Below are 72,089 nucleotides of genomic sequence, written 5' to 3'. Positions count from 1 at the left end.
AGTGAGCAACCATGTTCCAGAGGTGATCCCATGATTCCTGCTGACCAACTTTGAGGGGGCGCACCCCAGCAAAGATTAGGACATATGGGGAAGCTGCAGGAGGAAGACTCAAAACCCCCTGGCAAGGACCAGGAGCGGAGCTGGTGGAATAGAAGATGTTAATGGAGTTGACAAATGGGGGCAGGCTGGGGTGAGTAAAGCACTGGTACTAGGAGCTGAAGACTTCTCACAGTTCAGACTCCCAGCGATGGAGATTTTTCCTGGGCCATGATTGCCCGGGGTTCTCACAAAAGCTATTTCCCATGTCCTTCGTAGGGATGCTTAGAATGTTTTGCGGGATTGCATGCCCGTGTGTGCATAAACCAATCTTTATGTTTCCCAAATAATCAGTGGTCATTTGTGTAAGAATGTTGGTCAAAACACCCTCTATCCGACCTAAACGCTCCATCTGTGGTTTGAGTTTCTCTGCCAGCATGCTACTCAGTTTCTCACAGAGAACATCCATTGGTGTGAGATCCTGAAACAAAGTATCACATGTCTGAATGGCAGAGGACTGCATTGAAGACTGCTTTGCAGGCTGAATCCAAAAAAGCAATTGACCCTTGTTATTTTGATGAGGGGGAGATTCTTTCTACTTCGCAGTCACATTCTTCCCTGGTTGTCGTTTTGCCTTAATTGCTAGTCTAGGGGCAGACTGCGAGGTTTGGGGATTGCCTGGCTCTAGTATAGCCACAGTGGTGTCATTAGTATAAACGGTGTCTGCTGTAGCAATATAATTGCTAGGCCAAACATGCCCCAGTGATAAATCAGTGCCTACGTTTGTGCCACCCTCTAAGGGCTGTGGGTCCTCTCCTTGGGTGGGAGAATGAGGCACTGGCAGCATCCCATGTTCCAAGGAAAGTCTGCGCTCAGCAAGTTCTATCTCGTTAGCAATAATCCTGACAACCCTCTCGACCATAATGTGAATAGAAAGAGAGGGGAGTGTGGTGGGAGTGCCCCCTGCAACTTTGCGAATCCCCTTAATTGCCAGAGTACAAACTTTTTCTAACCAGAGTTGATAGTTCAATCACAGGAGGCTAAATTTATTGCCTGCAAAGTTTCCAATGAAATGGACAAGCAGGGCAAGTAAGGTGAAAGACACCAAAACTTAAGAGCAGATTTTAAATGATGAAAGCAGAACTCTCACCAATATCCTGGTGTCGGTTTAAGCTAAAGCTGAGGCAAATAGCACACAGATTCAAACATACCCTACTGTCACTGCTTCGTCAAAAATAAAAACAAATAATAAAAATCCTCCATAAAATCGCATTTACTGAAAATTAATCCACCTGTGCTCCAAGTGCATTCCCAGTTGCAAAACATTCTTACATCCCCCTCGACTTGCTATTAGGAAGGGACACCCTTGTCACACCACTTCCTAATACCGACTTGCAAACATATTTTGAGGTTCAATAATAGATTACAGAACCACAAAATAGCATTTGTACATCCCAAAATGCTTTTTTCTGTTTTCAAATGGCCCATTTCTGCGAATTAGGCCATTTGCACACAGAAAAAACGTAGTACATCTGGCCCCAAATCACGCTCCAGCCAGGTCATCTCCAGGGGCCAGTCTCTTCAGAGTCCTTGGGTTCTTAAATCCATGAGTATATAATCTTGTTTCAGAAGGACTGAGGACTCAGGAGTCTTCTTGGAAGAGATCCTTCTTTTTCAGGTGGAGTCTTCTCAGCTCCAGAAATGTTCTGAGGAGGTGAGAGTGAGATAGAAGATTTATTGTGTAGCGTACTCAGTGAATGGAGAAATTCTCCCATCCAATTGTCTTGCACTCTCCCATCTACTTTTGCAGCACTTCATCGTTGATATACTGTACAGTTACCTAAGAGTCCCTCTTTCAGTATGGCAGAACTAATCAGCCTCCAGACAAGCCTATCTCCAACTATTTAGCCAATCTCCTATTTAGATGAGGTCTCCTCACACATGACAGTGTCCAAACTGAAATTCCTAAGGTATGGCGTAATAACCAGTAGGAAACAAAATCATTTAAAAAATAATAATTCCAGCTTACAATGGTTGTTAGGCCTTACAATCATGCTATATGAAGGAAAGGAGGGACCAGCGCAGCTTGAGAGAAAGAGCAGTTTTTGCCAAGAAAAATACTAGAACTGCACTGCTGCAGCAAAACTGAAGAACCATATAGCCTAGTGTCCTTAGAGAGCTGTATTCACCTCTGGGAGATTCCAGTAGGGGTGCTAATGGCAGTGTTAAATATTGCTTTGATAGTCAGACTCCATTGTGGACAACCAGATTAAAGTTCTGCTATGCAGTGGAGTGATGTCATAACAGTGCATAACCAGAGTGTTTATCAACTGTTGTGACATCGCAGAAGAAAGGGCTCACCTCTCCTTTGTTCTGCTTCCTTGCAGGAGTCTCCTGACACCTGAGCATAAAACCGTAAGGGCATTTGGTGGTCTCATCTACTTTTTTTCACTGTCCTGGCTCTCAACAGACCCAAGGGAGGCAGTAGAACCTGGACAGTTCTTTACTTACTCCAACTGCCTTCTCGCCTGTCTCTGCATACTTACGCTCACAGGACAAAATAACATGTGCTGACAAGCAGCTTTCATAGACCAGTTGTCAGTATAGTGGTGACTCCCCACACTTAATCTGAGAGCAGTGAGTGATTCTTTTGTGCAGGGATGGGGTGGGATGGCTCAGAGGGTGATGGGGCTGGATGGCAGCATGGCAAATATTTTGATTTCTGATTTCGATTGGAGGGGTTGCACAATTTTTCGAGAGTGGTGGGGCTGGGTGGCATGAGATGTATCTTTTGGTATGGGGAGGGGTCATTATTTGTGTTTTCAAGTTTATCGCTGCCAGGTTTTCCAAGAGAGCGGTGGACAGGAAAAATAGCCATCAATCGGTCAGCCCTAAAAAGGGTGGTTGGTGTGATGCCCTTAGTGAGACAGCCAGCACTTCATCAACCATCGAGTAAGCTTTGCAACGACAGAGCCAATGGGACACCATTGATGGAAAGGTGACCGTCCATTCAACCCTAAACAGGGCTGGCACACCAAGAGTTTGGCAGACAGGGTACTCTGTCACACTTGTGAGAGACTACCCTTTCAGCCAAACTCTAAATCAGGCCCTGAATTTGAAGTGTTACAAAGTCATCTCTCTCCAATATCAGTAATCATGTTTTCAACTTGGGGACTGGTGGAACACGTAAACATCTAGGATGGTGCAGGTGGGTGGAAGGATATATTAGTTGGCAGGTCATCTTAGGTATGGATCTCCTATTACTTCTCTGGCCCTGCATATATGCTGGAGGTAGGTGTAGACAATTTGATTGGCATATAATATAACATTAGAGATTGTTGCAAGGTGAATCATGGGGACGTTTTTCACCCGACGTCATAGACAATTCAAGCATCACGCTTGTTGTCTATCTGATATCACTTTGAGGAAATCCTTAGTGGAAAACATCCACATTATTTCAAGTTACTCTTTCATAATTCTATATTTTGGCCTTGTGCAATATCAGCTGTGTTATTACCCTCCCCTTATTTTGGACCCTCACCTGCAGGGCAGATTCATAATTTCAGGGTGTGTAATTAGCAGCTGTTATTGCCCGCAGGTGTTGGCAATACCGCTTAATTGTTGTTTTCTAACTGTACAGTCCAGTATTTATTTATTATTTTCTATAAGCATTTCCTTATTTCAAAATTGCATTCTCTCTAGTTAACTACCCCAAACCCTGGGTTTGTTTTATGGGCCACTAGCCTTTATTTAGGAAATGGATGTGTGATTCGGGAAGTAACATTTAGCAAGGGTAACAGGGCAAGATAAATACCGGGCTACTCAAAGTATAGCTGTGGTCACAGAACTGCAAAGGACAGGAAACAGACAAGAACAAGGTTTGATCAAAGTAAGGAATGTACTGGTATATAACATGAGGTGTCTTAGTAGTTTAGGGAACACCTTTTGGACTGACGCCAGGACTGACCCCAGAAGATTACTCTTTGCAAAAATTCTACAGAGAAGTCATAGTTTGGCCTGCTGTTCTATAGAGTGTTGTACTGAGTGCAAGGTGGACTGAGACTGACAACAACACTTAGATGAATAAGAATCCACAGGGCTTGGACATAACAAGAGAAGTATTTTCCTTACCTGATCCAACAGAGACCAACACAGAGGTCACATTGTAAATCAATATGGACTCCAACACAACAGACCGTGGACCAAATTTGGAATGGAACAGAAAACCAGAGTGGACAGAATAAGCTGAATACAGGCTGGACAAGACAACAAGGAGACAGAGATAAAACCAAGACAAGGAATTATGGACAGGGCTTCAGGAATCAAGAACAGATATACAGGGAACACAAGCAGGTTATACCCAAAGGCACTGGGCCAGGTAATGCCCTGCTGATACATGGAAACTGGAACTAGGATTCAGAACAAAGAGCTGGAGTATGTACCCGGCAGGCACTGGAAAAAGTAATGTCCTGCTCATTCACGGAAATTGGAACCAGGATTCAGAACAAGGAAATAGAGGATTACTCAACAGACACTGGAACAAGTAATGTCCTGCTGGCACATCGAATAACACAGAACAAGGATAGAACAGTAAATCAGAACAAGGAAGCAAAGGCAAACGCTGCCAACTCAGTCAATATGTGGTCAGCAGCCCAACAGGGAAAACATAGTTATCAGAGTATCAGGCTACAAAGAACAGGCAGAACGAAAGGCGAGACTGTAAAGCAAGGAAAACACATAACTCACAATGCTGCACAAAGCAACCACAGGAAAGCCGGACACTGCAAAGAGCAGTAGCAGGAATCATGACTTCCCTCAGGTTTCAAGGATTCAGCAGTGTAGTTCCTGGAGAAGAAAGCAGGCGCTCCAGGTATTGGTAGTTGAAGAACAAATGCTAAATGCAGTAGCCAAGCATTAGTCCCTCTTCCCAGCTCACAGCCAGACAGGGTGTTAGTAACGCAGAACAGGTGTGAGCAACCTGCATCACAGTGCAGGTGAGATCAGTTAAAGTCCATTCCCCAGCCATCTGTCTGAAGAAATGCACTGAAGTTCCAGGAAGCAACCAGTGGCAGAATGAAACTCCAGAGTGGAACAAAAATCAGATATTGTTCCTGAACATGGCAGGAATTCATATAAGGGATCCCATCGACATGCTAGAAGTGGAAATACAGAGCTCAAAGTATAACACAGTTCCCCAATTAAATCGTCTGCAGCTCCCAGCCTCAGATAAGGCATCAGGAGATGGCAAGTAAACCCTGGAATGGAATATGGAGTGGATCTAATTTCCAAAAAGATCTGTAAAGGCTTTGGATGAACACTCAGGTGCAGCACAGACTCTAGGGTAGTGCTTGCGATGGACGCAGGCTCACAGAAGGTCTTAAAGTCGTGCCACTGGATGGCAGGATCAAAAAATCATGACACAAATATTATTGAATTTTTTAAAAAAAGCCTTTTAAATTGAAAATGAGTGTATATAATAGTAATGTAATTTCAAAAACACTGAGCCCGATCTTCAGATGCTATCCATATTAACTGGACTTTAAACATATTTCACAGATTGAGCAATTATGGCAGATGTGTACAGGTCCCATGTATACTCCTGTATTTCTAGCAAATCACCCCCTTCTTGAACTTTTCTTTAAACATGTATTTTTCTGCCTCTAGGTAGTCGTTCTTCACATCAAGTCAGCCATTTGACTTACAAAAACACTGCATCACCTTTAGGAGTTTCTCCATCAATTTCTGAAGTGCAACTACACTATTTATTTTGCCCTTACCATAAATCAGTATTCAGTATCAGTATGGGTGCAGCAAGTGCAGTGACCAAACCCCTCACAGGCACATTGAAACCTGAAAATGCTTTATTATACTAGCCTCCTCCACAGTCAAATTGGTAATTTCTCCTGCTTACACCAGGACTCATGACATCCTTGCTATGCTACTGCACTTTGCATACTGTATGTAGAACTATTTGGTAATTTGCTTGTGATTTTGAGAGTCGTTTTTCTTGGATTCTTATAAACAATGGTCCTGGAACTAATTGAAACTGATTTTTTGTTTGACTTTACGATTTATCTACCTCCACTTCTGTAGCTAAAAATTCAGGGGCATATTTACTAACATTTCCTGCAATACAGAGCAGCAAGGAAAGTTGCTGTGCTGCGTGAAAAGGAGACAGCAGAACTACACCATATTTAAAAAAAGATGCTGTGCAGTTCTGTGCTGGCGAACTTGTGACTGCCTAGGGCCAGTACAGGCACCCTTGCGCCATGTTAGCCAGTCTTAGTTAGGTGTACCATTTTTGTGCAAACCCATTCTTTCACTTTTTTTAAATATGGTTTTATGGCAAAATACATGTGTGGATGTGCGGGAATGCCCATGCGCCACCCATGTAACGCATACCTGACATAAGGTAACACAAGACAGCTCTATGTGGTACATTATATTAATTTTTCTTTACAAAGGTATGCAAATCGTACAATGCATGGCTTTGTAAATCTCAAAATAGATTTTGTGTTCGGGCTACTCCAAAAATGTAGAACAACTCCGAACCAAAATCTTAGTACATCTGGACAACAGTATTCTGATGTTGATCTGCGTAGAAGAGTTGAATCCATCAGTTTCAAAGTTTGCTGTTTCCTTGCCTACACTGTCAGGAAGTTGATATTATCACAGTGATGCGTCCCTCCTGTGCAATGTTACCAAGTGCAGATTAGTTCTAGAGCAGTTAGAAGGAAGTAGTAGCTGTGAGGTTCAGGGCCGTAGTTCCGGGGGAGGTTTGGGTATTACACCTCCTAAAAAATGTATTCTGTAGTTAATAGTTGGGTACAAGTTGGGTAATGTGAAGTCTGTCATATTTCAGCTGGGATATTTACTTGCCCACACTGACAAAAACACACACACACTCTTTCATCTATGTTTTGATATCCTTGAAAAATGTTGAATAGGGGGCGTGGCCTGGTCTAGTGAATGTGGTGGCCACATTTTAAATGGAGTTCCTGACGGCCTTTAATCTGTCAACATCCTGCTCCCGACAACAATAAAACCAGCTTTCAGACCAGTGCTGGAGAAGGTGCTGAGGACTATAGAAGGTGGCTGGCCCCACAAGTATCCCTAGGTGACATACTAGGCTTGCCAGGAGCCCTCGACGAACCACGAGGTGGTTAAGTCTGTTGAGAGGAAGGAGGTCTGCTGCGCCGAGGTTAGCTGATAGCCTGTGTGTTCAGTTGCAACCCACAGCCATGGCTTGGGGTGCTCGGTCGGAGCTCCCAGACTGAACCCCTGGGCCATGTGCTGAAGAGTATGCTCTTGGGGCTGGGAACTACTGCCCTTGACTGGGCTGTGTAGAGGCAGCGGTGTTTGCTTCCAGCAAGGGCCGCAAAGTCCCTGAAGGTGGCAACCATGTTTTTCCTCTCCTGGGATGACGGGTATCTTGCAGATGGGCCAAGTACGCAGGCCATGGGCCTCCGTAGGGAGCAGAGATCGGGGACCAATGAAGGCATAGCGCGGCCTGCGATAGTTCAGTGTTTAGAGTCGAGCATTGCGGACTTACCAGCACAGGGAGCAACATCGCTCAGAGTAGCGAAGACCTAAAGGACACACCACCCTAACACAAACAGTGAGTGCCCTTGATTCTTGTTTGCTTAGGGAGTTGTGGGTGTGGCCTATACCCAGTCATGAGAGGAGCCACGGACCCTAACATGAGTTTCTGGCCTGAATTGGGAAGGTGTATGTGGACATCACCTTTCCCCCCACAGGGCTCCATACCTGATCACAAAGACTGAATACAGCATCTGGCCATTACTCTTTATGGGTTTGGGTTGGTGACATGTGGCCCCTGTGGACCACAGAATCATAGGATTGCGTCTGTTTCCCTGCTGACTGAGGATTGATAGACTTGTGCAACTTGAACCTGGTGGGGAACACTTCGGCCATGATGTTTTCTCCTGCAGCCGGCCTAGGTTTGGGATCTGACGTCTGGACCTCGCTGACGTGGGACCCTGTTGAAGAATCCTGTGTAAAGTGCGTGCTTGGCTGTGTGGTGGCTGCCTTGGATCCTGGTGTAACTTGCAGCTTGACGTCTACTAACCCTTTGAGATACTTACTCCGGTGCCTCGTTGGGACCCCACCTTCTATTCTGGGAGTGCACGCCGTGGCCCCCTCAGCAGCTGACTGCTTGTGATGCCCCATATACTCATTTCTAGGGGACTGGATGGTTGTACATGCTGGTGGGGACAGACAAGAGACTTGGGGGCTTGCCAGAGACACTTGCCATCATGACAAAAGATAAAGTGCCCCATCACCAAGCAAAGTACCTTAGAAAAAACATGCCCAGCCTGAGGGCTCAGTGCCGGTGTCCATGGCTGGTGATTTGTCAGCAGAGGTGCCAGACATTACAGCGCTCCTTGATGGCAAGATTCCAGCAGTGGGCTCGGATGTCACTTGCTCCATCAGGACCTCCAAGGTGTTGTGGAGAGGATAACACAGACCGAGGCCAGGGTCTCAGGAGTAGAGGACTCAGTCACAAATCTGCAGCAAATTGTGAACATGCTGATGGCGGTGACGAATGAACTGGTGGTGCAGGTAGAGGACACAGAGGGTCGGGCTTGCTGCAACAGCCTGAAATCCATCAGATTGCCGGAAGAGTGTGAAAGCTCGTCAATGGGTGCGTTTTTGTTACAATGGATCCATTTGTGGGTGCCCGCGGAGAAGCTCTCAGCCTGCTTTGGGGTGGAACGCGTCCTTAGAGCACTTGTAAAGAAACTCCCTCCCGGGGCATGTGATTGCCAAAATTCTAAACTAAATGGATAGAGATGCAATTCTCAAATTTGCATAGTTTCAAGACAAACTCATGTATCAATCGCAGCAAATAATGATCTTTCCTGACTGCACGCAATTGGTGCAACAGCAACGTCAGTCCTTTACAGTCACCAAGCAATGCTTATGAGATGTTATACTACATTAAATTCTCCTATATCCTGCAAGACTGTGTGTAATGTTTAATTCGCAAACATACTTCTTTGATTCCCGGGAAGAGGTTTTCTGCTGGATGTAATTCTTAAACCTCACACCCTAGTACGCATGGACTCGGACTTGTCCCAGGGGGGCAGTGTATACCGCCCCAAAAAGACTCTGACAAGAGATCCTAGGCCTCTTGCAGGAGTTCCGATAAAGATGGTGAATCCTTGGGTCACCCGGTCGGCACCAGGGGGATGTTGTCTGCCATGAATAATTTCGCTTTACATGGTATCTGGTAACATTTGCTTGCTTGGCAATACTTATATGCTCTGCAGTGTGGGCACACCATACATTAGACTGTCAGCCACAGAGATAGTTGGTGTATAACCTCTAGTGGCTCCTACAAGTTGGGATGGAGATATATTGGGAGTCGCCACTGGTTGACGCATCATGCGATGAATACTTCTTGTTTGTCGAAGTATAGGGGGGTTCCATTTGTTTGGGAAATTTATATGTTTTACTCTGTTGTAATGCACAGACTCACTTCATGCCCATGTAAGATACCTGACACAGATTTTTGATTTATCCTCCTTTTCCATCCAATGAGTAATGCACGAGATACTACCCCTGACGGACTCCTCCATCTGCTATTTTACAATATCTGGGGGTCTCAGACAAGATCAGGAGTGGGGCAATCTTCAATAAGATCAAGAGTGGGGCAGTCTTAAAATATTCTAAAAGAAAGGAGCTGATATACTGCTGCTGCAGAAGATACATCTCCTGGGTACTAGAGTTCCCTGCCTACCCAGATATGGTTAAGACTTGGGGGGTCATTCTGACCCTGGCGGCCGGTGGCCGCCAGGGCCACCGATGGCCGCCAGGGCCACCGACCACGGGAGCACCACCAACAGGCTGGCGGTGCTCCCACGAGCATTCTGACCGCGGCGGTTCAGCCGCGGTCAGAAGCGGAATGTCGGCGGTCTCCCGCCGACTTCCCGCTGCTCGGGGGAATCCTCCATGGGGATTCTGACACCCCCTACCGCCATCCTGTTCCTGGCGGGTCTCCCGCCAGGAACAGGATGGCGGTAGGGGGTGCCGCGGGGCCCCTGGGGGCCCCTGCAGTGCCCATGCCAATGGCATGGGCACTGCAGGGGCCCCCGTAAGAGGGCCCCACTGTGTATTTCAGTGTCTGCAATGCAGACACTGAAATACGCGACGGGTGCAAACTGCACCCGTCGCACCCCTGCAACTACGCCGGCTCAATTCTGAGCGGCGTCCTCGTTGCAGAGGCATTTCCTCTTGGCCGGCGGGTGCTCTTTTGGAGAGCGCCCGCCGGCCCAGAGGAAATGTTTGAATGGCCCGCGGTCATTTGGCGGCGGTACCTTGGCGGACGGCCTCTGCCGCCCGCCAAGGTCATAATCACCCCCTTGATCTTTTACTCTTACTCTGAGTTCACTAGGGACTCTATGGGCACCTCTATATTAATCTGGTGAGGAATTTCCCTTTAAACCAACCAAGATCTGGTCAAATAGTTGTGGGTGGTACACAACAGTTACTGGTACCCTTTATAAAGAACCCCTCACCATAGGCTACTTTTTTGCCCATCCACCACTAGGGAAAGCATTTGTGCTCCTAGTGGTCCATCTGTGGGGTGACCTTTCTGAGGGCTTGCTGCTTATAGGGAGAGACTGGAGCGCTGTTATTGACCCTCACATTGATAGATAGCATGATGGGGGGGCGTTTCAGAGACAGGTGGGTCCAGGCTCAGATCCCAAGTGGCAGTGCTGGGTCTTACAGATGTCTGGAGGGCACAATATCAGTCTAGCATGAGATACACCTATTTTTCTGTGGCCCATGACTCATTCTTTTGACTTGAATAGTTTTTCATCCCCAGCATTTACAAACATGGGAAGGCCAAGGTAGACATCTTGGCACGTGGATTGTTTGGGGATTGTGGCACTCCCAAATAGTCATCAGACTCCTGCTGGGGCCCGAGAGGTCAGAGTTTCGTTAGTGCCTCTTGCTGTGGCATCTGCGAAACCCTTCATATAGACTACATATCTTGTGATCAATAGAAGAATACTTCACTCAATGCAGACACCATAGCATCCGTGGCTTTACTATGGGAGGCCATTATCTCAAATTGCACGGCATAGATATTAGCTATTGTGTCGGAGAGCGCTTGTTTAGAGATCAGGCTCTTGTGACTCTGGAACAACAGATACGGCCACTGAAGGAGGGTGGCTGAGTGACCACTGAGCATAGGGCACGGAGATGGGCACAACACCAATACCAGCAGCTGCTCCTGGAGGACGCCAGAGAGGCATCTGTATAAATGGGGGTATAAATCGAGCAAGGTGCTCTACAGGTTGTGTCAGACTGCTCACAGACACATTGCAACAAATGGAGGAAGACATTATGGAAGAAGAACTTGCATCAGCCTTATTGGCAATGCAATCGGGGTGGGCCCTGGTCCTATTGGATTGCCGTAAGAATTCTTTAAAGCCTTCCTGCCTAGACCAGGGAAACACCTCCTAGGTGGGAGACATTCGGCACTCGAGGGTGAGCTGCTTCCACCAGACTTGCAACATCTGGAGCTTGTTGTCCTCCCCAACCCAGGCCGCACGCCAGAAGATAAAGAATTCTACCATCCAATTTCCCTCCTGAACATGGAGGTGAAACTCCAGGCAAAAACACTGTCCTGCAGACTACAGAAACTCATTCCAGATTAGGTCAACCCAGACCAGACGGGCTTCATGCCCGCCTGTGATACGCGCCATAGCATACAACCTGTCTACAATGCATTGGCCCTGGCTGATCACCTTGAGACGCCATCAGCTGTTCTCTAGGCTGATATCGACAGGGCATTTGATTCCTTTCATAGGGACTATTTATTTGTCCTTCTCCAGAGACTGAATTTTGGACCCAAATTTCTTTCCTTTGCCCAGCTCCTGTATACAAATCTATCTGCGACTGTCAGGATCATGAGCACCCTTTCCAATCCTTTCCTGATTCATAGGGGTGCTAGACAGGGGTACCCTCTATCCTCACTCCTATTTGCTCTGGCCAGAGAGCCGCTGGACGTATGGGTCAGGATGGAGGACCAAGTGCCAGGATTAGAGTGGAGCTCTGGGTTGCCCAAAAGAATCACCTCCTCGGCAGATGATGTCTTATTCTTCCTTACCGAGCCGGAGACCACAGTGCCAGGAATCATGCAGATTATGCACATTTTTGGGGAGACCTCTGGCCTCTATATGAACACTGCAAAATTCAAGGTTTTCCCCAGAAATTGCTTTACTTGGACTAGAGGTTGGGAGCCAGGCCTGACTATGGCTGAAGGTGGCTTTAAATATCTTGGAATATTTGTCTCTCCAGACACAACTCTGTCATGGGCCAGGAACCTGTTGTTAGCCTTGACCCAAGTTAGGAAAGAGGTTAGGATCTGGTCGCACCTGACGTGTTTTTGATGGGAGTTCAGCAATCTTCAAAATGGTCTTCCTGCACAGACTGCTGTACCAGCTGCAAAACTACCCCATGCCATTCCCAGTCATGGTTTAGGCAGATTAACACCGTTCTTGGTGGCTTCTTCTAGGGGGAGGGGCTGCTTGGATTGACCTCAAGATATGTTTCCAGTCCATGTATTGTGGGGGTATTGAAGCAGCTGATATTTACTCCTACTACTCTGCATCATACCTTCTGATCATCAACGTTTGATAGTATGGCCTCATGAGTGACCCATCTTAATGTGCTCAAAAGATTGGTACTACCCATGTCCTAGACTATTTGTATGATGGAAGGGGCTTAGGGTCACTCCCACCAGCAACACAGATAGTTCTGGGGATTTGGAAGTGCTCCAAAGAAGGGGATAGGGTGCTGGTTAACACTGACTGAACAGACACCTCTATGGCAGGGTAGAATGCTTCACGAGGTGGCCCAGCTAGAGGGATTTAAAAAATGGGACACCATTGGGGTCTCGACCTTGGGTGATGTGATGCTGGGCACAGTACTGAAATAATTTCAAGAAATGCAAACGGAATACCAACTGCATCAAAGCCAATTCCACCGCTACTTACAACTACATCACACCCTTACCCCATACGTTAGGAACATGACGACTCTCCCAGAATTCAGCCCTTTTGAGGGTAAGCTCCTCATGGGGGATCTGGGAACCCATAAAATGACCAAAATATATCAAACACTTATAACAAGTAGCTCTAACTACCCACCCTCCGGGGGGAATTGGAGGCAGATCTGGGAACATTAGCATGGAGGATTTGACGGAGGCACTGGGGTCACCTTGGGAGCCAGCAATATCAGCCCACCTCCACTTGATACAATTCAAATACCTCCATAGGGCCTACATAGGAGGCACCATATATGGTGCATGGGTCTTATTTCCTCCCCTGCATGCCTTTGTTGTATGAAGGAGGACGGTACCTTCATTCACTCTGTATGTTGTACATTGTTGGATCGGTTGTAGCAGGGTGTGACCTCATGTCTGAGCGAAGTCCTTTCATGGACAGTCCCAAGGGACCCCAAATTGATCCTTTTTAATAGCACTGATGGCATTAGGGGCAACAGATACAAATGGTTAAAGCTAGCCAATTGAGACGGAGTCAGGACATAGAAGAGAGAAGCTCCTCCTTCCTTAGCAATGTGGAAAAAGGGCGTAGATCATTGCATGGGCATGGAGGTCACTGTCTATCAGGCAAGGGGTTGACCCCAAAAACACTTCAAAGTCTGGCAAAGGTAGGAAGATTATAGAGGTATTGTACTGGAACCTGCTCGCCCCATCGATTCCTGAAATGATGAAGAAATTTGGGCACATGGCTTTGTCAGATGAGGCTATGGCACACAAAACTGAGACTAATTGCACTTTGGGAACATTGACTCTCTGTTGGGATTCGGTGGGATTGGTGGGACAGACTGTGCAAGTTGTTTGTTTATAAATCTTGTTATGCTGCTTTCAATATCCAATGTATAATTCTGGCCAACATGGCTGAGTTTACCTGCAAAAAAGCAAATACAATTTGCTATGAAAGAAATATTTAATAGTTTGAAAATTGTTGTGTTTTAAGTACCTCTAACAATCCACACTCCTCTCTCTTCCCTCTACCCCTTAAGCCCACTTCATGACCTGCTTCACATATAATGTATTGTAACATTATATGCCAGCACAATTGTTGGGAAATCTGAAGCTCACACCCCCTCAGTCATAATGACCAAGCTACTGCTGCTGAAGCCAAACCTGTAGCACAACAACAGAGACTTTACACAGTGTCTAGACATGCACCGTTATGTGATGCTTTGCTCCTTTTCTCTCTTGTTAAAGATCACAGTACTCTGAATTTCCACACCACAAAAGTAAGGGTGCAAGCTCACAGTCGTAGAGTGCAGCTTTAGAACGAGTTTGATTGAGGAGGTAGAGGGGCGGGAAACCTATTCAGCACTGGAGGACAGGGACTATTCATCAATTCCCTAGAGTGTCTGCACAGACACCAGTCTCCAGTATGCTCCCCCCACTCGCCACTGGTTCTATTTCACTACAGTCCGTGCTATATCACAACAACACCATCAATTAAAGAAAACTGATTTTGGCGAGAGTTAAAGTAAAAATCATACCTATCTGACATCTGACGGTTTGAGCTGTTTGATGGTTGCCCCTTTGGGCGCCTGACTATGCATCCTCGATTAAAGACTGTCACCAAGTTACAAAACATCATAGTTTTTATTTTATAGTACTTTCTTCCCTGCCATACCTGACATGGCAAGTTAAAAAATCGTGATGGATGAACACCTCATCAGGACCTGTTGCAGGTCAATGCGGCAGAGTCAAAGTCACAAGCATATTTCTGGTATCAGCCAGAAGCAAGAAGCCTCCTTAGACTGAAAGGGTTTACATTCATCATTCTCAAGTAATTGGTTTCCATACCACTGTACTCCAATATTTTATGATAATTTAATGTCATCAGCTTTTCATTTTCTTGAGTTGCTTTCCTTGTCCAATGCCTCGTGAAAATAAATTATTACTAATAGTGCTGGCAAACTGCGGTGTAACACTCAACTAACTTCTAATTGTTTTTTTGTTGTGAAATACCTCACTGCCTTTTGGGCAATGTTGGGACAGAATTAGGAGAAAAAACTCACTCTTTACGAACGTCTGTGCATTTACTTGGTTCTTTTATTTGGAGACAGCTCTCGCCGTCGTATTGATTATAAAAGACCTACAACGTCCTTAGCCGAAGGACACATAAAGGTCGTGCCTATTCTTTGACGTGCGATTCTTTACACTGTATTCTGCTCAGAGTTGCATTCCGAGACCTTACTGACACCCCCTTCAGAATACTCATGCTGTGAATGAATACATATATGAATCTAATATTTACTTATGCATAATGAGCATCTGTTGGCAGGGCGCTCAGAGCAGTAGCGGAAAAGAGAAATAAAAACAGCACTGTAACAAATAGCTTTGGTGTTCCTGTTACTTTTATTTTTTGAAATGATAACCTTTTTTATTTTTTTTTCCATCAGGGCATCAAGCGAAACTTTTTAACTGAGAACAATCAATTTTTAACAAGGAAAAAGAATGTGAGCTCATAAATATTGTATGTATTAATTGTGAAGCTTAATGGAACATTTTATGTTTCTGAACAACTCGTTTACATAATTAAAATCTCCTTTGATCTGTGAGTAAATGATTTAATCATAATGCTCATTAGACTAAATGGGTCTTTCACTCAATTGTATCAAGATGGTTCGGAACACTCCAGGACCTTTAAAAAACATTTGTTTGGTTGTTAAGTAAACAGAAAAAAATCTACTTTATTTACCAATGAACGTCTTTTATTTTATCTTTTCAAATCGCGTTGATTCTTAAACAAAAAGATAAAAGCATATTTTTTCCTTTATCTCGTTTTGTTTGTTCTCAAAACAGCTCATAGGAATAAGTGCTTTCTCGGTCAATTTATGTTCATTAACCACTTCACTGAAAAAATAATTAATTCATAAAGCAGTTTGTCAGAGCTGCTTACGTAGAATGCATAATTAGTTTCTCCTTTAAAGTAAAGCGATTTCAAAGTCATACCCTTTCCTTGGTGAAAGGCCTGGCACAGCACTACCGTGTTCCCAGTTTGAGGGGAAAGAAGAAAAGGTATTTTCAACATGCAGTCAGCAAAAAACACACACAAAGAAAAGGAGAACACAATGAAAGGTACATTTCCGCAACACAGGTAAACAATCAAAGCACTTGAGCTTTATGTAATGCTATCTCATTTGCTCATGTTAACTATCAGATCTCAAGTATCAAAGTATTTCTTTCAAGCTCCTGTTTAAATAGGGTATACTTAAGCCACAAATGAAATATTTTCATCCTATGTGAGAGACTGCAATTGACTCTATGGGAGTATTGGCAAAAAAATGTCTGACCCCCGATTTTACTTAATTCATATATCCTTTTTCCATCTTACATAAGAGAGAAGACTTTGAAACCATATTTGAAACCCAATATACAGTAAAATAGAAATAGATGTAATAGTTAAACAATCTTCCATGGTCAGTCTTTTCTGGAAAAATCAGGGCATATTTTGGAATGGAGAAATCAGAGAGAATACTTACAGACCAATACTTTGTAATTTGAAAAGTAGTTCAAAACCATAAATGCAGCTAGAGAGGAAGATGGCTTAAAAGGGACGTTGATATGCCAGACAAGCGTAGCGGTCCTTATTTTCACCCTCAGTTTATTTTTCTGTGAGAAATAACATGGTGAATCTTCCATATTTTTTTTAGACATATAAGGGTATGTATGCATAGGAAACCCATGCCACAGTATAATAATCTTGTTTTTTAATCATGTTTAACTATGCAAACACACAGGTGCATTAATAACTGTCTATTCCGTTGATTCCTCTTCATACCTAATTTAATTTTTTCAGCTTCTATGCTGCATAATGTGACATCTGTGTAGCATAAAACTAGTCAACCAGGCATAAGCGGAAAAGAAAAGTGAAGTGCAAAATCTGTCATTCCTGCTATGAAGGTTATACACATACTGTACATGCTTCTGCTCTGTGTGACCACTGAATTGGAATTGAGTGGCATCCAATTTTGTAGTGGTAGAACTAGAAATCATGCAGGGACGAGTCCTTGAGCAGCACTCTCATCGTTTTGGGTCCAGGGATCATCAGCACAGCCTTAAGGTGAGTTCACATCTGAAAGGATATCATCAGCAAAAGCACTCTGGTGCAGATCATCAGATAAAATCAGTAGGATATCAGGAAGCACCGAATACTTGGTACTAGACATCTTGTAGATGTTGCGCTTCTTGAAAGGAAGGTGATATCATAGTTCTCCCATTGCTGAGGATGGTGCTTGCAGTGATTTGGTGAGCCAACACTTCCCAGCCACAGGAGATTAATATAGGATACAGATACAGGAGAATGAGCAACAGCAAGGTGGTGCATACTTCTCACGCCAAAGCACCAATGCTGTTTGACTCCACAGGCTTATTTTGTTTGATGCTTTGCAGTGGAACAGGTATTTTGGCAACTTCATGGCCGAGTGTGACATGTCACAAGAGGCAAGGCGTTGAAGTTACAATTTTATTTATTGTCAATTGACCAAACCAAGTATAAACGGTGGGAGTTGGCATGCACTGCAATGAGCAGAGCTTCCACACATTGACATAGTCATCTTAAGTGAGTGATTATTGAGGTCCTACTATGGCACAAAACAGTTATTGTTCTTCCTTCCACTGCAGCAGTTTAGCAGGATCTAAGAGGTTTTTGTCTTCCTCAGAGGGAGCTCTACATTAGTGCACCACCTTGGGGTGGCACCTGGCCACGCAGCCTGACTTGTCTCTGTTTGATGAACAATTGTGTGAGAGTTAGGTTTGGACACTGTCACAACACCATATTTCTTTATTTACAGTGTTCTGGGTGGGGCACACTGCTTGTGTAATTGAAGCTATTTTTATTTTCAATAATGTGCTCATATTGTAATTTGTTATATACACAGATGTAGAAAGCATAACAAAACCATGACATTCTCAGAAGCAAATTCAATTGCCTTGCATGTTATACTGCATGCTGATTCTACTGTCCAACCTATGGGATCATGTCTAGGTAGGGAAGTGCTGTGTGATGTTGGGTTAGAACCTGCCTTGCAGCCCTCCCTTTTTCTTTGACAATGGTTGAAAATCTAATCCCAACATCTGATACACACCTGTGACATGCCTACTTCCACCAACATCTGTTTACTACTAGCTAATGGTCCTTAAACTACATGTCTTGCTTGCAACATTCAGCATGTTTGCCACTACAGGAAGTCAGCATTATCATTAGCCTCAAATGTGGTGTACATTATTGGTAGCGTTGTTTACTGTTACATGTGTCCATGAAATGTGTTACTTGACATGTCCTCTGGTTTCTACAGCAGGCTGCAGCCAGAAAGGACAATTAAGATACTCTGTTTTCCTGCAAGAGAGAATGGTCATCAGCAGCAGCACAGGAGGAGGAAGAAGAGGTACAAATCGATGCCCAATCTGCGCCCACTCAAATGACAAATATTGCCAGCAGAAATGAATGTGGAACTCGGGGACAGAGGGAGAGATGATTGTTATCACCACAGCCCATGAGGAAAGTGGGGAAGCAAGAACTTTTGGGCTTAATGGCACCAGGGGTCTTTATAGCTGAAGCACCATCTCCTCACCTTGTTGCTACTCCTGTCTCTCTTCTTCAAACAGTGCCCATCCAATTAGAAAGGGGAGCCTCCTTGTCCCAGCACCTACAAGTCCTCGTGTGTTTCCCCTCTCCCTTTCCGAAACAAAGGCCGCAGTGGAGCAGGGCTTTCATCTTGTTGTGACAGGGAAACAATTACTCGGATAGCCTTTTGGGATCATATGTGGATGCTCAGGAAGCTAACTGAGGCAACTGAGGAGGAGCTTGCTGCCTTTCATGAGTCATAGGATGGTCACCATCAATTTCATATGCCTGTTATCCTTCAAGACTTTCCCCAGGCCCGCAACCAAACCCACTAACCCATCTCCAATTGTTTTGGTTGGTAACACCTTTGTCTCATGTCTTGATGGAGGTGCGAGAGCCTAGCTCCCATGAACCCTTGCCTGCAATCTTCGATGTTGTGCAATTTACATCACTGATGAGGTTTCACAGGAACAGTTGTTCCATGGAGAAAAGTGATTTTTCTTCTTCACGTAGAATTTTCCACTTTTCTGACTATTTCTTTTTTTCAATTAAAAATTGTGTTATACTTTAAAAACCTATTCTAGTTCATCATGAACATTGAATTGATTTTGTATTTATTTTTTTGCACATCTGTTTATTTCAGGCAAGGTGTTTGATACCCTCTTAAAAGTCAGGATTGTATTTCTGCTTTTTTACATTTCCAATATTTATATATTGGTCCATTGTCCGTCTTGCCCTTGCAAACCCTGTTTTTACACAACTACTTTTCCACTTAACCACTTTTGCCTTTTTGATGCATTTGTACTTTAAATGTTTAATTATTCTCTGTCAGTCATGTATGTTATTCTCCTGGCCATGCCTGTTAAGGAATGGTTAAGCACATGCAATACACCTCTGACTTGCATTGTACATGTTTCATACAGACTTCACATAACCCACTTGTCCCCATGCTCACACCAGGACACATCACAAAAGTGAATTATCGTTTCAGTCGAGTATGGTTTATCGTGCATGTAGTGCGGGACAGGCAGTAACGTTTGACAACATGCTGATACTTTAGATCCGTAACTGTGTGGATGGATTATGCGCGCTAAAATTGTGTCATAATAAGGAATTGTGGCACCTGTGCTCAAACGCTGCGCTGCCAACCTCTTTGCAGTATCAGCCACATGACTGGGTTGATGTTGGGATCTACATTCACAGTTGTTGATTGTGCGCGGAAGTGGGCCTGCAGGAGGAAGACTCTTTTGTCCAGATGCTCCCTGTGTAAGACTAGGTATTACAGGTGTGAGGTGCAGCTCATTGACCAAGGACTGCATCATGTCATTTATCATTCTCCTGCCTCACCATTTCCATACGGTCCTGAAGTTCATTGTGCCCTTGAGGATTTTATCTTAGTCCTAGGTATGGGTGTATATGCTGGATAAGCATGTGCTATTGGAAAAGAGGGTCCCCTTGATGAACACTAGCGCACATCAGACAGACTCCTGCTGTGCAAAAACAATCATCCTCCCGGAGTACAGTTTTATTGAGTGCAATTCACTGAGCATAGATTGCACTCTTTGGTTGAAAAAGACTCATGAGGGTGAGACGTGATGAAAGGCTTTGTGGAATAGAGCCCTGGTAAGAGCCATACATTTCCTAAGGAGTCAAGCATAGAGCAATATATGTGAGGAAAGAGACTCATAAGAGCATAGACCATTATATGTGAGAAAGGAGACTCATATAAGACTCATAAAAGGGTATGTGTGGCCATATTCAACATGAGAGGTATGTGCAAATACCTGTTCATTGGACCAAGTAGCAGGCTGAAGGAGGTCCACGTGATGGAGAATGCATGCACTTTTAAGCAACTGTTATGGTCCTCTATATGCAGCTCAGTATGAAATACCCATACTGCCCTGGCAGCACAGGAACTCCTGACTCTTGGTGGTAGGGGTACACAGAGGCCCAACAGCACCGAAAGCATAGAAAGACGCATCTCTGGTTCCAGATGTGGGGTGACCTACTCCAGCTATTGTTCTGAATCCCAAGGTCAGGAGGTGAAGTTGAGGGCATTCTCACGACCCCTAGAGGCAACAAGAAAAAAACACAAACAGGCTTTATTGTGGCGCATACTGTGTCAGAAATGAACTTTCTTTATATTCGATCTCATGGAAATTGCTGATGTGTCTCTGTTACACATCAGCATTTTCCACGAGACAGATCAGAAGCTACCAGCAGTACAAGCAATGAATACAACTTCTATAAGTAACGTTCAGTAGGGTATCCTCTCCATACAAAATTAGATTGGGACTGGCTTTGTGACACCCATACAGCTGAACTGGCGATTGTTGGGTCATTGCTAACTAGAATGGAAGTGACAGAGGGTGGATCATAGGTAAGTGTGTCTGTTTATGTAGTTGCAGACACAAGTCTGCCACATTATTCAGTTGTTTAGGACCATACCTGTGTCAGGGATCCTACATGATCAGTATAAATACACCTCACACAGACAAGGTCATTAGAGTGGTTCCTTCCAGATGCCATCTATGCTGCATGTCACCTTGCTGCAGAACTCAGCCTGTCTTCAAGACATTTCTGGACAGGGGTGACAACTGGTTCCCTGCATTCCCTCTAGACAGCTTCACACAAAGGAAGGGTAGGTGTGACTAAGCGGCACCCTTCAGGAAGCCATCTGCATCCATCAGGGACATGATGACAATACCTACGTACAACACTGATAATGACACATTTCTTATAAAAGGTAGGCAGCTGTAAAGTGCTAAAAGAAATAATAAAATAAATGGAATAAAACAGAGCATGCTAAGTGGGTAAAAGGTCACCAAGTGATGGGGGCAGCAGGCCTGCAAGCTGAAGGCTAAGCTAACTCCTGTGCCTAGTGGGAAACTAAAATGAATTCATCACACCCTCCCCATTAAAGAAACAAGGATGCTAACTCACTAGAGAGGGTGCATGAGCCCAAGTCTAAAATGCTCTGAACTAAAATCATAAAATCCAGTTAAAATCTAAGCTAAACACATACAAAAGAGATAAAATGTCAACCTTACAAGCAAGGCAGTCCAAATACAAGACAAAGTTAAAAAGGCAATTTGATGTTACATTGTATATTTTGAGAAGAAAAAAAAAAACAGTGGTCACATTTTTCGACAATAGGTATGGTCTTGAAGAAGGTCTCCAAAGTCATCAAATGGGAGTGGATCCAGGAAGGACTCCACAGTGGTGGATGTCAAATCAATCACAGGATTGGCAGAAGGATCCACAGAGCAGAAGTGCACAGGAGCCTCAGACACAGGATCACCCATGTAGGTGGCACCATCCACTGGGCTAGATGTCATTGGAGGCAAATGATTCACAAGCGGTGGCTCACAAGTGGCCTCTCGAATCAACCTCAGTCTCATGGGGTACAACCGTGAATGCACCCTTATCGGGAACATTAACAGCTCTGTATCCACAGGAGGCGCTGGCAGTACAGCAAGACACACCAACGGTGTACACTCAAAGAGGCACCAGGCTCAATGAAAGACAGGTTGCACGCACCACAGGACTGACCGGAATGACAATGACCAATCATGCTCCAGTTCTTCCAGCAAAGGAGTGCCAAAGTACTGCACATGTGGTCATGACACAGCTGGGTTGGTGGTAGCTCCATCACTCCGCTTAGCTGAGAAAGCACAACCACTGCCTATCAGGAATAGCTGTAGCAGTACAGCTGTGTGAATGAATAGCTGAAGTAATGACTCCGAAGACAGTCCGGAAGGTAGAAACAAATCCAAACCCAACAGCCTTAAAAAAGTTTACAATCCCTGCAGTGTTTGAGGCGTTACACATTCTGCAGACCAGCTCTACAAAGTGCTTGGGGATGTTGGTATTTAATAAGGATTGTAACTCTGCTAATCATCTAGCTATCTTGAGAGCGTATGCCTCCTTGGCTGATTTCAATGCCACTTGTTTTTGTAACAGTGGCACATTTAGTCTGCTCAGCTTATCAAAATTTACATCACTAGTACAAATGTGAGGCATAATTTCTGCCACTCTTATCTCTTGTGTGGGGAGGAATAAAACATGGCTGCAACAAGTTACAGTTTGAGAAACTGAAATTGCGTAGGTAATTTCTGACCTCATTTCACAGCAACTCTGATTGTTCAGGACAACATAACTTCCATTCGAAAGGATATGAAATGCTGTACAAATCAAAGGGACGGGAGTACCCTGTAGAAAGCATGCCAAGTTCATGGCCTCTGCATTGAAAAAGCTATGAAGGAACACCTGCTTGCAAATCATTGAATGACTTACTGTAGTCTCACATTCGCTTCAGCTCAGAAAGACCACTGTTTCACCGTTCATACATTTGAACTTGAAAGGCAACTCCCACTCTTCCTTAATATAACTATCTCCTAGCCGCTCGTATCTGCCCACAGCAAAATGTTTCAAATATTTAGTGAAATGGAAGGTGGAAATTGGCAGATTTATAACCCCATGTACCAGCCATACTGCTGATGGTATCTCTACTACAGTGAAAGGCAGCTTTTCAAAATTTTCAGTGCTAAGTATGGTGTAACTTGCTTAATTTTTAGCCATTATCTGTTGTTTCCTGGACAAATTAAAAGCAGCAAACAATTCACTATTGTTTATGTATTTTCAAAGGATGCAGACATTTTTCAGAATCTGCAATGTCCAACCCAACTGCATGATGGAACGCAACTGACTTTGCCCATGTTGTAAAAGGGGCATGTTATTCTGAATGATGTCAATCTCAGATGACACAATATTATTAAGGGTATATAGTCTGTTGGACAGAGTATTCCTGCCATTATTGACAACAGCTAAAGCCTTTTCCATGTTTTCCTTATGTATCTACCTTAAATGTGGAGCCGCTTCCATTTGAGAAAACTTCCAGATCTCATTGGATATGGCGTACAGGAATCTTCTAGAGCGGGGTTTTCTCTGACTTATCAAAAAATCCTGTAAGTCTACTTCCTCTGGTAGGAGGCTAAGATGTTCTTTAACTGCTGCTAAGGTGTTAGTGTGTAACCATTCTTGGCACAGTTTTCCAACACTGTATGTAGTAACTATAGTAAAGCATTGACCTGAGACATAGCGAGGGTCGGGCCAGGTAATCTTGAAACCCCCTGAGAAATTAACAAAACGTACCTGAAATACATTTGTGTCCAACGACAATTAGAACCACCCGCCGGGACTTGAAAGCGTGTAATTAAAGGCACCATTCTGGAGCCAACATTCAGCTCTTCTTCGGTGACATTTAAGTATTTTTGCCAATTGGTAAATTTAGTTGGTGTGGGGATACTGGGCACATTCATGTCTTTTATTTTTGCTAACCCTAAGCAGAATGTTTGCTGAACTGTGTCATTTAAAAATATCATTTGTACAGGAATGAGGCATGCTCTAAACAAAGCCTGCCTACCCTGAATTTGCCAATCTCTGGCCTGATTCACAAAGGTAAACAGACCACAAATCTAAGTTTAGACCAAAAGTCTAACTCTACTGCTAGTAAAGTTAAGAACAAAAGTCTAACTTTACTCTTAGTGGATTTTAGGTCTACACTTACACCTGTGGCCTTAACTTACACTTTTGGTCTAAGTTAACCATTGTGAATCAGGCGCCTTGTGTTCCCCATACACTCTTCACATCAATAGTGTTCTTCCAGTATGGTTATCCTTTAGCAGCAAGTCAGGAATCATAGGAATCTGAATAGATTAATTTGATGTCAGTTAGCAAAATTCTTCACATTTTAGAAGGTGTTAATTTAAAGTAATATGACTCTGCACTTGTAGTGTCAAGCCCAGAGAAATATGCAGATTTATCTAAATATGTTTTGGGGCTCCCCACAGATGGAGTTGAACAATGTTCTTATTGTGTGTAATTAAATACTGCTCTAGGTCTGTTAGCTCAGTCCAGAAAGTAATGTCTCTAATGATAACAGAACATTTACTCATAATTCATGTGTTCATACACACATCTTCACTTTCAAATACAGTGTAATCCTGAAGTATAAACACCATAGAATTAACTGTTTTAACATCCCAGTCAATGGAAACAAACAAGGTGTAATTACATCAATCATTGAAATCTTAAATACATAAGGATTTTGGATGACCTCCAAGGCCCATAGATCTCAAACTGTAGTTTATCCTAAACAATCCAGTCAGGAATTGGTACTGCTGAAATGTTCACAATGGACAAGTCTCTTTGGAGCATATGTGAGGAGAGATGTGGTGTTAAAACGTTTTCCCGCAGGCTCAACAGAAGAGCTTTCAGGAAGATAATCGTCATTTATCAGGAGAAAGAAAACAGTCATAAAACCAGTCCATAAGAGTTAGGCAAGCAATGTCAATAGTATCCTCAGATAATAACATGGATAGCCCAAATTGTTATTCTTAAGCCATATGTACAGCTTGCATGTCTTTGAAAGAGTTTCAGTTGTAGTTGTAGATGAAGATGAAGAAAAGTCATCTTGGTCGATGAAGTAACCAAAAGCAGTCTGTGAAAACACAGGAGCTGGTGCATTGCTAGGGGATGTATACACTTCATGTGGAGGTTCATATTAGACAATGTTGTCAGTTTGTGTTGCTTTGGAGTAATCAACAGCCACATCTTGGACAATTCTTGTTGGTGAAGTGGTAACAGGAATTAGCAGAAGCTCATTCCCCACCCTCGCCATGCTTGAGGAGGCATTTGTAGCATCGTTGTACTTACTGGCATATTCAGAAGCGTTGTTTATTTTTTTAAGAGGTTTATCCTGTAGGGTAGTGAGGGGGTACCGGGAACTACCCAAGGGACCTCAAGGTCTACATGGTACAATTTGATGTTGTCAATGGAGATGGATCAGTTCCCAATGGAACCTGGCAGCAGTGGTAGAATGACAGTTCTGGTGTCTTGAATTTCCAGGGCTGGAACTGGTGCTCTGTAAGATGGGCTGAATTCCTTCTTCACAGCAATCTTTAGGAATCAAGCCTGTAGATGTTGTTGGTAAATCCCTTATTCCTAAGGTGGCACCACTGGTTGATGAATTATCATTGCAAATTTGTTGAAGCTCCTCTAAGATAATGAGACGTTCATTTATGTTGCCACCACCATACCAGGGCCATCTCGATCTGGGACATACATAGATATCGCAAAGAGGATCTCATATGAAGTGCGTCTCCCAAGGAACCTCTTGGCAGATTATTCAGTGTTCTCTGGACCCCATAAAGGTGATGAAGCCAACTGTAACCTGAACCAAATACTCTTGCTGATAAGGACTGCTTTAGGACCTGGTTCCTCCTCTTCACAACACTGTTACCCTCAGGATAATATGAGTAATAGTGATGGAGTTCAACACCCATTGCCCTCATGGTGTCCCTGAATGCCCTAAAGGCCCTGGTCTGAGTGGAATGCTGAAACCACATATGTACCGATAAAGATCAGCAAGTCTTTAATAACAGTTCAAGCGTCAGCCGGTCACTGTTGCCATGTCCACAGGAAGCTAGAACACAAATCAACAGCAACTAATATGTATTTGTATGCACCATCAGGTTGTGAGGGAACACAATGGTCCAGATACACATGTAGTGGCCTATTGGGCACTGAGAGATATGTCTGTGGTGAGTGTGTGTTTGATGCTGGAGCCCTTTAGTTGCTGGCAAATTTCACAACAAAGGACATATTGGTCTGTTTGTATAAACCCTGCCACCAGAAGGGTTTCTGCAAAATTGATATTGCGGACACTACACCGGCATGAGCAGATGCAACACACTCATGCGCTACTTTGATAAGTTTGAATCTATGGTCTTGTTGGGGGATCACTTGATCTCAAACCTCAGGAATTGTCACAAAGGCAATATTCTGTGCACTGATTTGGTAGGAATATTTCACAGGATATGCTTTTGGAAGAGGATTGCCTTCAGCCGAAGCTTTTACAGCAGCCTGAACCTCGTTATCCAATCTTGTGTGAGAACGAGTCACTGCAGCAACAGAAGCCGTAGTATAGGTGAACCCGATGGCACCAGCAATTATTCTGATGACCAAATTTGTTTTGTTGTCACGTGTATGTAAGTGTTTTGCTTGTAGCATGTCTTGCTGCAAATCCTCTAAGGATGCGTTTGTGTTCAACTATCCAGTGTTTGCTTCATACACCTGGGCAAATTAAATCATAGAGTGGTTTTATGCATTGTGCATAATCTGGAATATAAATTATGCCGAAGTTTAAAAAACCAAGTAATGACTGCAGTTGCTTGATAGTATTTGGTGGTTGAAGTTGAGAGCATTTTTCGAAAAGTGCAGGGACAGGCTCTTTACCTTCATCTTATAGCTCGTATCCCAGGAGCAATGCACTGAGAAAGGTTATTTTAGTTCTCTTAAAACTGAATTTATAGCCTGAGGCTGCAAATCCTAAAATGATCAAATTGACCCTGGCAAGATTAATGTTAAGGTTGGCATCTGTGAGAAAGATATGATCCACATAGGACAACGCCTGAGGATCAATTCCATGCAATGTTGATGTTACACGGACAGAAAACAAACCTGGGCTGTTCTTATAGCCATGGGGCACACGACAAAAGCATTTTTCGTGAGCCAAACGAGAATGTACTCATGTCTCCACTATCATGTGCTACGTTTTGGCAGAAAAAAACATTGGAAATACCCAAGGTTGTTTTGTATTTCTTACACACCATGTTGTTAATTAGTGCGGGCTGTGTGCATTTTGTATCACGTATGATACTGCAATTACATAAACAGACACACTTACGTATGATCCACCCTCTGTCCCCTTGTAGTTGTTTCATCATGTGAGGCACACTGCTGTTCCTCAGCAGAAAGGAATCACAGACTGATCCAGGGAACATGAAATTCACGTGTGAGATGTACTGGTCTGCAGTACACACCAATTGAATGTTCATGGAGTTCCTGTTTCTGTACACCTGTTCACTTACTCTTGGGGGAATGAGAGCTATGTGGGTTCCATCGATGGCACCTATCACATGGGGAATGTTGGCAAAGGCATAGAAGTTTGACTTGATGGCAGGGAGGTCAGCACTTTGGGGAAACATCACATAGGACTGCAGGTGTCATACAAATGCATTCAGGAATCTGAACAGTATAATGCTAAACATTAACTGTGAAAAACCTGCACCCATACCCACTGTCACTTGAAATGAGCCTGTGGCCAGGAAATGGAGTGCAGAGAGCACTTGCACTTCAGTAGGGATGGCATGCTGATTCCGATTAGCCGGACTCAGTACTGGATCCAGTAATGCACTAAGTTTGTGAATTGTAGCACGTTTGAGTCTGTAATTGATAATGATGTGACGCTCCACCATGGTCCCCAAATCAACAAGTGGTCTGTACACCGATGGGGCCCTCCCTCGCCACATGGGTCTGTTCCTAGGAGGAGTTGAGAACACATGAGGAACACACATACATCTGCCCAACATGTTAAATATTCAGAACTTCTGGCATACAAGTCGATGACACATATGCATTGTAGGATGTTAAACTGGAGTGACGTTCTCAATGATACATCAGGACTGTTGTGGTAAGTAAGTGTATATTTGTTCATGCCTATGGGGGTTGGGGACAATAGGGCCTGCATGAGGCAAAAGAGAAATTAATAACTGCGTAGTAATGGCCAAAATGTCTGCCCCCTGTAATCCAAAAATGTTGTAGTGGAAGTGACCTCATACTGCTATCAGTTGGCATAATAGTGTAAGGCGGTGTTTACCGCTGTGCGACCATTCATTGGTTAACATGGTTGTCAATGGGGAATATTAGCGTATCATGATCGCCGCCGGTGGTGACTGTGTACACCAACGCGGAGAGTACGCCATCTCATCACCCCAACTTCACTTGACTCCCGGATTACATGCATGCAGGTACTCCACTTGGTGTGCTGCTGTGTCCTGACTCTGGTCTTGGAAATGGCATGAGTAGCAGGGGAAAGGGCCCCAGCCTTCACCAGCGAGGAACTGGACAAGCTTGTGGACGGGGTTCTACCCCTGTAGACCAAGCTCTATGGTCGACCAGAGGTACAGGTGAGTAGGTGGATTGAGGGGCATGGATGTGTGTAATAATGGTAGATGGCTGTAAACATGTATGCGCATTTCACACTGTACAGTCGTAGGATTCATGACATGCTGCGTGTGTGAGGTCCTGTTATGCTGTTGTGAGTGTCATCCCATAGGGGAGGTATAGCCAGCTGTATCCAATGGGCATTGTCCGACGTCTGTGTTACTTTTTCTGTGTGTCCCATGTAGGTCAGCGCCCATCAGAAGAGGGGACTCTGGCATGCCATCAACAGGGAAGTGCGGACCCTGGGGGTCTACAACCGGCTGAGCACCTACTGCAGGAAGCGGTGGGAGTGTCGCATGGGCTCTCATTATTCTAATGAGACTACTGTATTTTGAGCAGCAAGATCGTCCGCGGTGTGGGAGACTGAGTCTAACCCACTGCAGGTGACACCTGTCGCTCTAAAGCCGAGTTTTGCTCCGGCCAACTAGCAGTGCCTCATCTCTACCGGGGGCAGCTGAGCGCATGACATATTAGGCTTCTCAGGGAAGTCGTGGTCACTTAGGTCGCATCCGGTTCTCTCATTTACAATTCATTCTCAAATAGAAATGACAAACAGAAACAGTATATGTTTCAATGATTAGTTTAATTAAACGACTGCATCTTAGATAGCAAAGCGTGAGTTGCAATAACCAGGATGACACAACATGACAGTATTCAAATGGTGACGAGAAGAGTGAAGCATAAAAACAACGCTATCAAATTGTAACTATAATCGAGGGTCTATTTCCTATCTAGGTTATGATTTGAGCACAGCATGTTAAGCTCTAATTCTGCCTTTCAGGTTCCCCTGGGAAGACATCAACCACCATACCTGAGCAAAGGCCTGTGGTCTGCGTTAGCATCTGTAGTGAAGCATTCAGCAATCAGCATACAGTCGTGGTTCCCTGGCTGGAATCTCTGTCTAACGTGTAATGGGACTAGGAAGTGTTTTTATGACAATACAGCTGATGTCCTGAGAAAATGTCCCTACGTAAGGATGTGTATTTTCTATGAATGTTGGAGACTAAACTTCTACCATGTTCACCGGCAATGTACCAAACTGTAGCCTTGAATGAAGCACAGAGTGATCAAGACTGTCTTGATTAAGAACACGGTGCTGGGCTAGGCAAAAACAGTTAGATAAATGAAAATAAAACAAGACTGTAGAAATGGTTATTGTAAAAATAATAATTCAAAGCTGAATAAACTATATCTAGGTTAGAGTGCACAGCTGCCTAGTGTGTTAAAATAACGTGCATGGAGCTATAACTAAAATGGCTACACAACACACTCCCCTTGTCGGTTGAAAGTGGTCCAAAGCTAAAGTTAAAATTTTATTGCTAAAAAGCTCAACCTACAATATAAATAAAAACCAAGTACATTTGGATAGGTTAAAAGGACACACAAGCATCCTACGTGTCAATTTAAAACATGAGCATGTGACTTAAAACCGAATTAAAAAAGACATGTCAATTTAGAAAAGTTCCAAACTAGGTACGAGTCATGGAGAACAGGAGATCTTCCACTTCGGAAGATGTCAAAGCCAGAAAGTCGTCGCCAAAAAGGATCAAGGAGCAGGTGTGTTCCATAGCCCCAGTGTCAACCAAGGCGGCATCCCGTGAAGTGCCCATTGAAGAGTTGTGAACAACTTCCTCCAGGAAGGGTAACTCATAACTAGCTTCACGCAGCAAACGCAACCTCAGTGCGCATGTCGGGTAATGAACCCTCAGCGAGAACATCAACAGATCAGCATCTACTGCAGGAAAGCACTGCTGTGAAAGGCAGACCTCGAGTGCATGTTCAAAAGGGCACCAGAGGCACCAAAACACGGGCTGCACACAATGCAAAACCGGTCTTAATGACGAAGACCAGCAACACTCTAATTGCTCAAGGAGTGTTGCTCCAAAATACTGCATCATATGCTCACGACACAGTTGCGCTGATGGGCGCGCCGTCATTTCTCCTCGTTGTGGCGGGACAGCCATGGCGCATAAACAACAGCAAAAGCAACAGCAAGATGCCAGCTAATAAAGCCAAAGTTATCGGAAATCCCCCCAAAATACTACAGAAAATTGAGTGGATAGCTGAAGGTATCAAACCGAATATGGAGGAGAAGGTGTGAATGAAACCAGAACCAACAGCTTTGAAAAAATGTGCAATTCCAGTTGTACTGGACGCATTAAATATTCGTCCCACAAGTTCACCGAAGTGTCTCGGAAAGTTTATATTTAACAGGGACTGTATTTCTGTTACACGCCCCATGCAAGGACATCTGTTTACAAACCATCGAATGGCTGAATGAAGTCTCGCTTTCACTACCGCTAAGAAAGACTTCTTTCATGCCACTGAAGCATTTGTACGAGAAGGGAAGCTCCCACACCTCATGAATGTAACTGTCTCCTAGCTTTTCATACCTGCCTACCGGAATATGTTTTAAACAGGAGGTGAATTGAAGTGTTGAAATGGACAGATTAATAACCCAATGTTTTAACCACTCAGCAGATGGTATTTCGGCCACAGTAAAAGGCAACTTTTCTAATTTCTCGATGTTAAGCATGACAGAAGTCGCTTCCTTCTTAAGCCATTAGTTGTTGTTGTCGCGTTAGATTGAAAGAAGAAAATATCTCCCTTGCACTGACGTGCTGCCATGGAACGCAACCTGGCTTCAATGTTTGAAGCGTCCAACTCAAATGCATAATGGACCTGATCTGACTCTGTCCATGGTGTAAAGAAGACATATCTGATTGTATAATGTCTATAGCAGAAAAGAGAATATTATTTATGGTATATATCCGGTCGGACAAGGTGTTAATACCATTATCCACAACAGCTAATGCCTTTTTTAGATTTTCCTGATCTATTTGCCTTAACCGGGCAGCAGCGTCTTGTTGGGAAAGTTTCCAAATTTAATTATATACTGCATTTAAGAAACGCTTCCTACGTGGTGTTCTGGGGCCTTGTAAGTCAGTGGAGTTAGACAGGAGACTGAGGTGTTGTCTAACTGCATCTAGTGAGGATGATTTTAGCCACTGCTGGCATAATTTTCCCACACTATGGCCCTCATTACGACCCTGGCGGTTGGTGGAGAAGTGGCGGTAATACCGCCAACAGGCAGGCAGAATTTTTTTAAAATTATGTCGCCATGGGCAACCACCACTTCTCCACTCCGACCGCCAGGGTGGTGACGACCGCTGGGCTGGAGACTTCGGTCTCTAGCCCGGCGTCCTTCACCAGACCACTGGCGGTATCAGGACCCTGCATACCGCCATGGATTTTGTGGGGTTTGGAACTGCCACGAAATCCATGGTGGTAGGCACTATCAGCGCCACGGAAATCTTTCCCTGGCACTGATAGGGGTCTCCCCCCCAGAGTCCTCCCCCCACACCCACACCCACGACCCCCCACCACCCCACAAAGGTGGCAGGAACACCCTCCCCACCCCCCCCAACATCGACACACCCCCCTCACGCACACAGACACTACCACCACACATATCCGCACACATACTAGCAAACATTCCAACAGACACACACAGTCATACACGCACACATACAGACATACACGCACACATACTCACAGACATACATACAGACAGACACGCACACATTTCCAAACACACCCCCTCTACACACTCACATGCACACCCCAATGCACGCACACAACACCCACCCACCCCCCTCCCCTAAAGGACGATCACCTTACCTGGTCCAGTGATCCTCCGGGAGGGAACGGGATACATGGGGGCTGCTCCGTCGCCAGCACCCCGTCACCAGAACCCCGCCACACCGAATCACGGGGTGTGATTGGGTGGGCAGTGTGCTGATGACGTGACAGTGGAGGTGGAGCAGCCTCCACTTCCCGGCCGACCGCCAGTATGGCTGCTGGCGACTCTCCATATGAAAAAGGATGGAGGTCTGCTAGCAGTCATAATACGCTGCACGGAAAACCACCTGCACTGGCGGTCTTCAGCACAGCAGTACCTCGGCGGTCTTTAAAAAAGACCGCCGAGGTCAAAATGAGTGCCTATATGTTGTAATTATATCTGCATGCTCTGATGATATTTAGCGAGGATCTGGCCTACTCATCCTAAAACCCCTGAGGAGTTAATAGAACGTTGATGGCACCCATTGGTATTTATTGGCCACAATAACCACACGCCAGGACGTGTCAGTGATGCATTAAATGTACGATTCTGGACCCACTCATCGAGCTCATTTTCAGTGGCATTTGTATATTTTTGACATTTATAAAACTTTGCGGGGGCAGGTATACTGGGCATGTTTAACTCCCTAATTTTAGTTAAGCTTAAACAACTTGTCTGTTGTACTGTGTTGTTTAAAAGAATCATTTGTACAGGAAAAAGGTATGCTCTAAACAAGGCTTCCTTCCCCTTAATTTGCCAATTTCTAGTTCCCCACACACTTTTTAGATCAATCGTTTTCAGCCAATATTCATAGCTTTCTATCGATAATCGGGAAACAAAGGATTCCGAATATATGAATTTCGTATTGGTCATTAATGTATGTATCCTTGGTAGGTGGTACTTTAAAATAATATGACTCAGCATTCTTTTGATTGTGCCCAGAAAAATATGTAAACTTTTCAGAATATGTTTTAGAACTCCCCTGGCGGAGTCGGACAATGTTCCCATTGCGTGTAATTAAAAACAGTTCTTGGGCTGCTCGCTTTATGTATGAAATGGTGCCCATAATAATTATAGCAAAACATATCACCATAATTTTCTTTAAATTGGTAAACATCTTCATTCTCAAAGACAGTATAGTATTGCACTTCAGTCATCATAGAATTAACTGTTCTCACATCCCAATCATCAGAATCAATGCCTGGAAGTATTATATCATTCATTGATAATTTGAACACATACGGTTTTTGAATAAGTTCGGTGGGACCATATATATCAAACATTACTTTGTCCCAAACAATCCCATCAGGGATTGGCACTGCGGAAATGTTCACAAAGGATAAGTCTCTTCAGACTTTATGTGATGAAAAATGTGGCTTTAAAACCTCCTCCACCAGTTCAACTGTTGATCTTTCAGGAAGAAAGTGACCATGTATTAATAAGAAAAAGGTGATGACAAAACCAATCCAAAGTAAAAAGGCTAAGAGAGTCAAAGAAAGCCATAGATAGTTCCATGGAAAAATAGAATATGTTTCATTAGGCCAGTTTGTTAGCTTACGTATACTTGACAAGTCAGCTGGCGAAGAGGCGAATGAGTCTAAGAAGTCATTGTTGAAGTCGGCAAAATATCCAGAGGCAGTTCATGCAAATGGCAGAGCCGTTGTCAGTGGTGGAGTTGGTGTTTCCTGCAGTGGCACATTATAGATAGCACCATCCGTTTGTGTTGGAGTTGAGCTAACTTGGTCAAAGGTTTCTAAATTAGTTGACGTTAGTGGAACTAATGCAAGGTCATCTTCCACCCTCCCCAAGCTCGGAGAGGTATCGGTGTTGGTATATATAACTTCTAGAGGAACTTCTTCGCCAGTAGAGAGAGGGATTCTGGAACTACTGGATGTTCCACTTGGTCGGCCGTGCAGCATCAGCCACATGGTGTCGTTTGGCATTGTCGATAGAGACAAAACGATTTTCTTTGGCACCTGCCAACGGCGGTAGAATGACAATTCTGGTACCGTGTATCCCCCTTACAGGGACTGGTACTCGATAAGAAGGGCCAAATTCCTTTTTTCACAGTGACTTGCTCACGCACAAGAACCCCAACTTTGGGAATCCAGCTGGTAAATGTTACAGGCACATCCTTAATTCCTGTGGAGGCGGCACTGTTGGAAGAATTATCATCACGGAACTGTTGCAATTCCTGTAATACAGTGATGCATTCATTTATGTCAAAAGGTGTTTCTGCTGCCTCCACGCCAGGACCATCAAGATCCAGAACATACATTTGAGTTCCGAACAGGCACTCATATGAAGTACGACCCCCCAGGGACCTTCTAGGTAGATTATTTAGTGCTCTCTGGACTCCATTCAGGTGGTTGAGCCAACTACAACCCGTTCCTAAGACTCTGGCTGTTAAGGATTGCTTTAAATCACGGTTTAATGGCTCCACAACACTATTTCCTTCGGGATGAAATGGAGATGAGTATTGGAGTTGGACCCCCAATGAAGCCATGGGGTCCCTGAAAGCCCTTGAGGCGAAAGCAGGGCCCTGGTCCGAATGGAAAGCCGCAACTGCATATGTACCGATAAAGACTCGCAAATCTTTAATAACAGTCCGAGTGTCAGCCGAGCTTTGTGGCCACACCCATAAAAATCTGGAGCATGAATCAACAGCGATTAAAATATATTTGTATGCACTATCAGGTGTTAGGGGACCACAGTGGCCCAATGATTTGTTAGAAATTAAGAGGGGTGTTTGTGGCAGGCATTTGGCAGTGGAAACTTTAATTTGTTGACAGATGTCACAACAAAGGACATACTGCTTGCTCTCTTTGTAAAGACCTGGCCACCAATAACGGGCCTGCAAGATCGAAATTGTAGCTGCCACGCCAGCATGGGCAGATGCCACCCCCTCATGCGCTGCTTTAATCAACCCTGGTCTTATGTCTTTGTTGGGGATGTCCCTTATGCCTACACCTGGTATTCTAACTTCAGCGTTCAGGCAATCCCCCATTCGATAAGTATATTTATTAGGAAATCCTTTAGGATAGGGCTTACCATCAGCTGTAGCTCTCACGGCAGCCCAAATGTCTGCACCCAGTTTATAACTTGAGCGAGTCACTGCAGCTACAGTGGCTACTGCCACTGCTGACTTTGCGGCTTCATCAGCCAGTGTATTTCCAGCAACATGTATTCCAACACGCTGGTGTCCAAGTGTGTGTACAATGTGGGCATTTGGTAGCGTCTCTTTCAGGTCTGCTACTCTCCCCCACAGAAGTCTGTGTTTAATGGTGTTGCCTTTAGAATCTCTGGACCCATTCTGGCGCCAGTAATGCAGGTATTCATTAAAGGACTGAACACAATAATACGAATCACAAACAATCAACCGTAAGCTGTGCAGGATCTGTGTGTTACAATGCCATCAGCAGATCTTTTAGTTCTGCCAATTGAGCTGTGCAATCCCCTAGGGTTTGCGTAAAGGTGTTCAGAGGACAGAATCTATCGCCCTCCATGTAGCCACTTACGACTGCGCAAGCATCAAAATATTGATGTTTAGTTCCAATTGCAGGTTGTGCTGAGCCATCGGTGTACATGACTCTATGATATTGTTCAATAGGCAAAGTATTTGCTGGAACTGGGTATTCTATTTCACATTGTAAAAATTCTTGAGTTTGTAACTTTGAGTCAAAAATGTAGTCTACATCAGTGGCTGTCAGAGACGTAGCCCATTGTATCCAACATGGATGTAATGCTTTTGTGTTTGGAACGCTAGCTTTTGTAACAGCCTCTAGGGCTGGGATCAGGAAAACAACAATAATGTGTTTTCCTTGGGCAAGAGGTATTTCTTTAATGACAGCCATCTGTACAGCAGTGAGAATTTTCTCAGTGGGAGCAAAGCGTTGTTCTGCCGCTGAGTATAAGTGTGATTTGTATGCAATCGGGACTGTCTCACCTTCATTAAATGTCACATAGGTGAAACCGATGGCCCCAGCTATTATTCTGATGACCAAATGTGTTTTGTTGTCCCTCGTATGTAAGTGTTGTGCTGCAAGAATATCTGTCTGCATCTCTCGAAGAATGCGTGTGTGTTCAATTGTCCAGAATGTACTTGAAAAGTCGGGACGTATTAAATCACATAAAGGTTTTATACGTGTAGCATAATCTGGAATGTAAATTCTGCCAAAATTTAGGAAACCCAATAGAGATTGAAGTTTTTTAATCATGTTTGGTGGTTGTAACTGTGCGCATTTCTCTAAGAATTGTGGCGCTAGCCTCTTTCCTTAACTTGACAGCTCATATCCCAGGAATAGGACGCTGAAGAAGGCTATTTTTGTTTTTTTAAAGTTGAATTTGTAGCCAAATTCAGCAAATCCGACAACAATGCGGGCTACCCGTCTTAAATGTTGTAGTAATTCATCATCCGTAAAATAGATATCATCTACATAGGACAATGCATCAGGGTCAATCTCGTGCAAAATTGCAGTGACATGAGCTGCGAACAGTCCTGGGCTGTTCTTATACCCCTGAGGTAAACGACAACATTTTGCTGGGAGCCTAGTGCACTGAAACTTGTTAAGTGTCTACTCTCAGGCGCTATGTTCTGGCAGAAAAAAACATTGGAAATGTCCAGTGTTGTTTTGTATTTTTTACGCACTATGTTGTTCATTAGCGCTGTGCTATGCGAGTTTTGGATAGCATAAGTGCGTGTATGACTGTTTAAATGTCTGTAGTCTAAGACTATTCTATATGAATGGTCTGGCTTAGCTACTGGGAATAACGGATTATTTATTGGCGAAACACAGGGTTCAATTATGCCCTGGTACTCTAATTGCGTGAGTATTTCTCTCACCAGTGGTTTTGCTTCATGTTTTTTAGGATACTGCGGTTGTGGTTGAGGTTCACTTTTAATTGGAATTACATGGTAGGGGGATTCTTTATCCCATCATAAGGGATTTCTGTATAATGCAGGTGCTTGTGCTAACGCCCATTCAGTGTAATAGGATTCAGCGAGTTCCTCTGGAACAAGGGGCGAGAAGGGAGGCTTAATGACTTCTTCTCCATATGGGCAGGTACGGACAAAATCAGGTGGCCAATCTTCTTCGGCCAACAAGATATCAGATACTTTTACTATGCGATCCCAAAAGATTGCGTCTATTATGCATTCAATGTCTCCTACTAACTGTAACGTTACTTTGTACACCCTGTCAGGTGTGGAGACACGCATGTCCGCAGTCTCTACTTGTATGAAGTCATCAGTCGCTTTCACCTCCAGATGCTCTAGAAGATTCCGACAAACTATTGGGACCTCTGCCGCGCTGTCTAGCAATGCTAGAGCCTAATTCTTGCTCTTCAAGAGGACCCTCTTCCTGAGTGGCATATCGGACTGCGACTGCTGCCACTTTTTTTCTTTTTAAATTGTGGTTTTTGTTGGGCGGGTTTCTCATCCTTTTTAACAGAAACCTCTGAAGAGCGTTGTGATTCCTGTCTCGGTTTCACATACTCTGTCCTTTGCTCTGATCACCCACCTCTCTCGTTTCTTTTTTCAGATGAGTCCTGAAAGGAACAAGATTGGCGTGCATCAGTATTTTCATATCTATCAGGCGTTTTTATATTATTTCTATTTCTGAGATTATACCTATTCTGTGGGATCTCCATACGCGGAGATTCTCCCCTCTCTTTTTTAAGAGTTGCTGCTTTTTATCTCAGCGTTTCTTATTACCCTCAGGTGCTTGCTTGTGGGTATCTTTGTTCAATTTACCATGAAATTGTGTTTTTTGCTGTCTGGCCCCTAAGCTATCTCGACCAATACTTGAATAGGCATCTGGTATTATTTTTGGCAGCTCTCGTTCCTGATCCTGTTGTGGAACGTCACGGAGCCGCATGCGCACTGCAAGCGCCACTGCTTCCCCTTTCAGATTACTTAAAATGATAGAGGATACTGTGGCAAAATTGCCCATCAATTGCATCCCCAAATCTAGCGCCGGGGCAACCCCGTATTCAACTTGAATTTATTTCAACACCTCCGGTAAGTTGGCAAGTGTTGGTGTTCCATGTGCGGTTGAATAGAGTGTGGCAAACACTGTGCCCCAAGTCTTACAGCTATCTACTGTAGGAACCATTCCAAAAGACAAGCACATTGTTAATATTCTATGTTTATCCTGAGGTCCCGTATGGGGAAATACTGCCTCCAGTGCATTAATTTTCTGTGCTAACCAAAACGGAGTTTCCTCTCGTTTGGTGGGTACTTTACCCATAATCGAATGTACAGTTGCAGGATTTATACCTGGCGTTGCTGCATTTGGATGTGCTGGAGCAGCACGTGCTGCATTTGTATTTAGTGTTTGCATCACAAATTGTACTAATCATCTATAAATCGCTATTAATTCAATATATAAACGACGAACCTCAGGTACTGCTATATTAGCAACCGCAGGATGTGGTGTATAGGTGGCCAATAAAGGCCTTATTGTGTGGGGTAGGGTGCCAAGTTGTAACCGCCGTGCGGCCGCACTCCCGCGGTGCCCATTATGACATCCCTGCTGGGCCGGCGACGGAAACAGAGTTTCCGCCCGCCGGCCCAGCGGATGTGGGCCACAACATGGGAGCCGGCTCCAAATGCCAGCGGTGTTGCGGCCGTGCGACGGGGGACTCGTAATCCCCTGGGCAGCGCTGCTAGCAGCGCTGCCCTGGCAGATTATCACCGCCGGGGCAAATGTGGCGGAAAAACCGCTGGGGCAAATGTGGCAGGAAACCGCCGGCCCCGGCTGTGCAACCGCGGCGCTACCGCCGCGGTCGTAATCCCCTCTAAAGCACCGCCAGCCTGTTGGCGGTGCTTCAGCCAAACTAGCCCTGGCAGTCTCGGACCGCCAGGGTTGTAATGAGGCCCTATGTTCTTGGTAAGATAGAGGTATCTCTAAATATGCGTATGCTCTGTATTGTCCAGGCGCATTCGCAGGTGTATATTGGTGAAATGTATTCGTGTTCCCATCAACTGCTGGAAATGTGACCCAAGAATAGAAAAGTTCTGTTCTATAAGCTGCATGGGCATCCACCACAAATGTGACTGGACCCCCCTGGGCTGTTAGGCCATGTGGTAATAAATGTGGAGTTAGAGGTTGTCTCATGTTAACTGCTATTTGTACCTGTTGTGGATTCGCCATAATAGTGACACTATGAGTTCAGAGAAGGCACACCAAATAGGGCTTTCCTTTTAAAGTTCAAGCTTGAACAACCTCCAGCCGCAGTAGGATAGCCTACGCCGCTTTGGTGGAAACCCTCAGTACCACGGACGTCTCCGCATACGGTATTGAAGGGTCATTATATACAATGAGACAGAGATACTCCGGAGGACCCGAAAATTAGAGCCTGACCAATCGTTGGCGGCACCATGTCACTTAGGCTCTCATTATTCTAATGAGACTACTGGATTTTGAGCAGCAAGATCGTCCGCGTTGTGGGAGACTGAGTCTAACCTACTGCAGATGACACCTGTCGCTCTAAATCCGGGTTTTGCTTCTGCCAACTAGCAGTGCCTCATCTTTACAGGGGGATAGTGATGATTGGGCAGCCAAGCGCATGACATATTAGGCTTCTCAGGGAAGTCGTAGTCACTCAGGTCGCATCCGGTTCTCTCATTTACAATTCAGTCTCATATATAAATGACAAACAGATGCAGTATATGTTTAATTGATTAGTTTAATAAAACGACTGCATCTTAGATAGCAAAACGTGAGCTGCAATAACCAGGATGACACAACATGACAGTATTAAAATGGTGACGAGAAGAGTGAAGCATAAAAACAACGCTATCATACTGTCACAATAATAGAGGATCTATTTCCTATCTAGGTAATAATTTGAGCACAGCATGTTAAGCTCTAATTCTGCCTTTCAGGTTCCCCAGGGAAGACATCAACCCCCATACCTGAGCAAATGCCTGTGGTCTGCGTTAGCATCTGTAGCGAAGCGTTCAGCAATCAGCATACAGTCGTGGTTCACTGGCTGGAATCTCTCTCTAACGTGTAATGGGACTAGGAAATGTTTTTATAACAACACAGCTGATATTCTGAGAAAATGTCCCTATGTAAGAATGCGTATTTTCTAAGAATGTTGGAGACTAAACTTCTACAACGTTCACCGGCAATGTACCAAACTGTAGCCTTGAATGAAGCACAGAGTGATCAAGAATGTCTTGTTTAAGAACACAGTGGTGGGCTAGGCAAAAACAGTTAGATAAATGAAAATAAAACAAGACCGTAGAAATGGTTATTGTAAAAATAACAGTGTGAAGCCAAATAAAATATATCTAGGTTAGAGTGCACAGCGGCCTAGTGTGTTAAAATAATGTGCATGGAGCTATAACTAAAATGGCTACACAACAGGAGGACCTACGGCGCTGGGCGAGGAAGACCTGTGAGGCCCAGCTGTGGAAGTCCTCCCAACGAGGAAGGGGTGCCCATCGGGCCCTGACCCCCCTAATGCCTTGCATTCTGTCGGTGGCGTATCCGGAACTAGATGGGCACTTGAAGGCTGCACAGCAGACACAAGGGGGTGAGTACAGAAACCATTGTATGCCTCCTTGATGGATGTGTGAGTGTGCTGTGGAATGCATGTTGTCTATTGGCAGGGACTATGACTGGTGTCATTTTACACAATGGCCCCGACGGGAAGTAAGGTTGTAAGGGACAGGTCTGCAGTACTTTCGGTCCCTCTGTGCTGTAGGAAATGGCTGTAGAGCAGGGTTGTGGCCAATAGTCAGGGGCATAGCCATGTGTATAGTGGTAGGTGCTGCATGGTAGAATATTTGCTGGGTGGGTGCATGTGTGAACCAGTTATGGTCCTCCATTCAGCTATTTACAAGTGTCTCTCCTGTTTTGTCTCCCCATCCCTGTTCTCTTGAGTTGTCTGTGTACATCAGCATCATCTGGCGAGGGAGCTGTGGCACACGCAAGTGGGGATGCAGTGGCCAACAGTTCCACAGAGGCAGAGTCGAGCGACGCCAAGGGGACCAGTGGGTTGGAGGGCGAGGGGAGTACCAATGGGGAGGCAACTACCACTGGAGGTAGAGAGTCTGATATCTCCTCCGATGGGAGCTCCCTGACAGTGGCGGACCCTAGTGGGCCCACCCATTTTGTGTCATCTTCTGCCACCCCATACCATCACCGCCCTCCCATTTGCTCCCCACCGAGTTGCCCGTGCCTGCTCACCCAGAAGGGTGGGTGTCTCCTTCGCCCCAGGCGCCTCATCTCCTGCCCCTCACGGAGGAGGCTATTGACCTCCTGGGGACCATCTCTGTAGGGCAGACAACCATTGTCAATGCATTCCAGAGGCTAGCATCAGAGGTGCAGCAGACCAGTGCCTACCTGGATGGTATTCACGTTGCCGTGTCCGGCCTACAGAGATCTTTTCAGGGTCTGGCCTCCTCTTTGATGGCAGCCAGTGTCCCTGGACATTCCGTCCCCCCTCCAACCACCTCTACCACTTCCAGCACCCCACTCCATTCACCCGTCCCAAGCACACATTTTGACAGCCATGCACACACCTCAACACACTGTGCAGTCACCTGCAACCACGTCACGCACACCTACACCTGTCACAACCACTCCTTCTACCTCCACTCCCACGCCTTCCTCCAGGTCCACCCCGATTGCCCCTAAAAAACATTTCCTATCCCGTGTTGACCTATTTGAACCCACTGGCCCCCCCTGTCTTGTCCCTAAACGTGCTCACCTCCTTGCCCTGTGCACTCCTCCCACGTCACAGCCCGCCCCTGTCCGCCCTTCCCGTTCCCGTGCTACCTCCCCTGTGAGCAAGAGACCCCGTGCTGGCCCCGGTAAATCTGCCGCACCCCAGTCCAAGGCCGCTACACCAGTTTCAAAGCCCAGACCCAAGCCCCCTCCACCTCACCAGTTGTAAGTCCCCACCACCCCTGCTCCTGTTCCCTGAGGCGCCTGGATGCCCCATTGTTGCCCCTTTAAGGTGTAGTACCATTTGCACTTGTGGGAGTCAAGTTGGGGCCATTTGGGCACATCGGACTTTGCACTATGGGCTGGCCATTGGCCTTCTGTTGGACATCTGTTGCTCCTGGAGCGTAATAAAAGTTTGTGTGGCCAGTGTTGGTTTTGGCACACTCTGGATCCGTGGTTCATTTTTTCTTTGTGGGAGGGTGTTCTGCACATGTGTGAACTTTGGGCAGGTTGTCTTGACCTTGTGTCGGGTAAGTACCTCTTGCTCTGGGGTATATGGCTTGTTTTGTTGTGAGGGGTTGTGGGTGCTTTGCGGGGTGGGTGGGTATGTAACTGTGCCCTTTCTTCCCTTGTTTAGTAGGTTGCAGTACTTACCGTCATCATCTTCGTCAGTGTCTCAGTCGTGGAGGTATATGGCAAGGACCAGGACTAGCATGATTTGCAACTCTCTATCCATGTCTGCTTCGGTGTCTTGTGTGAGCCTCCGGTGAGTGTTTCCCTATATTTGGTTAGTTTCCGCCTGGCTTTGCGTGGCGGTGGTTCCCTCCCCGGAACTGATGGCGGTCTAGTGCTTCATTATTTGATGGGCAGGTAGGGCCTTTCTGTCTGCCTCTGGGCGGCCTCTGCCATCGTTGTCGGCACTCCTCTGCTGGCGGTGAGTGGTTTCAGGGTGCCTGTTTTTCAGGTGCTCATTTTATTTATTTATTTTAATATATTTTTATTAACATTTTGCTGTTACACATGTGCAAAGCAATTTATGACAAACAAAAGCTGGCTCCCATCAGATCCTTGATCCTCGGCGTTCACTAAGGCTCGGTATGTTACATGAACTAGAAATTACATCATATTTTGTTATATTTGTACTTCGCGTTCTTAGTTTCTCACTACTAGATTTGTTTGAGCCTTATATAGTTACCTACATTCCATATGTGAGCCATATTATCAATCTGGTTTTTGTGACCCCCCTAACATACTTTAACTAAAAGTAATCAACATATTTACATGATGGTGCCAATGAGAGCAGGTGATTTCAATTGCAGGGGTAAGCCTCTTTACATCTTCACCAGAGCGAGGTCAGGTTCTCTGCACAATCCCCATCTGCTCGTCGGTTGGTTAGTGATCACCCAGCTCAATGTCTGTCTTGCCCCGCCCTTCCTTGTCCTGCCTCCTTAATGGTCGCAGCCCATGCCTATAACCACTTCTCATCCACCCGTCAGGTGGCATCCTGGACCCTCCGTGCAGTATACATCCTCAGGCCTAATGTGTCCCCCTTCCTCTATTCAAATTCCTCGTCCTGCTATTCATGTCGGTCCCTCTGTGGGGGTTCTCCCCCCTCGCCACCCGTCAGGACTTCCTCCCACACCGGATATAGGGGTCTGACGGAGGCCCCGCGCTTCCTCTCTCCTCAGGACTTGTAGCTCTGCCCTGGCCCTTTACGCCACATCCCGTCTCCATTCATTCAGTGGGGGACACCTAGGGGATCTCCAACCCAGTGTGATCCACCTCCTGTACAGCACTAGGGGCAGATCCAGGAAGTGGCCCCTCACCTTTCCACGTGCGAGTCCCATTCCAAGCCCCAGCAAACATACAGACGGGACCAAAGTCAGTTCCATCTCAAAACGTCCAGTCAGGTCGGCTAACACTGTGCCCCAGCCCTGCTGGAGTTCGGGACAACTCCACACCATGTGATCAAAATCTGTGTTTATGTCATCACATCTGGGACATGTCTTGGGGGCACCGCCATATATTAAAGATAAGTGGTGTGGAAAAAGGTACGTCCTATGTATGTAATTGTACTGGACATATCTTAGTCTTGCATTTCTCGAGACCACACATGGGTATGCTAGCACCCCACTCCACTCCATGTCCGCTAAGTCCCCACCCAGAGTCCTTTCCCATCTCTCCCTCAGAGACTGCAGTGGGTCGAGTGCATCCTCATTTTGGGCCCGGTACAGTCTAGTGATAAGGTGGGCATCACCCCCGATGTTAATAGAAGATGTAATATCCGGTGGGTAGCAGGTTCCGCATTTACCGTCTCCCAATGTTCTCTTAGGGTGTGTGTTAACTTCTGGTATAGAAGGAACTGTCCTTGCGGGACTCCACTATTATCCACTAGGTCAGCAAAGGATCGCTGCACCCCTTCCCGGAATAAACCTCAGATTGTCTCCACCCCCCCCTTATTCCAGGTTCCTATTCCTGTACCCACCACGCTCTTCTCCCCCACATCTAATATTAGTGCGATCAATGGCCCAACCCGTCTTGTGCATCCCTTCCAGCACGACGCATCCACCCTCGTCATCAGACTGTCCTCTTGGCGAGCCACCCTTCGGTTTATCATGTGTGCTATAATCCGATCTATGCCCTTCTCGCCACCAGTAATACATCTGTCCAGGTGTCCCTTTCCGGCGAACCACCTAGAAGCCCATTGCAATTGACATGCTGAATAATATGATTCAAAATCGGGCACTCCCGAGAGAGTGGGCCTACAAAGGGTCGGTAGTGCTGTGCACCTGCGGCCATCATTTCAAATAAGTTCCCTGAGCAGGGTGTTCAGTTCATGGAACCACGCCGAGGGGATTAGGAACGGTAAGTTAGCAAAGTAATAAAGGAGGCAGGTAACATAATCATTTTAGATAATGATATTCTGGCCATTATAGATAACTTCAAGGAATGCCAGAACCCAACAGCTGCCCTCAGGGAGCGAAGTGCCCTACCAATGTTACCGTCATGGAGGTCCCCCATTTCATGGTACACCTGTATACCCAAGTACTTAAAGGTGCGTGGAGCCCAAACCACGTCCTCCGGGCACGAGGAGGGGCGTTCACAACTCGGTATCATGGGAAAAACAAATGTTTTGCTCCTATTGAGGTGTAGCCCCGAAAGTGCTCCAAAATGGTCAAAATTCCACAGGGCCCAGGGAATTCCAGACTCACCATCCCTGAGGTAGATGAGAATATCATCGGCGTATAACAATATAACATGCTCTGACTGACCCCACTCCACTCCTTTCTCCACGCCTCCGCTCCGTATCTGAGCCGCCAGTGGCTCAATGGCCAGGGCAAATAATAGTGGTGAGAACGGGCATCCTTGACTGGTTCCCCTGTATATTGGATAAGTATCAGATACCGTCCTGCCCGTTCTCACCCTTGCCAGCGGTCCGCATACAGTAAGTCCACCCTTTTTACCCATACCTCTCCCAGGCCCATCCGACGCATCACTGTCCTCAGGTAGTCCAACCTAACTGAATCAATCTTAATATCCACTGCGAGTAACACTCCTGATGAGGGTCTCTCCTCCCCAGGCATATGTAGGATAGCGAAGAGGCGCTTCAGATTCAGGGAAGTACTGCGATTCGGGACAAATCCATTCTGGTCTGCATGCACTAATGTGGATATATAGCAAAGCAAGCGATTGGGCAGGATCTTACTCAGAATTTAAAAATCACTGTTCAGCATAGATAATGGGTGGAAATCAGCTACCGATGCTTCCCTTGATTTCAACTTGGGTAGAGGGACCACCAGTGCCTCCCTAAGCGAGTCTGGTAATAAGCTGTGATGCAGAGCCTCTGTATACATTGCCACCAGCTGGGGAGCCAACAGCGTGGTATACTTTTTGTAAAAGTCCATTGGGAGGCCATCCGTCCCTGGTGTCTTCCCAGAGGCCAGCTGTGAGATAGCATCCTGCACCTCCTCAACTGCCAGTGGGCCACCTAGACTGTCCCGTTCCTCGTGCGTCAGGGTAGTTAGAGGGAGCGGATGCAAAAAACTATCAAGATCATCTATCCTAAGCTCGCCTGGGCTCCTATACAGGTGAGTACAATAATCTTTAAAAGCATCATTTATAGGACCCGGCCTGCATCTTCTTTCTCCCCTCACATCACGTACACACGTGATGGGCTCACTATCCCCCCTCGGCCTCCCCAGCCACGCCAACATCCTACCTGATCTGCCCTCCTCGGATTGCAATGAAGCTAAATATTTCTGCATGTTATGATAACTGAGTTATTCTTCAACCTGGGAGTGGGATCTTCATGCCTGGTCATACTCCTCCTCCTCTGGTCCCCCACCTCCCTGTCTCCTTTCCCCCTCGTGTATTATCTTCTCCAAATTAATCAGCTCCCGCTCTAGTATACTCCTCACCCCGCTGTTTGGCCCAGACAGAATCCTCTTGTTGCTACTTTCATCGTTTCCCATTCGATGGATCTGGAAGAGGCAGATCCCTTATTAGTTTTAATATGGTCAGACAAATATAAGCGGAGGGCGTCCTTGTATGCCTGATCTTCTAATGAAGCAGGGGTCAGTCTCCACGTCGGGATGGGGAGCCTGTCTTCAGTCGCCCTCCTGGTGAGCAGTAAGGGGTTATGGTCAGATAAAGTGTGTCCCAGGTATTCAGAATGGGTCATTCCCTGCGCTACGTTTGCTGTGCACACCACTCTGTCTATCCTGGTGTGTACTCGGTGGAGACCTGAGTAAAATGAGTAATCTTTATTGGTAGGGTGTTGTTCACGCCACACGTCCAACAGGCCCCAGGAGCCCATCCATTCTCTTAGTTTTTTGGCTACCTTATGCGTCACTGCCCCTGATATCGGTGGGGTCTAGGTCCACGTCTAGTACCCCGTTGAAGTCTCCCCCAATTAACATTTCCCCAGTTTGCTGACCTGTAAGGTGGCTCGATAAATGCGCCATGATGGAGACCTGATCCTGGTTAGGGGCATAGATACTACCCAGGACAATTGGAGTACCGTGAAGCTTCCCCTCGATTATCATGAACCTGCCCTCCCGATATATGTCCGTTGACACTACCTCAAATGGAACCCCAGCACAGACCCAGACCAGCACACCCCTGGCATACGCAGAATATCCTGTGGCAAACACTTGCCCTCTCCACCTACGCCCCAGCTTCTCTGCCTCTCCTGCTGCTAAGAGGGTCTCCAGCAGCATCACCACCTGAACACCCCTCCTCTTTAAGTGGGACAATATTCTATGTCTTTTAGCTGGCGACCCCATCCCCCGTATGTTCCATGTTAGGAGGGTATACTCTGCCATGGAAGTATATCATAAAAATTAGTCTGCCCGTCTCCGCCCGGTGTGCGGTCTCCCCTTAAATCTTATCGGAAACCTTTCACAGTCTATCCACTTCTCCCAAAGCACCATCAAAACTTGTAATTGTAAAACCCAACTCCCCCTCCCCAGGGCGCCTCGCGAACAGTAGGTTGCCCAGAAAACAGTGCAACAGTGCAACTTACTCAACAGTTTAAATATAGTTCTCGCCAGTCTGACGAAATGGACAAGAATCCGATTGGTGGGGCCGTGTCCAGAGGGGCCTCATGTTCATACTACTCTCCTTGCCCCAGGACCAAATTATGTACTCCATTATCCAAGCTCATCCGCTGTCTGCGGGCTTACCCTCGGGGCCCGCGAGGAGCAGCCCGAGCCCCCCGCGGAGGACACAGCCGTGTCGTCAGATTCTCCCCCAGAAACCTTCCTGGGGGGATGCCTCTCTGCTCATGGAGGCCGCTGCCTCCAGGGCTGCGTTCTTTCCCAGTTCCTTCTGCGTCTGTGTTGGCACCATGCAGGGGCGGTTCCTGTTCCGTCGTCTCCCCGGGCCCCTGTGGAATCTGCTCTCCTCTAAGCTTTCTCTCATATGCCGCCCCGACTGACTTCCACGGGCCTCCAACCACTCCCATGCAGACGGGAGTCTGGAAGAATGTAGACTTGTCCTCCAGGATCACTTTCAGTCTAGCTGGGAAGAGGACCGAATACTGGATCCCCTCCACTCTGAGGGCCCTCTTAACCGCCAGAAATGAGGCTCGCTTGATCTGGACTTCGAATGTAAAGTCCGGGAATAGCATCACTTCTCCGTTCGCCACCCTAAAGGGGCCCGCCTCTCTGGCCCTCTGGAGTAGGATATCTCTATCCTTGTAGTGCAGTAACCTGGCAACCACAACGCGGGGCGGTCTACCCGGGGCAAGGGGCCTCAAGGGCACTCGGTGAACGTTCCAGTGTAAAGAACGGGGTCAGTCGGTCCGGTGACACTGTTGTGCGCAACCAATCCTCAAGAAATTCCACCATATTCGTGCCCACTGCCCCCTCCGGCAGGCCAACCACCCGCACGTTGTTCCTTCGGTTTCTCCCTTCCGCATCCTCCGCTCTCTGCTCCAGCCGCATCACTCTGTCGTTTAGTTTCATCACCGTGGCTGTTAGGTCTTTTTGTTTCGTTTTAAGTCCGCTAAGGTAGTCTCCGCCTCTTTAACTCTGTCTGTTCATTTTAGGCGATCTGCCCTCAGGAGTCCTACCTCTACTGCGACTTGGTTAATATTGTGCTGCAAAGTTGTTTTTGTATATTCAATTGCGCCCAGAATTTTGTCCAAGGTGTCCTGCACTCTAGATTGCGAAAGGTCCTGTAAGTCTCCTTCCTTGCAGTCAGTGGGCGCCGTACGATCCATGGCTTTACTCTTGTGCCGGTTCTTGGAAGACATCGAGAATATAGGGTTTTATACCGGTAATGTCAGAGTGGCGGGAGGTCTATTACTGCAACTTCTCTTCCATCCGGTGCCTCCTGTGTTAGCGCTCCCCAGCCTGCGTCGTGGCGTCTACACAATGATATCCCAGTCCGCGGGTGTGGCGCACACCCCAACATCAGCGCCCAGCTGCCTTTCTGTGCACCCACCAGGGGTGGAAAGTCTACCCGAGGCCCGCCGCGTCCCTCCAACAGGGCCAGCCAAGGGGGTCAGCACAACCGCACCACCACCTCCCCCGGGACGTGGCGCTGTGCCCACCAGGTTCTCCCTCTGGTGCACTGGGGCCGTCCATGTCACCTCGTTCACCATGGCACCCAGGCTCCTCAGCTATCTTCTTGTAGCGCTCCCTCTGGGGCTGCAGCGCTACTCACAGTGTGGCACAAGTGGTGGTGGGCTCCCCCCACCTCACTCCATGCAGGCACATTCCTGCCAGCTCCACTCGGGGCAGAGGGGTACTCCACCTTGCCCTGCTGCGTCACCCTCGTTGCTGCGGGGCATCCACCAGTGTTCCACTGATTGCGTCCGATGTGACGCTACCCAATGCCCCCATGCGCCTCACTCGCTCTCCTGTGGCTCGGCCCCTCGCTCCAGTCCTCCGCGATAGCCACGCGCAGGGGAGCCTCAAGCTGCTCTCCCCCACGGTGGCGAGATGGGGCAGTCCGCGGCACCCTCGGCGTCCGGGGCAACTCACACGGCCTCCTGCTGCATACCCCAGCGGGCCGGCATCATCTCCACTCCTTCTGCCGCGTCCTGCGGTCCGTGGGAGTTGCGGGCGGGTGCGCCCCAACACTCCAGTCCCGGGCCTCAGGTGCCCCGCCCTGCCAGCTCCTCCAGGATTAGCCTCGATGGGTCCGGAAACGGGCTCCACCGCTCCCCACGGTCTCCCAAGGCCCCGCCCACGGCAGCCTCGCAGATGGTCCCGAGGATAGGTGAAATATTCCGGATATTCTGCGGGCCCCTCCGGAGCCAGGAAATTATGCATGCGCCATCTATGGCTGCTTGGCCACGCCCCTTTCCCGCTGTGTTCATAATGAAGTCTTTTAGTGACAAATGGAAGGATTTTAAAAAGGCCTAAGCAAACCAAAGGATGTGGAGGATACCGTATTGGCTTGATATGCCATAGTGAGCTGGGGGTCCAGCCAAACTCCCAGACTCTTAATGACTTTCTTGGGGGGGGGGATTACCAAAAATTCTAAAATAGAGGGATTATATCTCAGATGCTGGTTTTGTCCTAGTATCATTACCTTGGTATCATCATTAAGCTTAAGCCTACTTTGGGACATCCATCTGGCCACTGCTTGAAGACAGGGGGCGAGTGATGAACAGTTGGTGCTGCTTTTTGTGGATATTGAAACTACCAACTGAGTATTGTTGATGTACAACACCAGTGAAAAACCATAAAGCTTGACAATCTCTGCCAGAGGTAACATATAAATGTTAAATAATGTGGGATTAAGAGAGGAGCCCTGTGGCACTCCACAACTACTCTTGAGACAGCAAGAGAGGAAAGACCAGTTAGGACCTGAAATGATCTCCCCTTCAAAAATGAGGAGAGCCATCCCAGGGCGCATCCAAAACTCCAACATCTCTTATTCTTTGAAGTAATATATCAAAGTCAACAGTGTCAAAAGCAGCACTAAGATCAAGTAAGATTACTGCCATCACAATACCCTTGTCAAGGCGCCTTCTAGCATCTTCTGTGACTGCAATCAAGACTGATTCTGCGCTATGGAGGGGTCTGAAGCCCCTCTGTGTGGAATGCAGAATATTGTTATCGTCCAGGAAACAAGATAGTTGGGTATTGACATGCCTTTCAACTACTTTGGATAAAGCAGGCAACAAAGAGCTAGGCCTATAATTACTGGGCAGAGTGGCATCTAAGTTAGGCTTTTTCAGCAAGGGTCTGACAATGGCATGTTTTCACAGTTCCAGAATATTGCTCATGAACAGTGAAGAGTTCAGGAGGTTGGTAATGGCAGGAATAATAACAGGGGCACCTACTGCCAACACCTGAGGGGGAGCTGGATCAAGGGGAGAACCAGACTTAAGGGTAGTAAGAGATTTCACAACCATGTCTTCGGAGAGGACAGAGAATTCCATAGGGGAAATAGACCATAAATTCTGCTGACCTATCATTTCGGAAGACTGAGCGGCTGTTGCCAGAAAGGCCGAATAAATATTTAATATTTTTTGGTTGGAAAACCGTGCAAGATTATTACTGTGTTCTTGGGAGGCCTCCATAAGATCCTGGTGAGAGTGTGGATGAACAATTTCTTTAAGTACACGAAAGAGCTCTTTGGGAGAGTTCGATTCCTGCTCAATTCTAGAGGCATAATAAATGGATTGGGTTGATTTAATTTCCAAATGGAAAGATCTGATGGCTTTCGTATAATCCTGTTTTAAGGAATTATCGTGAGATTTTTGCCATCTCCTTTCCAGCCACGTGTATTCTCTTTTTAGGTGGTGAAGATGAGAAGAGAACCAACGGGTGTCTTTCTTGCGACAACCCCAAGCTTTGGTAGCATAAGGAAGCAGCGCATCTAAGCCACTGGTAATCTACACATTAAGGGCCTCATTCTGAGGCTGGCGGGCGGCGGTAGCCGCCCGCCTGGCTGGAACCGCCAAATGGCCGCTCCGCGGTCGAAAGACCGCGGAGGCCATTCTGGTTTTCCCGCTGGGCTGGCGGGCGACCGCCAGGAGGCCGCCCGCCAGCCCAGCGGGAAACCCCTTCCCACGAGGAAGCCGGCTCCGAATGGAGCCGGCGGAGTGGGAAGGTGCGACGGGTGCAGTTCACCCGTCCCGTATTTCAGTGTCTGCAAAGCAGACACTGAAATACTTTGTGGGGCCCTCTTACGGGGGCCCCTGCAGTGCCCATGCCATTGGCATGGGCACTGCAGGGGCCCCCAGGTGCCCCACGACACCCCTCACCGCCATCCTGTTCCTGGCGGTCGGAGCCGCTGGTAATCTACACATTAAGGGCCTCATTCTGAGGCTGGCGGGCGGCGGTAGCCGCCCGCCTGGCTGGAACCGCCAAATGGCCGCTCCACGGTCGAAAGACCGCGGAGGCCATTCTGGTTTTCCCGCTGGGCTGGCGGGTGACCGCCAGGACGCCGCCCGCCAGCCCAGCGGGAAACCCCTTCCCACGAGGAAGCCGGCGGTGGGAAGGTGCGATGGGTGCAGTTGCACCCGTTGCGTATTTCAGTGTCTGCAAAGCAGACACTGAAATACTTTGTGGGGCCCTCTTACGGGGGCCCCTGCAGTGCCCATGCCATTGGCATGGGCACTGCAGGGGCCCCCAGGGGCCCCACGACACCCCTCACCGCCATCCTGTTCCTGGCGGTCGGAGCCGCCAGGAACAGGATGGCGGTGAGGGGGTCGGAATCCCCCATGGCGGCGCAGCAAGCTGCGCCGCCATGGGGGATTCCCAGGGCAGCGGAAAACCGGCGGGAGACCGCCGGTTTTCCTCTTCTGACCGCGGCCAAACCGCCGCGGTCAGAATGCCCTGCGGGGCACCGCCAGCCTGTTGGCGGTGCTCCCGCATCCCCGGCCCCGTCGGAATGACCCCCTAAATGTCTCTAGCAGGCCAGATGTATTATCCATGGAAGAAGGTTTCAGCTTCTCCAGGATATTGTTGGATTTTGGATTACTGGTTGAGGGGTGTGAAATCCTTCTCAAGCAGGAATCACAATTTCTGTCAGGGTGAAACGCAAGCAATCCCCAAATCGACCTGTGCTTAACCCTCTGGTAGCTTGGCAAAAAAGCAGTCAGACTTAACTGAGAGACAATGTGTAAAGTATTTATGCAGCACTTCAAACAGTAATAAAATGAAAACACAACACAAGGAAAATTCCACACCAAATTAAAGAAATTGAGTAGTATTTATTTAAATATTTGACACCAAAACAACAAAACTCCAATCACTAGAACCGTAAATATGCTATTTTAAAAAAAAAGTAAGGTAAGTAAGGCATCTAAAAGCACAAACCCAACTTGCGGTTATAGTGAAAATCACAAGTTCAGGATGACTTCGGTGAAGTGTGGGCCGGATACAGGGACCAGATTTATCCTGCTGAAGGAGTTACCTTCTAAGTCCAGTGCAAAGAGTTCTTTTTGTGGTGGAAGGAGTAGCAGGGCAAGCCTCGTGGATGGTCATCGATGTAGCACTAAGAGCAAGTCAAGTGTCACAGACTGTCGTTACTGTAGTGTAAAGATCCTGTCGGGTGTCAAAGTTGCAGTGGTGTAATGAAACCTGAGGGGATCCCCCCTGCAAGGTACATGGCAGGGCCCTCTACTGGACTCCACCAGGAGTTGTCAGGCCAGGGAACTTGGCTGAAAGGGCCCCCTGGCCCTTGTGCCCCTCCACATCGCAGGGGCTAATGTTACACCACTGCAAAATTGGCTATGCTGGAACTTCGCAATGGTGGTCACTGCCAGCTGTTGATGATGTTGCATGAATTGCAGATCTCACACTACTAGGCATCACTGGCGGTCACTGTGGCACAAAGAGTCAGGCTCACTGGAGCTTTACATTAGTGGGTAGCATAGGTGGCAAGATCTTGGTGCAATTGGGCCTGTTCTCATTTGTGAACAACCCAGAACTTCAGGGGAGCTCAACGGAGGTTACACCAAGGGCCCAAGACCTGAGGGGCAGCAGTTGGGGTTCAAGAATTCACTCTAGCAGAGGCCAGCAGGGCTCAGGCAGTTCCTGGCAGCAGATCAGCTGGGCAGTGCAGGGAGCCTCTGATGCATATAACGGTTTATACAAAACGTTTCAATTATTTTTCCGGTTTTGAAGGCAGTGGGTCCATCAAACAAAATGCTTTAACACAGAGATAATGCATGTAGTTAATGGGGCATGGAAAAGATAGGGAACATCATAGACTACATCCAATAGTACATAGATAAGAATAAACAAGGAAATGGTTTTCTAGATGGCATATAACTCTAGCAGAACTTTCAATATTTGCAATATCACTCAGAAACCACAGTGGCTTCTCATGATTGATATTTATAGTTCTATAAGTATCTTTGTGTTGCAGGTAGCAATGCTTCGCTCACATTTTGGTGACTGTTTCATTTTTTAAAACATGCATTAAATCACCGGCCTTCAGACTACTGGATATTTATATTTACAGAGTAGCTAGAAATATGTGAAGAAAAAAAGCAGCAAGGTATTAGAGAGACATGGTCTACAGTTCAGAGTATAATAACAAAGTTAAGCACATAGATGTAGCATGCTTTAAAATGAAGGTAGAGAAATCTGTGTGGTCAGGTATACAAAAAAATTCAACACACCCCAATACTTTCTAGTTTGCCTCTTCTGTTAGAGTGAATAACATTGGCTGAATTATTCAGGCCCCTACAAAATTTCACCCCCTAGCCCAAATCATAACTGAGCTTTGGGTCACTTTGACCAGCAGTCATCCATGTCTCTTTAGTGATCTCCCTTTCTTACACACAGTGGTCTGCTTCACGTTCCAAGAAACAGCCCCTCTGCCACCTTAGAAAAATGCCTTATTTTCTTCCTTTGGCATGGGTGTAACCGCAGAACATAGCTTTTAAATGCCAGAGGAAGCACATCTCCCACTTCTCCCCACAAATGATTCATAGGTTCTCACAACAGTTGCACAATACAGCATGTCCAAAGCACATGGGGCTAATCAGCAGTATCCATACCACATCTTAGACACTTGCGGGCTGCATTTTAGAAATAATATCAGGTGTTAGATGTGACATCCAAAGACATTTCAAATGTATAAGGCAACACAGAACATAGCTCATCAGTCTTTTGTTTTAAGACAACATCTAGTTTCATTTCGCCACTTTCCCTCTTCCATTTAGATGAACCAACAGTTCAGAGCCTGGGCAATCTAACATTATGCTCCACAGAGAGATGACAATGGGCATCCAGCACCAGCTATCAGTTGCGGCTCGCTTTGCGGCGTGGGGGGGACCTAAATTTTATTAAATTAAATTTAAAAAAACAAAAAAACACTTACCTTTTTGACTGCGTACCGCGTGCCGCTCCTCTTTCCTGCTGGATGCACGGAGGCACAGGATCCCAGCCTGCCCTGCCGGCAATCCTGATGCTGCTCAGAGCAGCATCAGGATTGGCTGGGAGCACACTGGCTGGGCACTACCAGGCAGACTGGGAGCCTGTGCAGGTTCTCTCCAGCCCAGCAGAGAGCCTACCGCGCATGTGTGTTTGGCCGGTCCAAGACAGCCGGCCAAACATACATGTGCAGTGAGGGGGAGTGCACAGCTCCTCATCCCGGATGCTCGCCCCTTTCACAACAAGGGGATAATAAACATAGTTTATTATCCCCACTATCCCCTTGTTGTGAAAGTTTTGAAGCTTCTTCTGCTGGCGAAGGGGGCGGCGCTCCTCCGCCCTAATGGAGGAGCTGCCCCTGCCAGCAATACCCGCAAAGAAATTATTCAAATTAAAGACATAAAAAAGATTTAGCTTGCTCTTTTTCTGCCTTAACTTTCTTGTAATTAGATGCTAAACACCTCTGGAGCACCACTAGGGTCCCAACTATTGCTAGCTGGCCGCTAATCATCATAATTAGTGAACAAACAATACAGCAGTGTATTCTAGTTGCTGGTCACTATCCAACATGACTCGCACCTCAACAGTACAATACATGACCTAATACATTGTTGACCTACTGCTATGACTCTGGTCACCAGCTATCCATGAATCATGAACAAGGCCCAGATTATGAAAGTTCTGTGGGATGATACAAATGAAGTGTTGCACAATGCACATAAAACAGGATAAAGTGTCATTAAAATTGACCACTTTTGTAGTCTGTTGATAAAATGATTTTTAATCAATTTCAACCATGCTAGATAGAAAGTGAGCAGTAAATGTGGGGGTAATAATACTCAAAGACAGCAGACATCCCCTGATGTCAAACTCATTGGGAAAGGGAATTACCATTAGGGAGAGATATATAACCACAGTTTTATGATTAGGTATGTGGAAAGAAAGATGTTGTGAGTTTTAACTTTCACTTTTGCCTTATTTTTTACTGCAGTCTATGCATAGACAAGGCAGGGAACCTCCGAAACAGTGCATTATTAGTCCGGTCATTAGTTTATTGGTAATATTTTATGAGGATAGTATTAGTTTATTGGTAATATTTTATGAGGATAGTGAAAGTGTTACACTGAGTAAGCTTTGTCTAATTTAAGGCGAGGTGTTTTAGATACAGAATTATAATGATGGGCAACAAAATATTAAAAGGCTTTCAGGTTTGACAAAGATTAAGTTGCTCTTAAACATTAGTCCACACTCCTCTTTCATGATGTGATATCAAGGAGACAAGTTAGTGAACCACAAATCACTGTTAGTCAGCAGTCTGAGAGAGAGGTGAGTTCCACTCATGCACACCTAGAATGTATGTCTGAACTTTCTGCTAAGGTCTAGTGCAGAAAATAACCACTATTTCTAGGCTTGGCTTTATAATGGACAACTATGGCATTCATAAGTCAAAGCCAAATGGATGCAATGTGGCTGTAATGTGAAAACTGGAAATGCAAACTTAGCAACTGGTTGAAGAGGCAAAATCATGCTTCAGGAATGGAAATTAGCTTCTGCTTGATGCAACTCTGTAAGTGTGAGATGCTTTCATTAGCGCGCCATTAGAGAGAAATGCATTCTTCACAGCAATAATTTGTCTGGTAGTGGGTTGCCTGTGCAAGATTCAACAAGTCTCTTTAAAAACGGTTTTCACATCACATTAACATAATTTGTTGCATAGTATAGCATGTGCCTTAATTAAGATGGATAGCATGCAGTTTTGGCTCATGGGGTGCAGAAGGGGCGGGCGGCTTGTGGAGGAGGGAGGGAGGGAATAAACATCAAATTATTTAAAAATAAAATCACTTAGCTGAATGCTGCACGCTGCTCCGCTCCTCTGTCTCCTCTGCTTCATCACTAGCACTGCAGGGACAGGCTCCCAGCCTGCCCTGCAGCCAATCCTGATGCTGCTCAGAGCAGCACCAGGATTGGCTAGGAGCATCCAGCCAGGGCGCTCCCAGACTGACTGGGAGCATGTGTGTGCTCACTCCAGCCTGGCAACTGTGTTGCCGGGCTTGAGAGAGCCTATTGCGCATGTGTGTTTGGCCTGACCGAGACAGCTGTGCACTCCCCTCACTGCTGGTCACCCCCTTGGCCCCACCCCTTTACAAAGTTTGTTATCATTTTCTGGTAAAAGTTTCGCAGCTGCCGCTGCTGCCATGGGGCAACGCTCCTCTGCCCTAATGGAGGAGCTGCCCCTGATGGCATGCAAATAAATAGTCATTAGAGTGGACTTGTAAACAAGTCATAATGCTACTTAGCATACCCTTTTGTTTATAATTTTGACACCAAAAAGCAAAATGAAAAAACACAAAGCAAAAATACAAGCCAAGTTGTATAAAAGGAAAATATACAATTCCTTTCTATCCATCTGCCCAAATAAACATATGTAACCAGTGGCCAATGTAGCACCTTCAGTCAGTTCTATTGTTTCAGTAACATACAATTCCATTCTTGTACTTCTCAAATTCAAAATATTTTATTAGAGAGGACAATCGGAAATGAATAAATAATAGTGAAACATTAAAGTAAAAATATTTGTAGGTATAAATAAATAATTCAATATATACATCATTTATCAATATTTGATATAAGTATTGTAAAAAATTAACTGCTTATTTCAGAAATGTCATGAAAAGAACAAATGTTTTAGATATGGAACATTAAAAAAATATGTTGTGAATTGATGTATATTTTGGAGGTATAATTATTAAGTAACTTCCAAAACGTTTTGTGCTTTAGTGATTTTAAGAAATGTGATTATTGTTTGGAGTGGATGACTGCCCATCTAAAGTAGTAATCACAACTCGTGTCTGGGTGAGCCCTTAAAATCACAAAATTAACTTGAGCTCGACCCCGTGGGAGCTATGGCACAAAGCAGACAAGCTTAACTTAAGGCAATGTGTAAAGTATATATGCAGTACGTGAACAGTAGTAAAGTCAAATCACAAAATTGTAAGAATGAATTAGAAAGAAATACAGTTAAATTGAATAAAGAAAATTACATCAAATGGCAAAATTCAAGTAATGGGGATAGGAGATTTGAATTGTTACATTTTAAGTAGAAATAGCACCAGGAAAAAGTAAACCTCCAATTATAGTCAATGGTCGTGGTAGATCACAAGAGAGATGCAATTTCAGGTCAATCGTGTTGGAGCCCAGGTTGGATGCACCAAGTCGATCGAACATGGTGTAAGTCAGAAGGTTCAAAAAAAGTTCTAAGTCCCACTGGTCTGGAGGAAATGTTTTCAAATGTTTCTAAACTTTCTTCTGGTGCTCAAACAAGCACATGAATACAGTTTGAAAGCCCATCTGACCCTCAGGAGAGGCACTTGGAGTCTTACAGGATGTCAGGCAGAGGCCAATAGCAGGGCCCAGTCTAGGTCCAGTTGCTACTGGACAGATGGGTATCTCCAGGAATAGGTCACTTGCAGCTTGTTGTCTCCCTGTAGCCACACAAGAGATCAGCTAATTGACCCTTAGAGTCCACTTCCTTGCCCTGGGTACAAGAGGGAGTATCGCAGTGCTTCAAGATTTCTCTCAGGTCGCAAACAGCAGGTTAGTCCTCTGCTGATCTTCCGTAGGTCCATAAAGTGTCCTGAAATGGGTACCTAGAGTGTCACAATAATGCCTGGCACCAGCTATTGGGGAAGGGGGGTTGACTCCTGTGCACCCCATAAGCAATGAGGTAAAGGTTTCCAAGTTCAACACTATCCACATTTTCAGAGGATCCTGAATGCCTTACTGCAAACAGGCCCCAAAATACAATGTGTCAGGATATTTTGAAGGTGGTGAAAGACTAACTTTGGGTTCAGAGGGCTTGTGGTGAGTGTTGGAGTGTCATAGGGAAATCAACAGTGCCCTCTCACATCTAATGCTAAGAGACAGAAGTCAGGCAGGCAGGCCCATGCCAGGGGAGACACAAGAATTATTTTGGCATCCTGTTCTCTTTCCTTTGAGTGCACCCCTAGTGTTACAACAGCATAACAGAACCGTCAAGCAGGATTTTATAGTGTGGTATCATAGGATGCCCTCATTCTTTACTCTGAAAAATCTGTGGAGTTCAGAGGAGTCACCTCTGCCTACTTAAGTCAACCTATTGTTTCCTTCTAAGAGGTATTTCACAACTCATCCACACCTATTCTAAGCTGAGCACAAGCTGGGAATTGCTGAACAGTTAAAGCAAACTATCCTCTAGGAACTTCAGGCAGGGAAAAGGTAATTTTCTAAAAGTAACCTTTCCTTAATATTTAATAAAAATCTGACTTCACTATTGAATTGGATTTTTTTATTTGGATTTATAATAATTCCTGAGTTGGCAGTATTAGTATTTTAATCTGCACTGTTGTTTTATTCAGAGGGCATGTAGGCCTGCCTCAGTGAAAACACATTTTTGGGCTGTGTTATTGAATGGACATGGTAATATTTATTTTCTACCTGTCCCACTTTTGAATACCATGTGCCCTACCCTGTGGTCTACGAGATCTACATATGGATGACTTATTAATATTTAAAAGGGAGGTTTTTACCTACTAAAAAGGGTTTTTTACAGGTTGAAATGAAAATTAAATAAAACTGCACTGCAGGTTTTATACTGCAGCAGTTAGACTACAATGGTAGGCCTGAAGCTGTGCTTTCTTTTGCCATAGTAATGTAGGGCACAATTAGTGTTGCAGGCAACAGTTACATTTTTATTCTCTGGAAGTATTTCCATACCAAATACTATGGTCTTATAGAAAAAGTAAGTATGCCATCCGGGGAATAGCCAATTTTACCTTGTGTTAGGGGTCAGTGCACATATATTAAGCACTGGACAGCAGCGCCTCAGTGTGCAAAGTCTAAAAGCAATAAAATAGGGTTTAGCAAAAGGGAAAAAATCGGGGTAACGACACAGAGAATGAGGATTTCCTATAGTGACATTTTCGGGTTCTTAGCAATTGAAACCTTATCTCCTTACTAAACATGTGATAATTTAGTTTCCTTCTAGTGAGGACTAATACATTCGACTGTGCATGAAGTAAAAGAAAAATCCTGTGCACAGTAGGTAAGGATGTAAAAGGCAAACAATTTGCAAATAACATTATATGACATAGTATCAGAAATTATGATATTACAAGTAGTATCTCAGACATCAGACCTTTATTTACATATAACTGGACAACTACTTATGAAGTGTTACAAAGAACCTTCACAAAGTTGCAATGAAAGTACAATGGGTTTTCTAATAATTTATCTTCAAAGGTTTAGTAGGAGCACATAGACGAATAAAACAAAAAGGTTTGATTGATATAGGCATACATGGAGCCAGATGAAAACATTACATATCTATATTTGTTGCCAATTGTTCAGTGAGAAGATAGAAGACAGTTCCGTAGTTCAAATGTTATTGATAGTTTGCATGTTACATGCAGTAGTAATTGTCAATTTCTTGTACACTTTAGATGCAAACTGACCAGTTCCGTTGAATGTATTTAACCCCTTCGCTGCCAGGCCTTTTCCCCCTGAGGTGCCAGGCCTATTTTTTTGACTATGTGGGGCAGTTGGTTCTTAGGCCCTCATAACGTTTTGTCCACATAAGCCACCCATGCCAAATTTGCGTCCATTTTTTCAACATCCTAGGTATTCCAGCGGTGCCTAGAGTTTGTGGGTTCCCCTGAAGGAGACCAAGAAATTGGCCAAAATATAGCGAAAATTTCATTAAAAAAAAACAAATGGGAAAAAAGGGATACAGAAGAAGGTTTGTGTTTTTTTCCCTGAAAATAGCATTAACAAAGGGTTTATGGTGCCAAAAGTACCATCTTCCCAGCTTTCAGGAACAGGCAGACTTGAATCAGAAAAACATATTTTTCAACACAATTTTGGCATTTTACTGGGACATACCCCATTATTACAATTTTTTGTGATTTTAGCCCCCTTCCACTTAGTGACATAAATGGGAGTGAAATCAATGGTGGATCCTGGAAAGCTAAACATTTCTGGAAAGTAGACAAAATTCTGAATTCAGCAAGAGGTCATTTGTGTAGATCCTACAAGGTTTTTCTACAGAAAATAACAGCTGAAATAAAAATAAATTGAAATTGAGCTAAAAAAAACAGCAATATCTTTCCACGTTTTACTCTGTAACTTTATCCTGCGATGTCAGATTTTTTAAAGCAATGTAGCATTACGTCTGCTGGACTCTTCTGGTTGCTGGGATATATAGGGCTTGTAGGTTCATCAAGCACCCTAGGTACCCATAGCCAGTAAATGAGCTGCACTTTGCAATGGGTTTTCATTGCCTACCGGGTATACAGCAATTCATTTGGTGAAATATAAAGAGTGAAAAATAGGTATCAAGGAAACCTTTTTTTCTCAAAATGGGCACAAGATAAGGTGTTGAGAAGCAGTTGTTGTTTGCACATCTCTGAATTCCGGGGTCCCCATACTAGCATGTGAATTACAGGGCATTTCTCAAATGGACATCTTTTTTACACACTGTCTTACATTTAAAAGGAAAAAATTTAGAAGAAGACAAGGGGCAATAACATTTGTTCTGCTGTTCTGTGTTCCCCCAAGTCTCTCGATAAAAATGTTACCTCACTTGCATGGGTAGGCCTAATGCCCACGACAGGAAATGCAAGATGGACACATCACATTTTTACATTGAAATCTGACCTGTTTTTCTAGAAGTGCCTAGCTTTGGAATTTGGCCTCTAGCTCAGTCAGCACCTAGGGAAACCTACCAAACCTGTGCATTTTTAAAACCTAGACACCTACGGGAATCCAGGATGGGGTGACTTGTGTGGCTCTCACCAAGTTCTGTTATCTAGAACCATTTACAAACCTCAAACAAAATAAACAAATCACTTTTTACCCATATTTCGGTGACAGAAAGTTCTGGAATTTGAGAGGAGCCACAAATTTCCATCCACCCAGTGCTTCCCAAGTCTCCCGATAAAAATGGTACCTCACTTGTGTGGGCAGGCCTAATGCCCGCAACAGGAAATGCCCCAAAACATAACATGGACACATCACATTTTCCCAAAGAAAACAGAGCTGTTTTTTGCAAAGTGCCTAGCTGTTGATTTTGGCCTCTAGCTCACCAGGCCCCTAAGGAAACCTATCAAATATCTGTATTTTAAAAAACTAGACATCTAGGGGAATCCAAGATGGGGTGACTTATGGGGCTCTCGCCAGGTTCTGTTACCCAGAATCCTTTGCAAACCTCAAAATTTGTAAAAGAAAAACACTTTTTTTTTACATTTTGTGACAGAAAGTTCTGGAATCTGAGAGGAGCCACAAATTTCCATTCACCCAGTGTTCCCCCAAGTCTCCCAAGAAAAATGATACCTCACTTGTACTGGTAGGCCTAGTGCCCGCGACAGGAAATGCCCCACATCACAACGTGGACACCTCACATTTTCCCAAAGAAAACAGCTGCGTTTTTGCAAAGTGCCTAGATGGGGCTTTTGACCTCTAGCTCAGCTGACCCCTAAGGAAAACTACCAAACCTCTGCATTTTTTAAAAGTAGACACCTAGTGGAATCCAAGATGGGGTGACGTGTGGGGCTCTCACCAGGTTCTCCTTACCTAGAATCCTTTGCAAACCTCAAAATGTGGCCCAAAAACACTATTTCCTCACATTTTGTTGACAGAAAGTTCTGGAATCTGGGAGGAGCCACAAATTTCCTTCCACCCAGCGTTTCCCCAAGTCTCCCAAAAAAATGGTATCTCACTTGTGTGGGTAGGTCTAGTGCCCGCAAAAGGAAATGCTTCAAAACACTATGTGGACACATCAAAATGATCAAATACAAAACTACCTGTTTTTCGTGGTCCTGGGCACAGCAGTCATATAGGGAAACCTACCAAACCCAAACATTTCTGAAAACTAGACACCCGGGGGAGTCTAGGGAGGTGTGACTTGCGTTGATCCCCCAGTGTTTTCTTACCCAGAATCCTCAGCGAACCTCAAATTTAGCTAAAAAAAATCACATTTTTCCCACATTTCTGTGTGGGTTCACCGCACTGGAACAAATTTCCTACGACCCAACGTTCCCCTCCCTCTCCTGATAACAATTATACCTCACTTGTGTAGGTGGGTCAAGTGCCTTTGACAGGAAAGAGCCAAAAACATGTTGAAATTGAGGGGGGACCAAAGCGGGTCCAAAAGGGCAGTTTGAAAAAAACATTTTTAGGCTCAGAATTTTTGTCATTATAGATGTGACAATGCTGGGTGATAGGAATTTTGTGGATTCCTGAAGATTCTGAAAGGTTCCATCACAAAAATGCGGGAAAAAAAGAGTGATTTCCAGCAAACTTGGAGGTTTGAAGGGCATTATGGGTAAGATAATGGTGGGGGTGCATGTGAAGCACACCACCCTGGACTCACCCAGATGTTTAGTTTTCAGATGTGGCTGGGCCTTGTGGATTTTTCCACACGGCAGCGTCCCAAAGTCCAAAAAGTGGATCCCTCACCATTCCATGTGGGACGATTTTGAAAGTTAGACAATAGCTCATGGCCCAAATGTAAAACCAAAACCCAAAATAATCAAATGTCCTCTTGCTTGCCACTGGATAAGATGTTTTAGTGTGTGGGGGAGAGCTGAAAGACTGTTACCCCCTTCAGTTGGGGTGGGAGCATAACCATGCCCATACTGGTTGGTAGCCACTAGCCACTATTTTTCTATTTTAATTCCCTGGCATCTAGTAGGCTTTCTGCCCACCCGGTGAGTGGTTCGGGGGTAATTGTCCCATCTGCCCACCAGCGGGTAGAACAACTGTGGTCCTATTTGTTTGGGGTGGGGGAGTGGCCATACCCCCACCCTCTTTTTTTGAAGAAAAAAAATCTTCCCTGGCCTCTGTGGGTTTTCTGCCCCTCTTGGGGGCAGATAGGCCTTCCAAAAACAGGCCAATCTGCCCCCTGAGGGGGCAGATATGGCCAACAGTAGTGTGCCCCCATGGGGAGTGACCCTTGCTCAAGGGGTTGCCCCGCCAAACAAAACACACACATACACTCACACTCCAATCCCTTGTGCTAAGTGGTTTCTGCCCCCGTGGGGGCAGATTGGCCTAATAAACATAGGCTGATCTGCCCCCAAGAGGGGCAGAAATGGCCTAAAACAAATTTGCCGACCTAAGGGAGTGACCCTTGCCAAAGGGGTCGCTCCCCTTGCGTGAAATTGACAAAAACAAATCCCTGGAGTCTAGTGGTTTCCTGCAGATTGACCTAATAAAAATAGGCTAATCTGCCCCAAGGGGGGGCAGAAATGGCTGTTAAATTATTTGTTCCCATTATGCATAACATAAAATAAAAACAATTACCCTGGTGCCTAGTGGGCATTTCTGCTGCCCGCTCGCACAGCAAGCGGGCAGCAGAAATGCTGAGACATGAAAGGAGAGGAAAGGCATTTCCTCTCCCTTCATGCGTCTCTTGTCCCCTCCACGAGTTCGGAGGAGAACTGCATTTGCATTTCTCCCCCTATCCGAGGGGTAGGCCTCTAATGACATCAGCGCACAATCAATTCATCCAATGCCACGATTCTCCTTCCATCCCCGCCCAGGGGAGGGGGGTGCTTGGCCATCGGGGGGAGCGCTAGCCCCCGAGGGCCCATTGCAGGACAAGATGGTCTTATCCACGGCACCGAGCAACTGTGGCCGAGAGTGAGACCAGCTCGTCCTGGGCCACCAAGGGGTTAAACAAAGCTCTATTTCTGTAATCTTTGCTATAGGATGGAGTGAGGGAAAGCATTAGGCACAAGAATTTCATATTTTTCAAGTTCAAAAGGAGGCAATCCACATTTTTTGTAGTTCTAGAATAGATTAGTCATTTGTAGGCTCATCCAGATACAATGTGCATTTAATGGGACACATAAAGAAAGTTCAAGAGGATCAGTATAAATACAGATGGTAACCTCAGTGTGTAAAACTATGTTTAGAGTTAGGGAAATGAAGGAGAACATACAAGAGTTTTAACTATTAATCACACTTAGGCCCTCATTAGGAGTTTGGTGGGTGGAAAAAGCTGCCCGCCAAACTCCCGCAGGTCAAGAGACCACCAGTGTGGTCTCCTTCCCTCTGGTCCTATTATGAGTTTCCTGCTGGCCCAGGGGAAATGCACAACATTGACGCCGGCTAGTAATACGGCCTGAGGCAATGCTGTTGTGCATCGGATGCACCAGCACCTATCACACCAATTACTGTCTGCAAAGCAGACAGTGATTTGTGTGATAGGGCTGGCCAGGGGCCCCCCACACTGCCCCTGCCAAGTACATTGGCAGTGCAGGCCCCCCCTGGGGCTCCCAGCACCCCATCTCCACCTGCATTTACAGGGTGGTGAAACCACCCTGTAAATGCCCTGTGAAACCACCCTGTAAATGCCGGCTGGATAGGGGACGTAATCGAATCGGATTGGGACCACCGGCACCGCCTGGCCATCCGGTGGCCGGAAGGTGGCAGTGCCGGTGGTCCGACCGTGGTGCTTTTGCCACGGTCTTAATGTTGTGGGGAGACCACTGCTTTGGTGGTGGTCCAACCGCAACCGTGACCCTGGCGGTCGGGTGACGCCAGGGTCATAATGAGGCCCATAGTGTTAAACATGACAGGCACAGTTTTCTACAACTTCAGGGACAGTACTTTTTTTTTTAAAAATGGAAAAAAAGAGATTTCATCTTGCTGTAAAGACGCTGTCAGTCGATTTGTAAAAAGGAGGTAGGATGGCCTGCATGCAATTGCTCCCTTCATAATGTGTGTGCTCTTTTACTGACAGGAATACCGGGCGTCCTCAGAAGCTCACTCTTGTGTCTATGTCTGCCTCGAAAGGATGACTTCTAATTCTTGAAATGCCTTTAAAGGTCACTGTAGCATGAATGCAAGATGGAAGAGAACAGAGTCACCTCACAGACAGAGGCGTAGCTTAGTCAGTGAGATTTGGAGGGGCATGAATCTCAAATTTCCCACCTAAAAAAGCAGTGGGCTGCAGGGTGGAGGGATTACATGACCAAGGTTCAGGATGGACTGTAGTTGAGAGGAGCAGAGTCACTACTGATTTGCATTAGGCTGATTTGCATTAGGTGGGCCTCTGCAGTGGCACAGTGGGTGTAAAATGTTTTTTTTAATGCTACCCTAAGTGATTGCCACTGGTTAGACTGTTTGCAAGCATTCATTCCATCACATTTTGAGTGTTTAATTGCCTGTAGCATGCTTAGAAACTAGAGACAGGCACAGCTTTCCAAACCTACTACTACCACTGTTTGTGAATTCCAAAAAGTAGTAAATTTACACTCATTTATGGACAATGTATATGGGTGCAGATTTACTACCAGTCACTTCATATTATTAAAATCCTAATCTAAAATATTAAGAAGTAAAAACCTCCTATTGAAATCATAGCAACAAGAAAAAAGGACACAGATATAGCAGACCCTACTTAGGGCCTCCAGACATAATTACAAAGGCAAGGATGCATTTGAGAGGTGTCATTCCCCAAACAATCCTGGTGCAGCCAGGCCCTGCCCATTCCACATGGGCTTGGTAAGTATCTTGGGAACTCATGACTGTGATCACATACAAAGCCACAAACTTGGGTCCCTGTCCTGGGATCACTTGTTTGAAATGTATTTTCACTGCATGCATTATTTTTCATCTCTGCGGCAAGAAGCCTTGATAGTAAATTTGTCAAATTGGTGTATGTGGGCAGAGCTCCATGTTTTCAGTCCTTGCCCTTAACAAATCATGTTGTCAAGTGGTTGACTGCTCCATGTTTTCAGCTTGAGTCACAAAATTAGAGGAAGGAGCACAGGTAAATTAATTTGGTGAGCTAAGCCAGAGCTGAGTCATGGGTCTAGTTTGGCTCTAAGAGTCTGTGCACTGGCTGAGCCGTAAACATATCTGCTATGTATATCATGCAACAAACAATGTAAAAGTATAAGATCTCTTCAAAACTATTTTTTTTTTATTTCTTTAATACCTGGAAGCATTTTACCTTAATACATCAGATTATCACTGCAAAGATAGACATTTAGTAAAAGTGATATTGTTTAGAAACGTTGATGTCTCACCATCCAAAGACATACCATTGGTGGACTAAGAAGCAAGTCAATAGTTATGTAAGCCCAAACGTGGCCTTGATTGTTCTTATAGATGGAGCAACAATTTACAGTCTGCTAAATCAAATATAAAAGGTGCTTCTGCAGCGCACATCCTGAACTCACATATTTAAAAGTACGTTCATATGTGATAATAAAGAAAAAGGAGACTTGTGAAATAAAATATGTACCTAATATCACACAGTTTGCACAATCAGAAAAACCTGTATTGATTCCAGATACTATGATTTCATATTTTCAAAGTCAGCCATATGGGTATATGTTTGTTCCGTTTACATCCAACGTCACTGCTTTATATTTGTGACAGAACTGCCTCCACACACCGGACACACCAACCACACATCCCCTGATACTGGACCTGGCCATCTCAGCTGCATCCTACTTAACACCCGCTCCCTCATCAAACACACGATAGAGATCTGGGACCTGCTCAACTCCATCTCTCCAGACCTCACCTTCTTCACAGAAACCTGGATGACCCCCACCTCAGCCCAGGACATTGCCACTGTCATTCCAGATGGCTACAAAATCATCCACAAGGATCGCATCAACTGACCGGTAGGGGGAATCACCATTATTCACAAAAACACCCTCTGCCACACAACTAGCTCTGATGACCACTCCCCCGACATGGAGCACCTCCACTTTCAGATCCAGACCAACCCGAACGACACCCTTCACGGCACCCTCGTCTCCATACCTCCCAGACCCTGTCCCTCTTTCAGCGAATCCATAGCCGATTTCAGCGCACACCATGCTCTCACCTCAACAGACTACATCCTCCTTGGCGACCTCAGTTTCCACCTGGACAACCTCAACCACCACAATACATCATCCCTACTGGGGAACCTAGCCACCCTTGGACTGAAACAACTGGCCACATCCCCAAACCACTCAGCAGGACCCATGATTGACCACGTCTTTCTCCACTAACAAACATCTCCGTCACCCACACCTCTAAACTACACTGGACCAACCACCACTGCATCCACTTCTCCTTCACTAAACCTACTCAACACCACCACACCCACTGCTACCCACACAGAAGCTGGAACAAGGTCGTCGAAAACCAACTTGCCACTGTCTTCTGGCGCACAGCACCGCCGGTCACCACGGACATCACCTGCAGATGGCTCAAGAGAAGATGGAGGAGCAGCAAGACCCCGACTGATCACGCAGCCTTTTGAACCGCCATCACCACACACCTCCACCTTATCAGAACCACAAAGAAAACAGCCATTCAGGAATGCATGAACACCAATGCACACAACAGCAAAGAACTCTTCACTGTGATCAAAGAATTCACCAAACCCAGCATGGACACTATAGACATCCCCCTCCCAAGATCTCTGCGACACCCTTGCCACCTTTTTCCACCGCAAGATCTCAGACGTCTACGACAGCTTTGCAATACAAGACCCTCCCACTCCACCTGCAACCACTACACCCAAAGGCTTCAGTTCCCAGTCGACCCTACTCAACTGGACCACCCTCTTCACTTATGCTATCATAAAGATCTTGAAAACCATCCACTCCAGAGCCCCCCCTGGACTCATGCCCTCACCACATCTTCAACAGAGCCAGTGCCACCATTACTCCCGAACTCTGCCACACCATCAACTGCTCAATGGAATCCACCACTCTCTTGGAAGACTGGAAACACGCAGAAATCAACCCTCTGCTGAAAAAAACCCTCTGCTGACCCGACGTACCTCAAAAACCACAGACTGCTACTCCCCTTCCCAGCCAAAGTCATTGAGAAGGTCATCAACATCCAACTCACTGAATTAATCTAAACCAACCACACCAATCAGGCTACAGAAGTAACCACAGCACCAAGACTGCACTCCTCAGTGCAATGGACGACATCTGTACTCTGCTCGACTGAGGCGAAACCGCAGCCCTCATCCTTCTGGACCTCTGCGCCACCTTCAACACCACATCCTCTGCATTAGATTCCACTATGCCAGCATCCGCCTCAAAGCCTTAGAGTGGATCTGCTCATTTCTCACTGGCCGAACCCAGAGAGTCAGGCTCCCACCATTCTCCTCAAAACCAACAGAGATCAACTGCTGGGTTCCTCAGGGCTCCTCTCTGAGCCCCACCCCCTTAAACATCTATATGGCCCCGCTAGCAAACATCATCAGAAACCATGGGCTCAACATTGTCTGCTATGCCGACGACACCCAACTGATCCTCTCCCTTACCAACAAGCTTTCAGCCACTAAAAGCAACTTAAACAACGGAATGAAGGCTGTCGCCGCCTGGATGAAGGACAGCTGCCTCAAACTCAACTCAGACAAAACCGAGGTTCTTATCTTGAGTTCTACCCCCTGTGCCTGGGATGACTCCTGGTGGCCCTCACCGCTCAGAACCCCCACACACCCACGACCACACACACAAACTCAGCATCATCCTCAACTCCCTGCTCCCAATGAACTGCCAAACCAATGCCATCACACCCTCCTGTTTCTACATGCTCTGCCTGCTCTGAAAGATTTTCAAATGGATCCCAATTGAGTCCAGGAGAACAGTCACCCAAGTGCTAGTCATCAGCAAGTTAGACTACGGCAATGCACTCTATGCTGGCACCACACAAAAACTCCAAAAGAAACTGCAGATATTCCAGAATGCCCCAGCCAGACTCATCCTAGACATCCCCGCCACAGTCATATCACTGCTCACCTGAGAGACCTTCACTGGCTCCTGGTCAACAAAAGAATCACCTTCAAGCTCCTTGCACACACCTAGAAGGCCCTCCACAACATCGGACGTGCATACCTCAACCACCTCCTGTCCTTCTACATGCCCACCAGATACCTTCTCTCCACTGAACTGGCCCTGGCCGTCGCCGCAAGGATCTGCAAGAACTTAGCCGGAGGAAGATCCTTCGCTTACCTCACTGCGGAGACCTTGAACACTCTTCTGCTACATCTCAGGCAATCACCCTCACAACCTCAAATCAAGAAGGACCTCAAGGTCTGGCTCTTCGACTGAACTGCAATTGCCCTCCCCTAGCGACTTGAGACCTTAACGGGTGATTAGCCGCTTCATACAAGAACTCTGATTGATTGATTGACTGACTCACTGCCCCAAGACTCAACTACCAAGCCAATAATGCATTTACATCCCAAACAGACACTCATAACACCCCGCAACCCCTGCCCCTGAGCAGCCTCTTGTCTGAAGTACTGTTCGGCTTTAAAATATTGTCAAAGAGACAGGTGAGTACTGCTCACGGTGTGAGTAGTGCTCACGGTGCTGTGTCCACCTTCGTTCGGGTGTGTACCCGGTCTTCCTATTCTGTGCCTTCAAATATTTTGCTGGTATGACGTGCAACAATAGACTACAAGTGTTTGATGATGTCAGACAGGCCTTGATATAATTTGATGTATTTGTGTGTTGTCTTCACTTAGCGTAGATTTACGTGTATCCTTAAAATAAATATCAATTACTTGCGTAATTTGTGTATTTGACCTTAATATTAGACCTCAAAATTAAACCGAGTTAATGGCTTCATTCCTGCACAGCTAGCAGACTTTGTTTTTCTGCACACATCGTTTCTCCTGCTGCTTATTCATATTATTAAATATGGTATCTATCCCCAAGGAGCTCCTTGCCACATAGTTAAATAATTAAAATCATTGGAAATGAAGTCTAAAATTGACTTCTTATTCTTCCAAAATGACACGTGTGAGTTGTATTAATGCACAGCATACTGTGCTTCTTGCCTCAGTGTACTAACTCGCAGGTCTGCCCATCCCTCGTTTGCCGCTGTGTGCCTCTGTTGTTCACAGATACCAAGCCATGACCTATGTGTTGTTTTGACTGCTGACCTCAGCTCCCACCATGCTTTGTGTGTCTGACTGTGGATGTTGCCTTTAAGATGCTTGTTTTGGCTCGTTTGCTAGCTGAGCTATCTAGGCTGGTTGGGTTTATGCCTGCCCCGGCTTGGTACTCTTAGTAGGGTATTCTGCACTACTCCTCCATTTATCTCACTGCATTTGTGTCTTCACCGCAACCAGCATGGGAACCTTGATGGGGGGACCGCATATCAGCAGGGCCTTTGCACTCTTGCACCATTGTACTGTGGGGGTACCTCCGGAGAGGAATGGTCTCGGTTCCCTCTGATGTCTTCAACTATGAATAGCCTCAGACGTGAATACCTACTAAATTGGTCGGAACTGACCTGTATTGGCCTTAATTATTTTTATTGAAGATCCAAAAACGTTTGAGTGAGTGAGCAACATAATGAACTTTGTGGTATAATGTTCACTTGTCTGTATATTGAAGTGTCTAGATACCTATATCTGGATTTACATAATCGGGGAATCTATGCTTTGTTCTCACAACTTCCCAATTGGAGTATGGGGGCCAGGGCCGTGGGTATATATGTTTTCTTTCCACAGACACTCTATTTCTTTGCTTAAATAACTCTCGGATTTTCTGCTTAGTTCACAAATTGGTACTCATTAGTCTAATTATCGACTTGTCAGATACCATTATATTAGTAGACTAGCAGCAAAATCTAATGTATCGCAACCTATATTATGTGAACCAGAATCACAGATGGAGCAGCACCAAGCTAGAAGATAAAATAGGTTTGCAAAGGTGATGGAAGGAGGCCCTTTAAATAAATCTACATCAACCTACCTCAACGACAGAGTGAACTTCCACACTCCCACCCGCAACCTCCGATTAGCCGACCTCGCTCTAGCCACAGTCCCCCGCATCCAATGCACCACCACAGGAGGCAGGTCCTTCTCCTACCTCGCCCCCAAAACCTTGAACTCCCTGCCCACCGACCTCCGCAAAACCAAAGACCTCCTGCTCTTCCGAAAGAACCTCAAGACATGGTTGTTCAAACAGTGACCCTCCTTGCCACCTCCTTGACACCCCTCCAGCGCCTTGAGACCCTCACGGGTGAGTAGCGTGCTCTATACATTTTCTTGATTGATTGATTGAACTGTTTCTATAATGCAACCTGCTAAAATATGCCAAACAGAATACTATTAAAAAAATTCTACCACCGTGGTGAGCCTAAACGCCTCTCTGGA

The sequence above is a fragment of the Pleurodeles waltl genome, chromosome 2_1, assembly GCF_031143425.1.
Source record: "Pleurodeles waltl isolate 20211129_DDA chromosome 2_1, aPleWal1.hap1.20221129, whole genome shotgun sequence".
Classification (NCBI taxonomy): Eukaryota; Metazoa; Chordata; class Amphibia; order Caudata; family Salamandridae; genus Pleurodeles; species Pleurodeles waltl.
The sequence above is the reverse complement of the archived record's forward strand: the minus strand, read 5'-3'. Positions refer to the sequence as shown.